This window comes from Schistocerca americana, chromosome 11, assembly GCF_021461395.2.
Source record: "Schistocerca americana isolate TAMUIC-IGC-003095 chromosome 11, iqSchAmer2.1, whole genome shotgun sequence".
NCBI lineage: Eukaryota > Metazoa > Arthropoda > Insecta > Orthoptera > Acrididae > Schistocerca > Schistocerca americana.
Genome location: NC_060129.1, coordinates 140,778,159 through 140,850,247, shown reverse-complemented (window position 1 = coordinate 140,850,247; position 72,089 = coordinate 140,778,159).

The window sequence follows — 72,089 nt, the reverse complement described above, 5'->3', positions numbered from 1 at the left end:
TTCTCCGGACTGGAAAGAGATAGAAACACGCGCATTGTTTTAAAATGAGGCCACGATCATTGTCAATACATCCCAGAGATGGCAGCACCGTACGGCAGATGGAAGTTTACCGCCAGCGGCGAGAATGAGAACTGTTTTAAATACTTAAAATGGCGACGTTCTCCTTACTTGAAAAGCGAGCAATCATTCGTTTTCTGAATTTGCGTGGTGTGAAACCAACTGAAATTCATCGACAGTTGAAGGAGATACGTGGTGATGGAGTTATGGATGTGACGAAAGTGCGTTCGTGGGTGCGACAGTTTATTGAAGGCAGAACATCGTCTGACAACAAACCGAAACAACCTCGGGCTCGCACAAGCCGGTCTGACGAACGACATGATCGAGAAAGTGGAGAGAATTGTTTTGGGGGATCGCCGAATGACTGTTGAACAGATCGCCTTTGGCATTTCTGTGGTTCTGTGCACACAATCCTGCATGACGACCTGAAAATGCGAAAAGTGTCATCCAGGTGGGTGCCACGATGCTGACGGATGACCACACGGCTGCCCGTGTGGCACGTTGCCGAGCAATGTCGACGCGCAACGACAGCACGAATGGGACTTTCTTTTCGTCGGTTGTGACAATGGATGAGACGTGGATGCCATTTTTCAATCCAGAAACAAAGCGCCAGTCAGCTCAATGGAAGAACACAGATTCACCGCCACCAAAAAAATTTCGGGTAACCGCCAGTGCTGAAAAAATGATGGTGTCCGTGTTCTGGGACAGCGAGGGCGTAATCCTTACCCATTGCGTTCCAAAGGGCACTACGGTAACAGGTGCATCCTACGAAAATGTTTTGAAGAACAAATTCCTTCCTGCACTGCAACAAAAACGTCCAGGAAGGGCTGCGCGTTTCACCGAGACAACGCACCCACACATCGAGCTAACGTTACACAACAGTTTATTTGTGATAACAACTTTGAAGTGATTCCTCATGCTCCCTATTCACCTGACCTGGCTTCTAGTGACTTTTGGCTTTTTCCAACAATGAAAGACACTCTCCGTGACCGCACATTCACCAGCGGTGCTGCTATTGCCTCAGCGATTTTCCAGTGGTCAAAACAGACTCCTAAAGAAGCCTTCGCCGCTGCCATGGGATCATGGCGTCAGCGTTGTGAAAAATTTGTACGTCTGCAGGGCGATTCCGTCGAGAAGTAACGCCAGTTTCATCGATTTCGGGTGAGTGGTTAATTAGAAAAAAAGTCGGAGGCCTTAGAACTTGAATGCACCTCGTAAAGTAGTGAGACTGATGTGAAAAAAATGTTGCTTACCGTTTTAGTCAAGTTTAGTGTTGTCTCCTTCAAAGTAGTACTGATTGCACACACTTTTTCCAGCGCTTCTACCACTGATGGTAATGTTTCTGGAACTCATCTTCTGTACTATCCTCCAAGATCCTCGTCACAGCTTTTTGGACATCTTGTTTGAATATGGTGTCCCTTGACCGCCGTTTTGACTCTTGGAAACAAAGAAATGTCGCACAGAGCGATATCTGGTGAATAAGGTGGCTGCGGTAGTACCGAAATTTGATTTGAAGTTAAAAATTGCGGTACTGACAAAGCAGTATGGGATCGTGCATTATCGTGATGAATAATCTTCAGTTATTATTAGACGAACCATTTCTCGATTAATGTTCAGTTCTTCTGCAATCATTTTCACAGATAACTTTCAATCAGATTATAGGAGTTCACGCACCATGGCCAAGTTGACATCCGTCTGTGAGGCTGATGGTCGTCCACTGCGGTCTTCATCTTCAACATTCGTCCTGCCTTCACTTAACATTTTATGCCAATGAAAAACTTGAGTTCTTGACATAAACTCCTCTCAAAAAAGCCTTCTGAAACTTACCGTAAGTTGTCGTCGCGTTTTCACCCAATTTAACACAAAAAGAAATGGCATACCGTTGCGCAATATTTCCGTGACGAGAGACACAAACACGTGTTAACTTATTGCAGCACAGCTCACGACTGAGCAGTTGCATCGATGTGCCGCTTGGACCAGAAGCAGCTTATAGACCAAGGTCAGCCTACGCAAGCCTGCAGGGTTGCCACATCTTGCAAAGAAAATCAGTCTCATTACTTTATTGTCGCACCTCATATATGGGCCCTTTACAGATCAGAACAGACAGGGTACTGAACCTAAGCAAAGAAGTGCAACACAAATGGTCAGGTGTATTGTTTCAGTCACAGAAGACTCTCATTGTTGAGCCACACGGCGTTTCGATATACACTCTGAGACAAAAAAAGGTACACAATGAAAGAATTACCCGTCTGGGACGGAAATATGTTGATGTGATGGATACGTACAGTCACATGATTGGAATTATAGGAGAATTAGGAGATTTATGCAAGAGAAAGAGCTCCACAAATTGAACAAGTCAGTAATGCATTGGTATACCTCCAGCTCATATGCGAACTGTTAGTCGGCTGGGAATTGATTGACGGATTTGCTGGATGTCCTCCTGAAGGATTTTTTTTTTTCTTGGTCATCAGTCTACTGACTGGTTTGATGTGGCCCGCCACGAATTCCTTTCCTATGCTAACCTCTTCATCTCAGAGTAGCACTTGCAACCTCCGTCCTCAATTATTTGCTTGACGTATTCCAATCTCTGTCTTCCTCTACAGCTCCCTCTAGTACCATGGAAGTCATTCCCTCATGTCTTAGCAGATGTCCTATCATCCTGTCCCTTCTCCTTATCAGTGTTTTCCACATATTCTTTTCCTCTCCGATTCTGCGTAGAACCTCCTCATTCCTTACCTTATCAGTCCACCTAATTTTCAACATTCGTCTATAGCATCACATCTCAAATGCTTCGATTCTCTTCTGTTCCGATTTTCCCTGTACTCCAGACGTACATCCTCAGAAATTTCTTCCTCAAATTAAGGCCGGTATTTGATATTAGTAGACTTCTCTTGGCCAGAAATGCCTTTCTTGCCATAGCGAGTCTGCTTTTGATGTCCTCCTTGCTCCGTCCATCATTGGTTATTTTACTGCCTAGGTAGCAGAATTCCTTAACTTCATTGACTTCGTGACCATCAATCCTGATGTTAAGTTACTCGCTGTTCTGATTTCTACTATTTCTCATTACCTTCGTCTTTCTCTGATTTACTCTCAAACCATACTGTGTACTCATTAGACTGTTCATTCCGTTCAGCATATCATTTAATTCTTCTTCACTTTCACTCAGGATAGCAATGTCATCAGCGAATCGTATCATTGATATCCTTTCACCTTGTATTTTAATTCCACTCCTGAACCTATCTTTTATATCCATCATTGCTTCCTCGATGTACAGATTGAAGAGTAGGGGCGAAAGGCTACAGCCTTGTCTTACACCCTTCTTAATACGAGCACTTCGTTCTTGATCGTCCACTCTTATTATTCCCTCTTGGTTTACAAATTGTATATGACCCGTCTCTCCCTATAGCTCACCCCTACTTTTTTCAGAATCTCGAACAGCTTCCACCATTTTATATTGTCGGACGCTTTTTCCAGGTCGACAAATCCTATGAAAGTGTCTTGATTTTTCTTTAGCCTTGCTTCCATTATTAGCCGTAACGTCAGAATTGCCTCTCTCGTCCCTTTACTTTTCCTAAAGCCAAACTGATCGTCACCTAGCGCATTCTCAATTTTCTTTTCCATTCTTCTGTATATTATTCTTGTAATCAGCGTCGATGCATGAGCTGTTAAGCTGATTGTGCGATAATTATCGCACTTGTCAGCTCTTGCCGTCTTCGGAATTGTGTGGATGATGCTTTTCCGAAAGTCAGATGGCATGTCGCCAGACTCATATATTCTACACACCAACGTGAATAGTCGTTTCGTTGCCACTTCCCCCAATGATTTTAGAAATTCTGATGGAATGTTATCTAACCCTTCTGCCTTATTTGACCGTAAGTCCTCCAAAGCTCTTTTAAATTCCGATTCTAATACTGGATCCCCTATCCCTTCTAAATCGACTCCTGTTTCTTCTTCTATCACATCAAACAAATCTTCACCCTCATAGAGGCTTTCAATGTATTCTTTCCACCCTCTGCATGTAAGTGGAATTCCCATTGCACTCTTAATGTTACCACCGTTGCTTTTAATGTCACCAAAGGTTGTTTTGACTTTCCTGTATGCTGAGTCTGTCCTTCCGACAATCATATCTTTTTCGATGTCTTCACATTTTTCCTGCAGCCATTTCGTCTTAGCTTCCCTGCACGTCCTATTTATTTCATTCCTCAGCGACTTGTATTTCTGTATTCCTGATTTTCCCAGAACATGTTTGTACTTCCTCCTTTCATCAATCAACTGAAGTATTTCTTCTGTTACCCATGGATATTGTGCCAAATTCTACTCGATAGGCACGACAGGTGGTCAGAATCCCGAGGGTCCTGCCCATAATTCTGCAAGGGGGAGAGATTCGGCAACATTGCTGGCCAAGGTGTGGTTTCGCAAACACGAAGACAAGCAGTAGAAACTCTCGCCGTTTTCGAGCGGGCATTATCTTGCTGAAATGTAAGCCCAGGATGGTTCGCCATTAGGGCAACAAAACGGAGCGTAGGATATCGTCGGCGCTCCGTTGTGCTGCAGGGGGCCCGCGGATGACAACAAAAAGCTGTCCTGCTGCGAAATGAAATGGAAGCTCAGACCAGCACTCCAGGGTGCCAGACCGAACGGCAGGCGACGCAGGCTGGTATCCTATCACTACCTGGGGCTTATCCAGGCACGTATTCGACTTGCTCTCTCATTGACTGGAGTAGAATTGTCTTCGGTGAAGAGTCCCGCTACGAATCGGGCCCCGATGACCGGCGACGACGTATATGGAGACACCTCAGACAGCCCTGGGATACCAACCTGACTCCATTTCATTCCTGGACCGCTTTGGTTGTCATCCGTGGTGCTCTTACAGCACAACAGTTCTTCGACAATATTCTACACCCCATTTTATTGCCTTTCATGGCAAGCCACCCTGAGTTTACATTTCAGCAAGATAATGGCCGCCCGCGAACGGTAAGAATTTGCACTGCTTGTCACATTTCAGCAAGATAACGCCCGCCCGCGAACTGCACTGCTTGTCTTGGTGATTGTCATACCCTATCACTGACAAGCCAGATCTCTTCCCAGTTGAGAAGCATTACGTGCAGGGCCCTCTACCCGCCCCGCGATTCTGCCGATCAAAGACACCAACTAGGCAGAATTTGACACAGTATCCCTCAGGAGGACATATCAATCAATGCCAGTCCTAATAACTGCTTGCATGAGGGTCAGAGGTGGATCAATACTTTATTGTCTTCGTACATTGTAATGCCACTTCCTCGGACGAGAGATGACAATCAAAAATTAGCTCCAAAATTCCCAAAGATTTCCCCAAAACAAGTTCCGAATTTCATGAAAAATGAACAAGCGAACAAAATTCCAGCTGACACTATTATTTGGATATTAACCAGTAACTGAATCAGGAATCTAATACTTAGTAATGTATTAGCGTACGAAAGAAAGATAGCAGTAAAATCAAACTCGAAATTCAAAATCATAGTAAATCGCAAAATCATTATAATTAAAATTCGCAAAGTAGAACCAACGTTCCCAAAGAATACTCCGTGTGAGTACTCTTTGAGACTCGCGAGTAATGGCTCTGAGCACTATGCGACTTAACTTCGGAGGTCATCAGTCGCCTAGAACTTAGAACTAATTAAACCTAACTAACCTAAGGACATCACACACATTCGAACCTGCGACCGTAGCGGTCGTTCGGCTCCAGACTGTAGCGCCTAGAACCGCACGGCCACTCCGGCCGGCGTGAGTATTGGCTAAGGATAATTCAATCCATTGTCACTACGTTACGTGTACGGCTGGTCCCGGCGGAGGTTCGAGTCCTCCCTCGGGCATGGCTGTGTGTGTTTGTCCTTAGGATAATTTAGGTTAAGTAGTGTGTAAGCTTTGGGACTGATGACCATAGCAGTTACGTCCCATAAGATTTCACACACATTTGAACATTTGATTTCACTACGTTACGAGAGTTAGCCGAAGCAGGACATCCTTTTGAATGCTCGTATATTTAGGCGCAATTAGATTGTTTTTTTTTTTTTTTTCAAAACTGATTATTGCGATCTACTATGACGCGGTGAAACGATACTTTCACATCAGATATTACGTTACTTAGAATTCAGATAGAGGACTTGCATATATCAGACAGAAGTGACTTTTAATTAGATAACCTGAAGTTAGCACTATTTATGAAGAGAACACAGATAGACAATTTCATTCGTAATAACTAATGGACTATGGAACTTGGCGATAGTTACGAAGTATATAATATATTATTCCCCCAACACCTGGTAAAGCTGCTTCTTCACGGCTCTGTTAGGAAGTGACTAATATTGTGTAATACACCAGCATATCGTGTCAATTCACGCATTTATCTTTCAAGTTTTACAATATTATTTATAGAGGTAACGTGCTGCGATATTATTTGACTGAAGCGCTCGGCGCTTATACAGAAATTCCTTGACGTTAGGAATTAATAAAACTGTGACGACTGATTATAGATTTGAGATTACAACCAGTCTATAGGGAATTTGGTATCGCTGGAACTAATTTGAACTCGTCATTAATATTTAAATAGCAACTGATAAACAATCGATTATAAACGATTTAATTACGACGGCTCTGTTAGGAAGTGACAAATATTGTGTAATACACCAGCATATCGTGCCAATTCACGCATTTATCTTTCAAGTTTTACAATATTATTTATAGAGGTAACGTGCTGCGATATTATTTGACTGAAGCGCTCGGCGCTTATACAGAAATTCCTTGACGTTAGGAATTAATAAAACTGTGACGACTGATTATAGATTTGAGATTACAACCAGTCTATAGGGAATTTGGTGTCGCTGGAACTAATTTGAACTTATCATTAATATTTAAATAGCAACTGATAAACCATCTATTACAAACGATTTAATTACGACATTTGGTGAAGTAAATATCTCGTAGAAGTCGCGAGTTCAGTTCATCAATGTTCTGTTTGTAACGTCGATACCGATACATAAGAAATAAGAATCTCATTGCTCTACTGCTGTGTGTTAGGCAAGACCGAAGATCCGAAGGAGGTTACAACATCCATAGATGAAATCGAGGACAGTGGGACGTTAGCTGGTATAAATTTATATTAAAAATGAAGAAATTCCTCCAGTTGTATTTAAGGTGTCGATTTTATTTTGGCAACTAGTTTCAACGCTGGGGGGGGATTTTAATTTACCAGATATAGACTGGGAGACTCAAATGTTTACAAGGGGTGGCAGGTACAAAGAAGCAAGTGAATTTTTTTTTACGTGCATTATCTGGAAACTACCTCGAGCTGTTAAACAGAGAACCAACTCGTGGCGATAACATATTAGACCTTCTAGGGACAAACAGACCCGAACTATTTGAAACAGTTAACGCAGAACAGGGAATCAGCGATCATAAAGCGGTTACAGCATCGGCGATTCCAGCCGTAAGTGGAAATATTAAAAGAGGTAGGAAGATTTTTCCGTTTAGCAAAAGTGACAAAAAAGATATTTCAGAGTACTTGACGGCTCAACACAAAAGTTTTGTCTCAAGTACAAATAACGTTGAAGATCAGTGGACAAAGTTCAAAACCATCGTACAATATGCGTGAGATGAGTATGTGCCAAGCAAGATCATAAGAGATGGAAAAGAGCCACCGTGGTACAACAACAGAGTTAGAAAACTGCTGCGGAAGCAAAGGGAACTTCACAGCAAACATAAACATAGCCAAAGCCTTGCAGACAAACAAAAATTATACGAAGCGAAATGTAGTGTGAGGAGGGAGGCATTCAACGAATTCGAAAATAAAGTTCTATGAACTGGCTTGACAGAAAATCCTAAGAAATTTTTGTCTTACGTCAAAACAAAATGTCCAGACACTCTGTGGCCGAAATGGTATTGAAACAGAGGATGACAGACTAAAGGCCGAAATACTAAATGTTTTTTTCCAAAGCTGTTTCACTGTAGTTCCTTCTCTAGATTGTCACACAGATGGCAAAATGGTAGATATCGAAACAGATGACAGACGGATAGAAAAACAACTAAAATCGCTCAAAATAGGAAAGGCCGCTGGACCTGATGGGATACCAGTTCGATTTTACACAGAGTACGCGAAGGAACTTGCCCTCCTCCTTGCAGCGGTGTACCGTAGGTCTCTAGGAGAGCGTAGCGTTCCAAAAGATTGGAAAAGGGCACAGGTCATCCCCGTTTTCAAGAGGGGACGTCGAACAGATGTGCAGAACTATAGACCTACATCTTCTAACGTTTATCAGTTGTAGAATTTTGGAACACGTATTATGTTCGAGTATAATGACTTTTCTGGAGACAAGAAATTTACTCTGTAGGAATCAGCATGGGTTTCTAAAAAGACGATTGTGTGAAACCCAGCTCGCTATATTCGCCCACAAGACTCAGATGGCCATAGAAACGGGTTCCCGGGTAGATGGGTGTTTCTTGACTTCCGCAAGGCGTTTGATACAATTCCCCACAGTCGTTTAATGAACAAAGTAAGAACATGTGGACTATCGGACCAATTGTGTGATTGGATTGAAGAGTTCCTAGATAACAGAACGCAGCATGTCATTCTCAATGGAGAGAAGTCTTCCGAAGTAAGAGTGATTTCAGGTGTGCCGCATGGGAGTGTCGTAGGACCGTTGCTATTCACAATATATATAAATGACCTTGTGGATAACATCGGAAGTTCACAGAGGCTTTTTGCGGATGATGCTGTAGTATATCGAGAGGTTGTAACAATGGAAAATTAAACTGAAATGCAGGAGGTTCTGCAACGAATTGACGCATGGTGCAGGAAATGGGAATTTAATCTCAATGTAGACAAGTGTAATGTGCTGCGAATACACAGAAAGAAAGATCCTTTATCATTTAGCTACAAAATAGCAGGTCAGCAACTGGAAGCAGTTAATACCATAAATTATCTGGGAGTACGCATTAGGAGTGATTTAAAATGGAATGATCATATAATGTTGATCGTCGGTAAAGCAGATGCCAGACTGAGATTCATTGGAAGAATCCTAAGGAAATGCAATCCGAAAACAAAGGAAGTAGGTTACAGTACGCTTGTTCGCCCACTGCTTGAATACTGCTCAGCAGTGTGGGATACGTACCAGATAGGGTTGATAGAAGATATAGTGAAGATCCAACGGAGAGCAGCGCGCTTCGTTACAGGATCATTTAGTAATCGCGAAAGCGTTACGGAGATGACAGATAAACTCCAGTGGAAGACTCTGCAGGAGAGACGCTCAGTAGCTCGGTACGGGCTTTTGTCAAAGTTTCGAGAACATACCTTCACCGAAGAGTCGAGCAGTATATTGCTCCCTCCTACGTATATCTCGCGAAGAGACCATGAGAATAAAATCAGAGAGATTAGAGCCCACACAGAGGCATACCGACAATCCTTCTTTCCGCGAACAATACGAGACTGGAATAGAAGGGAGAACCGATAGAGGTACTGAAGGTACCCTCCGCCACACACCGTCAGGTGGCTTGCGGAGTATGGATGTAGACGTAGATGTAGAAAAACCCTATTTCAACGTCTTTGTCTCATCGACAGCGGTAACCTTGGTCACAAGTAGAGTAATCCTGTTATATTGCTAGAGAAGGCCGAAATGCACGCGTTAAACTCAAGCAGGCTGGCTTGAGGTCTGAAACAGGATACGTAATGAATGCTATAAAGAAAAGTACGTAGCTTCTGGAATACTTTACTTTAATCCATCATTTGTATACATCGTTCTTGATGAGACATGCTTCATATGATAACTATCAATTGCTATGGCGCCTTGCTAGTTCGTAGCCATTGACTTAGCTGAAGGCTATTCTATCTTCTCTGGAAATAAACGAGGCTTCGTCAGTGTTGCATCGCTAGGTAAGTCGGCTGTACAACTGGGGCGAGTGCTAGTAAGTCTCTCGAGACCTGCCGTGTGGCGGCGCTCGGTCTGCAATCACTGATAGTGGCGACATGCGGGTCCGTCGTATACTAGCGGATCGCGGCCGATTTAAAAGGCTACCACCAAGCAAGTGTGGTGTCTGGCGGTGACACCACAAATCCTAGTATGCTTACATGGGCAATAGAACGATCAAGTTCATAGCAATACTCCAAAAGAAGTAACAAGGTATTGACAGTCGAAACAACTCGTCACACCTGTAAAATATTTGCTATTCCTCTAATAAACGTCTGCAGCTCGGGGTCGCGCGGTAGCGTTCTCGCTTCCCGCGCCCGGGTTCCCGGGTTCGATTCCCGGCGGGGTCAGGGATTTTCTCTGCCTCGTGATGACTGGGTGTTGTGTGATGTCCTTAGGTTAGTTAGGTTTAAGTAGTTCTAAGTTCTAGGGGACTGATGACCTTAGAAGTTAAGTTCCATAGAGCTCTGAGCCCTTTTTTGCAATAAATCTATCATCGTCCCGTAATTTCTCTTGTGCCCAGTGGCAGAGCTGTACACGACGTTCAAAGTCGTCGCCATGCAATTCCTGGTGCATAGAAATATGGTAAGGGTGCAATCGATGTTGATGTAGCATTCTCAACACCGACGTTTTATAATTCCCGATTCTCTCGCAATTTGTCTGCTACTGATGTGCGGATTAGCCGCGATAGCAGCTAAAAGACCTACTTGGGCATCATCATTTGTTGCAGGTCGTGGTTGACGTTTCACATGTGGCTGAACACTTCCTGTTTCCTTAAATAACGTAACTACCCGGCGAACGGTCCGGACACTTGGATGATGTCGTCCAGGAAACCGAGCAGCATACATAGCACACGCCCGTTTGGCATTTTGATCACAACAGCCATACATCAACACGATATCGACCTTTTCCGCAATTGGTAAACGGTCCATTTTAACACGGGTAATGTATCACGAAGCAAATACCGTCCGCACTGGCGGAATGTTACGTGATATCACGTACTTATACGTTTGTGACTATTACAGCGCCATTTATCACCAATCGAAAAAAGTGGTCCAACTTATACATTCATATTTCTTTACGTACTATACGAATAAGTAATAAAAAATGGGGGTTCCTATTTTAAAAAACGCAGTTGATATCCGTTTGACCTATGGCAGCGCCATCTAGCGGGCCAACCATGGCGCCATCTGGTTTCCCCCTTCAAGCTAGACGAGTTTCGTTCTTTGTTGTTTTTTCGTTTGACGCTTATTTCGTGAGATATTTGACCCGGTCACTATCAATGGACCACCCTGTATAGGGGCGTCAATCCAAGTACATGCATTCACATAATCTAGAGGCCAATCATCAACCACAGTATGGAAACTGATGAAAATCTGTACGGATGATTGGCATCCGGTAATCGTTAACAGGCCGACATTTCTCGCGACTATGCGCCATGTAATCAAAGGAATAATATCGGTCCTACTTATGCCACAACTTTTGTAAATTTTTATGATATTGTTTATCTGCACTACCGACAAAATACTATTAACTTCAAATTGAGTGGTTATTTCCTGTTCATACAGAAGTCAGTACTGCTCTGTACTGTATGTCAAAGGAAAACGAAAGTAGTAGTGAAAACTGTAGCGATGTCTACTGATCAAATAGTTTGAAACCCAAATACATAATCGTTGTTATCGTGCAATACTCGGAGTAGGACAAATCGACATCATTCTTTCATCATCAAACCCCGATTACACTCTTCGGCATTACTAAATCAAGGTGAACTGTAATCTTATTTTCACAGATGAACTCCGTTACTATCTCTCCCACTAGGTGTACTATAACCATATACTAATCCTGTAGCTTCTACTGATATATGATCATAACATAAAATACAGCTCTATATGAAGAGACAATTCGTTCTAGACGAAAGATATTCTTTACGATAAAAACATCATGGCAGTACCATATCTAACATAATTAAACTTCATATTAATGCCTACAGAGGGATATGAAGCATGGAGATAAAGTCTATACTGAAAGTCGTATTCCTACTTTGCTTAACCTAACGTTCCTTCACCACTCGTTGTATACTCTTGTAGACGCATTGTAATCGGAAAACTAAATGTTTCAAAAACATGTTACCTCTGCAAATTGGCGTATTGTTTCATATTTGTTATCACGTCAAAATCTATTATGTTATCGCATTTTGTAATACGTCAGCGTACGGTTATTTTGTTAATGTAATCTGGTAAAGTTCTGAAATAACCTAACTAGGGGGAAGCGGATTCTCTGTGAACACGTCGTTTATATACCTATGTTCGTCACGAACGACAAACGCGTTAAATTCTAGCCTACAAAAAACCAAGTCATTCCGAAAATGTGACAAAACCACATGGTGTACCGCAAAGAAGCGATGTTATTTACCGATACTACATATGGAACGTCTATATGGGTGACATTTGAAACGTCCCATTTGATCAATTATACATGACTGTGCTTAAACTGACACACAATATTTTTAATGCAACGCAATCTCACTTTCAGTAATCCCTACAAAAGAATGGCCCTGACTATCATTAACCTATACCTTTCATGAATCACTTACCTCACAAAAATCTTCGTTACTCGAACTACTTCAATACCTATTACTGATAGGGATAGTTAGCAAATGAAAGATTTTGATACAGAACAAACAATGTATTTACCTTAATAGTGTTCAAAAGTGATATATATATATATATCTCAGTTCATGGTATCCAGTCTTACAAATTTACTGTCTCTGTCCAGATCATCCGCTCTCAAAACTCCGCCATCTCACTCCCCACATCCACCACTGCTGGCGGCTCACCTCCAACTGCGCAACGCTACGCGCTGTTAACAGCCAACTGCCCAACACTACAATAGCCAACAACAATGCAAACCAGCCACAGACTGCACACAGCACAGCCAGTGATTTTCATACAGAGCGCTAAGTGGCGTTACCAACATAAAAACCTAAACAGCCTAGTTACACATTTTGCACAGTTGCTCTGCGAAAATAGTCCGGTAGGGTTCAGAAACGACATACCTGGGGAGCGATTTCTACTACAAGTGATCCATTTACATAACGACATTTGTAGTAAACGTCGAATACGTTGTCAACAAGCCTTCTAGGAAGCTACGTCGTTCTAAGATGTGCCAGTAATACGTGGTATGCAGATAGAGAAACGATCGTACTTCCTTACTACGATGTATGCGACGCCTAAATAGACAACATGTTACGACTAACTCACCACACACTTGTTGACGTCAACTGCGTGCGGCTGATACTAGACGTCGGTGGTGAGATAAAAACGTGCGCCGTGTGGAAGGTGGGTAGTAACTTGTATGAAGTTCAGGGCGGTAGTTCAAAGATAGTAACGAACAGAGCTTCATCGCCAAAGAAGCATCATCAAGGAGTAACCAACTTACACTATAGAGCCGAATATTGAGTGCATACGTATGAAAGTCATGCAAATGTGATGCAAACTACTCCGAAACATCTTCTAACTCTTATCGTATGTAATTCTTATAGTAACTTTATCACTGGCCGACGAACGCAGTTAATAAACTTTTATTTTTAAAGTAAGTTGTCACTTAATGATTGATATTGATCTGTAATAAAAACGATCATGTATATATAATTTCATTTGTACTTATTGTTACCATGTAAATTGTTAATTTCCAGAATGATTGCATTTAATGAAAACGGCCAAAATGTAATTAATTTTATTGAATTCGTCCGTTATGTAATATGTTTATAATATATTTGTTTACATAATAACTCATAGATTACTGATCTCACATTGGTTGTTGTATGTATGGTATATTTTATGGGGCCTGAAGATGACGTTACAACGTTGAAACTCATTGCCAAATTAAAATCGACACCTTAAATACTGCTCGAGGAATTTATTAGTTTTTAATATAAATACGTTGTTGAGTTGGGTTGTTTTGGTGAAAGAAACCAAACAATGAGGTCATCAGTCTCGTCGGATTAGGGAAGGACGGGGAAGGAAGACGGCCGTGCCCTTTCACAAAGGAACCATCCCGGCATATGCCAGAAGCGATTTAGGGAAATCACGGAAAACCTAAATCAGGTTGGCCGGACGCGGGATTGAACCGTAGTCCTCCCGAATGCGAGTCCAGTGTGCTAGCTATTGTGCCTCCTCGCTCGGTGATAATACGTTACATCTACATCTATACTCCGCGAGCCACCTTACGGTGTGTGGCGGAGGGTACTTATTGTACCACTATCTGATCCCCCCTTCCCTGTTCCATTCACGAACTGTGCGTGGGAAGAACGACTGCTTGTAAGTCTCCGTATTTGCTCTAATTTCTCGGATCTTTTCGTTGTGATCATTACGCGAGATATATGTGGGCGGTAGTAATATGTTGCCCATCTCTTCCCGGAATGTGCTCTCTCGTAATTTCGATAATAAACCTCTCCGTATTGCGTAACGCCTTTCTTGAAGTGTCCGCCACTGGAGCTTCTTCAGCATCTCCGTAACGCTCTCGCGCTGACTAAATGTCCCCATGACGAATCGCGCTGCTTTTCGCTGGATCATGTCTATCTCTTCTATTAATCCAACCTGGTAAGGGTCCCATACTGATGAGCAATACTCAAGAATCGGACGAACAAGCGTTTTGTAAGCTACTTCTTTCGTCGATGAGTCACATTTTCTTAGAATTCTTCCTATGAATCTCAACCTGGCGCCTGCTTTTCCCACTATTTGTTTTATGTGATCATTCCACTTCAGATCGCTCCGGATAGTAACTCCTAAGTATTTTACGGTCGTTACCGCTTCCAATGATTTACCACCTATGGCATAATCGTACTGGAATGGATTTCTTCCCCTATGTATGCGCATTACATTACATTTATCTACGTTTAGGGAAAGCTGCCAGCTGTCGCACCATGCAGTAATCCTCTGCAGGTCCTCCCGGAGTACGTACGAGTCTTCTGATGTTGCTACTTTCTTGCAGACAACCGTGTCATCTGCAAATAGCCTCACGGAGCTACCGATGTTGTCAACTAAGTCATTTATGTATATTGTAAACAATAAAGGTCCTATCACGCTTCCCTGCGGTACTCCCGAAATTACCTCTACATCTGCAGATTTTGAACCGTTAAGAATGACATGTTGTGTTCTTTCTTCTAGGAAATCCTGAATCCAATCACAAACCTGGTCCGATATTCCGTAACCTCGTATTTTTTTCACTAAACGTAAGTGCGGAACCGTATCAAATGCCTTCCTGAAGTCCAGGAATACGGCATCAATCTGCTCGCCAGTGTCTACGGCACTGTGAATTTTTTGGGCAAATAGGGCGAGCTGAGTTTCACATGATCTCTGTTTGCGGAATCCATGTTGGTTATGATGAAGGAGATTTGTATTAGCTAAGAACGTCATAATACGAGAACACAAAACATGTTCCATTATTCTACAACAGATTGACGTAAGCGAAATAGGCCTATAATTATTCCCATCTGATTTATGACCCTTCTTGAAAATGGGAACGACCTGCGCTTTCTTCCAGTCGCTAGGTACTTTACGTTCTTCCAGGGATCTACGATAAATTGCTGATAGAAAGGGGGCAAGTTCTTTAGCATAATCACTGTAGAATCTTAAGGGTATCTCGTCTGGTCCGGATGCTTTTCCGCTACTAAGTGATAGCAGTTGTTTTTCAATTCCGATATCGTTTATTTCAATATTTTCCATTTTGGCGTCCGTGCGACGGCTGAAGTCAGGGACCGTGTTACGATTTTCCGCAGTGAAACAGTTTCGGAACACTGAATTCAGTATTTCTGCCTTTCTTCGGTCGTCCTCTGTTTCGGTGCCATCGTGGTCAACGAGTGACTGAATAGGGGATTTAGATCCGCTTACCGATTTTACATATGACCAAAACTTGTTAGGGTTCTTGTTTAGATTGTTTGCCAATGTTTTATGTTCGAATTCGTTGAATGTTTCTCTCATTGCTCTCTTTACGCTCTTTTTCGCTTCGTTCAGCTTTTCCTTATCAGCTATGATTCGACTACTCTTAAACCTATGATGAAGCTTTCTTTGTTTCCGTAGTACCTTTCGTACATGATTGTTATACCACGGTGGATCTTTCCCCTCGCTTTGGACCTTAGTCGGTACGAACTTATCTAAGGCGTACTGGACGATGTTTCTGAATTTTTTCCATTTTTGTTCCACATCCTCTTCCTCAGAAATGAACGTTTGATGGTGGTCACTCAGATATTCTGCGATTTGTGCCCTATCACTCTTGTTAAGCAAATATATTTTCCTTCCTTTCTTGGCATTTCTTATTACACTTGTAGTCATTGATGCAACCACTGACTTATGATCACTGATACCCTCTTCTACATTCACGGAGTCGAAAAGTTCCGGTCTATTTGTTGCTATGAGGTCTAAAACGTTAGCTTCACGAGTTGGTTCTCTAACTATCTGCTCGAAGTAATTCTCGGACAAGGCAGTCAGGATAATGTCACAAGAGTCTCTGTCCCTGGCTCCAGTTCTGATTGTGTGACTATCCCATTCTATACCTGGTAGATTGAAGTCTCCCCCTATTACAATAGTATGATCACGAAACTTCTTCACGACGTTCTGCAGGTTCTCTCTGAGGCGCTCAACTACTACGGTTGCTGATGCAGGTGGTCTATAGAAGCATCCGACTATCATATCTGACCCACCTTTGATACTTAACTTAACCCAGATTATTTCACATTCGCATTCGCTAATAACTTCACTGGATATTATTGAATTCTTTACTGCTATAAATACTCCTCCACCATTGGCGTTTATCCTATCCTTGCGGTATATATTCCATTCTGTGTCTAGGATTTCGTTACTGTTCACTTCCGGTTTTAACCAACTTTCCGTTCCTAATACTATATGCGCACTATTTCCTTCAATAAGAGATGCTAATTCAGGAACCTTGCCCTGGATACTCCTGCAGTTTACCAATATTACGTTAACTTTTCCTGTTTTTGGTCTCTGAGGACGGACGTTCTTTATCAACGATGATAATGTCCTCTCTGGTAAGCCGTCAGGTATTTTATCGTTTCGCCCAAGGGGGGGTCCCTCTAACCTAAAAAACCCCCGTGTGCACGCCACACGTACTCTGCTACCCTAGTAGCTGCTTCCGGTGTGTAGTGCACGCCTGACCTGTCTAGGGGGGCCCTACAGTTCTCCACCCAATAACGGAGGTCGATGAATTTGCAACCATTATAGTCGCAGAGTCGTCTGAGCCTCTGGTTTAGACCCTCCACACGGCTCCAAACCAGAGGACCGCGATCGACTCTGGGCACTATGCTGCAGATATTAAGCTCAGCTTGCACTCCGCGTGCGATGCTGGTTGTCTTCACCAAATCAGCCAGCCGCCGGAAGGAACCAAGGATGGCCTCAGAACCCAAGCGGCAGGCGTCATTCGTTCCGACATGTGCTACTATCTGCAGCCGGTCACACCCAGTGCGTTCAATGGCTGCCGGAAGGGCCTCCTCCACATTACGGACGAGACCCCCCGGCAAGCACACCGAGTGCACACTGGCATTCTTCCCCGACCTACCCGCTATTTTCCTGAGGGGCTCCATAACCCGCCTAACGTTGGAGCTCCCTATAACTAATAGGCCCGCCCTCTGTGACTGTCGGGACCTTGCCGGAGAATCGGCCACTGGCCCAACAGGCGAGGCATCCTGTGGTGGCTCGGAAACGATGTCATCACCACTAGGAAGCACCCCGTACCTGTTGGAAAGGGGTAAGGCAGCTGCCACGCGGCCAGGTCCCACCTTCGCCTTTCGGCCAGGCACGCGCGAGCCCACCATTGTCCGCCATTCACCCTGGAGTGATGGCTGACCGGTAAGATGCTCACTGCCGGAAGACGCAGCGACATCAGGGGTTCCATGTGATTCCAAGGCCACCGAAGTAGGCATAGGTCTCACCACAGTTGCCCCAACGCCACTACGAGCCGACGCCTGCGCCTCGAGCTCGATGAGCCTAACAGACAAAGCCTCCACCTGCCCCCGAAGAGTGGCCAATTCTCCTTGCGTCCGCTCACAACAACCACAGTCCCTACACATGACTATGTTTACCCTACTCTATACGGTGACAGATTCCCAAGATAACCTTCTGATGAGCTACTCTGATAATCAAGAAACACTCACTGAAATACGAGACGCGAAAACTACGCTAGGTTTTTCCCAGAAAAACTATTTAAAAGCTAAGCGCAGCAAATAAGTACAAAAACGCTTTATACAAACAGTACTCGCTGCTGCTGGTGCTCTCGCTCTGGCTGTCACAAGACAACTGCTGATTCAAGTGACTAGTGGCTAACGGCCGCGAAACAAACAAAAGACGGTTTTAGGGCGCTTTCTGTTCTAAACGATCAAGAAAACACTAAGAAATCTAACACGAAAACTACGTAAAGTTTTATCAAGAACTGTTAGTTACTATGCAGAGCAGATAAACACAAATAGAATCCCTTCCTTAGTGGAAGGTCGTAAACAAAATGCAAAATAAACGCTTTATACAAACAGTACTCGCTGCTGCTGGTGCTCTCGCTCTGGCTGTCACAAGATTTGTGAAGCTCTTTGTCTTGAATAAATCATCAAATTTTTCTGCAATTGCAATCATTTGTTTGTCTGCGCATGTATATCACAGCTACCGATTTCCGCCTTAGAATCTATATCGCAACCGTGATGCCACTTCTTTGCCTATGCACCCAAGGAACCACCTTTTTCGGTCTGGCCAAGGGGCAACGGCCTATTTGTACCGACCCGACTGAACGAAGGAAATTGTCCCGGTGTTTTCAGTGTAAAATAAAGCGTTCAGAGTGACACTCTGAGAAACCTGAGGACAACGGCACAGTACGTCACAAACTGGAGGGCGGACGGCATTACCCAGTTGTGGATAAAACAGTGTTTACTAGCCCTCATGAAATAACAGCTTGTCAGTATAAAGAGAAATTCAGGCAAAGTAAAAACATTGAAGTCAGGGTAAAACGAACAACATCGAAATGTCATTATGCACGCAGTGTATTACAGTGAGTCGGCCGCTGTGGCCGAGCGGTTTTAGGCACTTCAGTCCGGAACCGCGCGACCTCTACGGTCGCAGGTTCGAATCCTGCCTCGGGCATGCATGTGTGTGATGTCCTTTGATAAGTTAGCTTTAAGTAGTTCTAAGTTCTAGGGGACTGATGACCTCAGATGTTAAGTCCAATAGTGCTCAGAGCCATTTTTTATTACAGGATATGTGTCGTTATACCGTAAAATATGTTATGTGGTTCGTGACAGAACAGCAAAAAACGTCTTATACACTGTAACTGTTGTTCAAAAAACTGTTACGAAATTAAAATGAGATACGTCTTGTAACTATATAATATAATACATTATAAAAGGAATTGCCCACCTGACGGATACATTAAAGTGTATAAATAAATTTTTATTTCGTTAAGAATGATAAAAGTATAACGTTATAAAAATGAAAAGTTAAAACATAGTTGGCAGGACATGAAAACATAAGGTAACACGTTGACAGTTTAAGAAGTACGGAAACGAAGAGGACAGAGTACCAGGTGGTATAGCATACTCGTGTAGAATACTGAGGTTATACTGTTACTTCTTAAGATATTGTTATTGTGAAGCATAGTGGACAAGAAATCTAAAGCGGTAAACAAACATCATATGGGCATCATAGTGCAAAACATGGCACAATCCAGTACCAGTAGCTACTGAGATCACAGAATTTGTTGGGAGTTTTCTAAAAATCTTTTGTTATTTAGTTTTGTTTGTTAATTGAGAATACTGTCGGGATGTTTACGCAACTGAGAGTATATCTCAATTTCTTCGAATATATTCGTCTTCCCTTACTGACTTGGTCTAAAACCTGGAGTGTACTATTAAAATCCTGTAAACTATGATTTTCGGTGGGTAAATGAATACTAAAGGCAGATATGTTGTTCTCAGTTGGCACTGCATGGTCCCTATACCATACCTTAAAGTTCTATCACGTTTGTCCTATGTAGAACTTATTAAAGCTACTACAATTAGGGACTGATGACCTCAGATGTTAAGTCCCATAGTGCTCAGAGCCATACTACAATTAGGTTTTAATATCCATGATTCTGCGAATGGTGGGGAACTATTAAGAGTGTGCTGGATATTTTTCTCCAAACGATTATCAGTCCAGAAGCCTATCTGAATGTTTATGTACCTGAACATTTTTGGTACTTTGTCTGATATTGTCCGTATATATGGTATCACTGCATATCTAGACGTCTCAAAATCAAATGGCTCCAAGTACTATGAAGTACTATGGGACTTAACATCTGAGGTCATCAGTCCCCTAGACTTAGAACTACCTAAACCTAACTAACCTAAGGACATCACACACATCCATGCCTGAGGCAGGATTCGAACCTGCGACCGTAGCAGCATCGCGGTTCCAGACTGAAGCGCCTAGAACCGCTCGGCCACAGCGGCCGGCCTAGACTTCCCGCTTCCAGATTCTTTGTCTAGTGTGATTTCATCTGCAACTGTGTGGTTTTGCTCCAAATTCCTTGTGTATAATTTACTAACCATTTCCCTATCACAACCATTGTTCCTATCTACATCTTGAATGACTGATAGCTCTTTATCTTTTTTTTTTTTTTTTTTTTTTTTTGCTTGATCATTTTTACTTTAATTAATCTGTTTAACATGCAGTAGAAGATGGCCGTTTTATGTGATTCAAGACGGCATTCTTTATTTTTAAACTTTAAGAAGCTGATACTCTTTTCCTTCTCTAGCTCCATGGTAAACCTTATTTTGGGATGCATATTAGCTGTGTTAACATCGTATTCACTTCACCGAGGGAGCTGTTAAAACATTTGTAATTGTTCGCCGTGTCTTTGTAGTTTTCAAAAAAATTGGTTCTCGATATAGTTCACGATGATTACTGCCAGTGCGCCAGAGATACAACTGCCTATTGCAAGGTTGTGAGTATACCTACCCTCTGAAACATAAGCAACTGAAGAACAAGGTTAGTTCTAGTAAGACTATTGTTTCATCTGCTTCCGCTTTGCTAGTTTTCTGATACTTGGGAAAAATATTTTTAATAATGTTACCTGTCTCAGCTATGGGGACATGGATGTACAAGTTACACATACCAAATGAAACAAATTTGCAATTTTCTGGAATTTCATATCTTAAACTGTATTGACTGAATGTATGGAGTTTCTGATAGCGTAATTAGTTTCAGACATATAAAATTCCTTGACTAAGGAATACAGTCTCTTGCTCAAAATGAATCGTGGACTATCGATATGGTTAACAACTGGACAGATAGAGATATTTTCTTTATGTATCTTGTGTTCTGCTCTGAGAGTTGGTGCTCAAGGGTTCATTACAATGCAATTCTTAGTATAATTATCGTTAAACATATATTCAAATTATTTCAACATTCTTCTAATTAAAACATTAAATCTACAGGGTGGCGCACGAAATGTTTTATCATTTTGTTTTTGAATATAAACTTTATTGTCGATACAATCTGAAAGGAACATATACTACAATGAAGAGCCGTCCATGGAGATTTGTTCTAACTCAGCACATGCTCAAATGGTTCAAATGGCTCTGAGCACTATGGGACTCAACTGCTGAGGTCATTAGTCCCCTAGAACTTAGAACTACTTAAACCTAACTAACCTAAGGACATCACAAACATCCATGCCCGAGGCAGGATTCGAACCTGCGACCGTAGCGGTCCTGCGGTTCCAGACTGCAGCGCCTTTAGCCGCACGGCCACTTCGGCCGGCCACATGCTCAATATGTCCATTTCGTTTCCTAACTTCCTTCAAACGAACACTGAAGTTAGTGATTACCCTACGGCACATGTCTTCCGTAATTTCATTGCAAGCCTGAAGAATAGGTCTTCTGAGCTCCATTAAATCATGTGGACATTTTGGGAAAATTTTTTCCTTTAAGTACCCCTAAAGAAAAAAGTCACACGGATTGAGGTCTGAACTACTGGGGGGCCAATTTTGTCAGTCACTGAAGAGACCCGGAAACCTGACTGAAGTGATCCGCATGTCGAAATGTGGCAATATGTGGCCTTGCTCCATCTTGCATGAACCACTGCGTGTTGAAGGGCACGGCAGTAGCAAGAAGCTGTGGAATGAAGCTACTGCGAAGCTTGCTCAAATAACGCTCACTGTTCACAGTTTCTTCAAAGAAAAGAGTCCAATAAGGTGGTGACTGGAAATTGCTGCCCTCGCTGTAATCCTCGGAGCATAAAGTTGTCGTTCATGAAGCACTTGTGTGTTTTCAGTGGTCCAAAAGCGTACATTTTGTTTGTTAACCACACCGTCTAAATGAAAATGCGCCTCGTCTGTAAACCAAACGTTGTTGAGAGTTTCTTCCCTATCCTCCGCCCACTGAGCAAACAGTAGTCTCTGCTGCTTGTGTTCTTCAGTGAGCTTCTGTGCACAGGTCATATTGTATGGGTACATACGGAGGTCACTTTTAAGAATGCGTTGAACGGAGCGTCTGGATATTCCCAGTTGCACTGCTGCCTTTCTACACGATTTCCCGGGACTTCTCTGTACAGCAACCCGTACCGCTTCAATATTCTCCGGCGAACAAACAGGCATAGGCCGAAGTCGCTTCGCTTCCAATACTGTTCCTTTCTGTACAAATTAATCGTAAAACCTGTGGATGGTCTTACTGCAAGGGACCGATCGTGTGTTAAACTGTTGTCGGAAACGCCTCTGAGTCACAACAAGGCTTTTCGTTTCATGAAAAAGTACCATAACTGCCGATCGTCGCTGTGTCGTCAGTCTTCCACTGTCAGCCATTGCTGCTTACTAGTCTCCTAGCGGCAGTATCGTGAATTACACGTCATTTCGTAACTCATTTGTTTTTCCAAGCTCTGCTGGTACTGCTGTAGAGATCCGAGCGGCATATCTCACGTGCGTCGTAAATTGTGAAAGAAACAATTGGTAACACATTTCGTGCGCCACCCTGTATCTGTGGGATCCTTGGTCAGTTTCACCATGTTAGTAATCCTAAAGAATTCATGTATCTTGTTTTCATCTATCTTGTTTTCATACTCCTCTACTTCCATAATGACAAAAGTGTTGCCTTTATCAGACTTCACAGTTAAGGCACTACGTGCTTTAAGCTAATTGTTTGCATCTCTTACAGCGTCATTCGTTTCGTTGTTACGTTTTTGTGACCTGGCACTTTACCAATCCCAGCTTCTCATTAGATTTGAATGGTGAAGATGAAAAAATTGAAGTGGCAGACGCTTGAAGATACAAACCAAGCCTGAAGAACCAGTATTAAATGAGGAATATACTACAACAGCCCCCTATACAGGGTGCTCAATTGATCGTGACTGGGCCAAATATCTCACGAAATAAGCATCAAACTAGAAAACTACAAAGAACGAAACTTGTCTAGCTCGAAGGGGGGAACCAGATGGCGCTATGGTTGGCCCGCTAGATGGCGCTTCTATAGGTCAAACGGATATCAACCGCGTTTTTTAAAATAGGAACCCCCATTTTTTATTACATAGTCATGTAGTACGTAAAGAAATATGAATGTTTTAGTCGGACCACTTCTTGCGCTTTGGGCAAGATGGTGGAGTAATATCCACAAACGTATAAGTACGTGGTGTCACGTAACATTTCATCAGTGCGGACGGTATTTGCTTCGTGATACATTACGCATGTTAAAATGGACCGTTTACCAATTGCGGAAAAGATCGATATCGTGTTGATGTATGGCTGTAGTGATCAAAATGCCCAACGGTCGTGTGCTATGTATGCTGCTCGGTATCCTGGACGACATCTTCCAAGTGTCCGGACCGTTCTCCGGATAGTCACGTTATCTAAGGAAACAGGAAGTGTTCAGTCACATGTGAAACGTCAACCACGACCTGCAACAAATCATGACGCCCAGGTAGGTGTTTTAGCTGCTGTCGCTGCTAATCCGCACATCAATAGCAGACAAATTGCGCGAGAATCTGAAATCTCAAAAACGTCGGCGTTGAGAATGCTACATCAACATCGACTCCACCCGTGCCATATTTCTATGCACCAGGAATTGCATGGCGACGAATTTGAACGTCGTGTACAGTTCTGCCACTGGGCACAAGAGAAATTATGGGACGATGACAGATGTTTTTCACGCGTTCTATTTAGCGACGAAGGGTTACTCACCGACAACGGTAACGTAAACCGGCATAAAATATTGGGCAACGGAAAATCCACGATGGCTGCGACAAGTTGTACATGAGCGACCTTAGCGAGTTAATGTATGGTGTGGCATTATGGGAGGAAGGATAATTGGCCCCCATTTTATCGGTGGCAATCTAAATGGTGCAATGTATGCGGATTTCCTACGTTGTTCTACCGATGTTACTACAAGATGTTTCACTGCGTGGCAGAATGGCGATGTACTTCCAACATGATGCATGTCCGGCACATAGCTCGCGTGCGGTTGAAGCAGTATTGAATATCATATTTCATGACAGGTGGATTGGTCGTCGACGCACCAAACCGTGGCCCGCACGTTCACCGAATCTGACGTCCCCGGATTTCTTTCTGTGGGGAAAGTTTGAAGGATATTTGCTATCGTGATCCACCGACAACGCCTGACAACATGCGTCAGCGGATTGTCAATGCATGTGCGAACATTGCGGAAGGCAAACTACTCGCTGTCGAGAGGAATGTCGTTACACGTATTGCCAAATGCATTGATGTTGACGGACATCAATTTGAGCATTTATTGCAATAATGTGGTATTTACAGGTAATCACGCTGTAACAGCATGCGTTCTCAGAAATGATAAGTTCACAAAGGTACATGTATCGCTTTGGAACAACCGAAATAAAATGTTCAAACGTATCTACGTTCTCTATTTTAATTTAAGAAACCTACCTGTTACCAACTGTTCGTCTAAAATTGTGAGCCATATGTTTGTGACTATTACAGCGCCATCTATCACAAAGAGAAAAAAGTGGTCCAACTAAAACATTCATATTTGTTTACGTGCTACACGAATATGTAATAAAATGGGGGTTCTTATTTAAAATGACACAGTTGATATCCGTTTGACCTATGGCAGCGCCATCTAGCGGGCCAACCATAGCGCCATCTGGTTTCCTCCTTCGAGCCAAACGAGTTTCATTCTTTGTAGTTCTTCAGTTTGACGCTTATTTCGTGAGGTATTTGGCCCTGTCATGATCAATGGACCACCCTGTATACTGGTGCCACAGGGACTACACAGATGAGATGGTATTAATTACAGTACAGGCAGAGGTGTTTAGGAAATCATTGTTCCCGCGCTGCATACGCGTATCGAATACAAAGAATACCTAATATCTGGGACAATGGAACATAGCCTCTGCCTTATACGTCGTAACGGTTTGGGGAGAATAGATGTAGATGTAGGTACCCGTTAATGCCAGTGCAGAAATAAACGAAACGTCAGAAAGAAAAAAAAAATCTGGTACTGCAGTGATTAAATAAGTAAAGTTATTTTCCGGTGGGACAATCACATTAACTGCCAAGAGAGTTTCGCTGTTTGCATAATTGTCACCAACCCTCCACACCTCAGCTCTCTGGCTAACAGAAGGTCACAGCTGCCCTTTGCAACATTTCCCACAGCATTTAATCTATGCTCACGTTCCACCACTTCCAATTAACACTGCCCACGCCGTTCGTACAGTCAGCAGAAAATCCCGCCGGTAAATTTCCAGCTCGCTACAGTGTCGGGTGAATTATAAAAAAAAAAGAAAAAAAAAGAAAATTAAAAACAAAACCTGGTGAACCGAATGGTATTAGCAAGAACAATAATAATAATTATTATTAGCATGCCTATTTACCGTACTGGAAACGGGATTAGCCCTGGCGCGAGACGGGGGGAAAAAACAAATATGAATGTGGCGCTCTGAAATTATGCCAGTAATTATGTTGCATTCAGCACTGAGCTTCTCGCATGAAGAGGGGGAAAAAAAGGCTCAGGTGAAAATGCGCAAATTGCCAAACGTATTGCTATTTGTTCAAAGCTGCCAGCGTTGCCATAGCTAGACGCATATTCGGTCCGGCGAAATAAAACAGTTGGAATTTCCATAAGGTCAGGAATCCAGTTTACACCCACACATCATTAGACGCTACTGGGAGTAAAATATGGAATGTACAGGTCTGACGCATGTGCTTAGTTGCGCACCATTTTAAGTTTTATTTACTAATAACAATAAAACAAATCTTTTTCTAGTGCAAATTTTTTTCTCAAAATATTCCTGTTCGAAGTTTCGGCATCTTTGCATGAGAACGAATGACGTACGAAAAAATTTCCTTTTTTCCTTCTTATTATTTATTCCGATTTTACAAGTCTTTGAGCTGCGCGAAGTGGCCGCGCGGTTTGAGGCGCCATGTCACGGACTACGCGGCCCCTCACGCCGGAGGTTCGAGTCCTCCCTGAGATATGGGTGTGTGCGTGTCATTCTCAGCATAAGTTAGTTTAGGTGGTATGTAAGTCTAGGGACAGATGGCCTCAGCAGTTTGGTACCTTAGGAATTCACACGCAAGTCTTTGATAACAGAAGTATTTATTTACACTTCGTATACTTCATGTTTAAGTATTTCAGGATTCGTGGCAACAATTTTTGCGACATTTCGCTTAATATGCACAGTCATTTTAAAACAAGTAATTGTACATTGCGTAAATAACTGATTTTATTTTTATAATTTAGATTTTTTTCTTAATTTGCGGGTGAACCACGGGATTGCATAGTAGCCTAGCACCGATAGTAGAGGACACATTTTTTTTTTTTATCTCCATATATATGTAAATGAATACTCTGCAAATCACATTCAAGTGCCTGGCAGAGGGGTCATCGAACCACCTTCACAATTCTCTATTATTCCAATCTCGTATAGCGCGCGGAAAGGATGAACACCTGTATCTTTCCGTACGAGCACTGATTGCCCTTATTTTATCTTGGTGATCGTTCCTACCTATGTAGTTCGGTGTCAACAAAATATTTCCTCATGCTCAGGAGAAAGTTGGTGATTGGAATTTCGTGAGAAGATTCTGTTGCAACGAAAAACGCCTTTCTTTTAATGATGTCCAGCTCAAATCCTGTATCATTTCTGTAACACTCTCTCCCATATTTCACGGTAATACAAAACGTGCTGCCTTTATTTGAACTTTCTCGATTTATCCCGTCAGTCCTATCTGGTGAGGATCCCACACCGCGCAGCAGTATTCTAAAAGAAGACGGACAAGCGTAGCGTAGGCAATCTCCTTAGTAGGTCTGTTACATTTCCTAAGTGTCCTGCCAATAAAACGCAGTCTTTGGTTAGCCTTCCCCACAACATTTTCTATGTATTCCTTCCAATTTAAGTTGTTCGTTATTGTAATACCTAGGTATTTAGTTGAATTTACAGCTTTTAGATTAGACTGATTTATCGTGTAACCGAAGTTTAGCACTCATGTGGATGACCTCACACTCTTCGTTATTTAGGGTCAACTGCCACTTTTCGCACCATTCAGATATCTTTTCTAAATATTTTTTCAATTAGTTTTCATCTTCTGATGACTTTATTAGTTGATAAACGACAGCTTCATCTGCAAACACACTAAGACAGCTGCTCAGATTGTTCAAATGGCTCTGAGCACTATGGGACTCAACTGCTGTGGTCATCAGTCCCCTAGAACTTAGAACTACTTAAACCTAACTAACCTAAGGACATCACACACATCCATGCCCGAGGCAGGATTCGAACCTGCGACCGTAGCAGCAGCACGGCTCCAGACTGGAGTGCCTAGAACCGCACGGCCACCATGGCCAGCTGCTCAGATTGTCTCACAAATCGCTTACACAGATAAGGAACAGCAAAGGGCCTATAACACTACCTTGTGGAACGCCAGAAATCACTTCTGTTTTACTCGATGACTTTCCGTCAATTATTACGAACTGTGACCACTCTGAAATGAAACCACAAATCCAGTCACATAACTGAGACGATATTGCAACGATCGCCTTAATTCTGAAATACTTCATGCTTTCTTCTTTTCCCTCTTCATTTTGCAGTGTTAACTTACTTCATTAGCCGGTTTTCATCTTACAGGACCATCATCAGACTTTAACTCCTTCCTGCTCTCCACTCAAGAAGCTCGTTTATGCTTGCCAGTTTTGGTGTGTTGGTTCTTCACTTCTTATACTCCCGAATCATCTTTGTGAAATCATTATTTTTTCTATCGTTTCTATGACCATTTCTTGCCAGATGTATCTTAAACTTCACCACTAATCAGAGACACAATGGGAACACAAGCCTATATGTCTAGTGAAGCTCAGTGGTTAAAGCACGCCAAGTTCGGTTTTTTCAAGCCTGGAAAGATTCACGGGATATTGTAGTTGTAGCTTCTGCCACCGAATGTAACAGCAACACCAAATGTAGTGGGAAGAGGTAGAAGGCACTCGTCTGAGCTTTCCAAGTGATTTATTGTTTCCAACTACAGTTCTCCCATTCCTCTCGATCTGCATCACTGGGTCCCATAATGCTGAGGACACCACTTCGCTGTCTGCGAAACGGTTTGGTGTGAAATGGCTGCCTCAGCGAGCTGTGTGTCGGCCTTGTAGGCAGTGGAGTTGCGGTGTCATCAGAATGCCGGCAGCTGACTCAGCGGTCTGCGTCCCTGTCGACTCAGCGCCGCTCGGTGTTAGCTGCAGGCGGCCATCTGCATGCTTCTCGCCGGCGTGGCTAAGGTCACAGCGACAACAAGTGCCTCCGATCCAGAGACCGAATCTGCGGCCCTCACCTCAGGATGCCTCCGATGTGGGTTGGAAGCCAGGGTGACTGTCCACAGTAGCGAGCCGTGGAGTGGCCCACCACTGGATGGCTACAGACCCCGCGTCGACCTCAGAGGGTCGAACCGGCAACCCACCGTGAACTGGAATGCTGGTGCCCGAACTGCTGCTGCGTGTAGCTGGTGGTGTGACACGCCCCGCCATCCAGGAGAGCTGCCACACTTGAATAAATCTCGTTAGAAATCCACACCTATTTATACGCAGCTGCGCGCCTCTGTTTTGCCATACGTGCCGCCTCACGTGACGTACTCATAACACACTAGGTTGGCCAATGGGCCCCTTCTGCCTGTGATTTGCGATATGCAAAACTGCTACTTATACTCTTTCATAAATTTGATGGCCCTGTGACCTCTATTCTACTTCACAACTGTTGGTATGCGTAACTCACTTCAATCTGGCCTGCACCTGTAACTTGTGCTCAAAATACTGCACAAAACTAACTTTCCCTATCGTAAACAGTAGTGCCACTACAATATATTTAGTCTAAACCTTTTTACTCACTGGGACATGGAAGTAACCTGTCTGCAGCAGTAAGAGGTCAGTGGCTTTGGATGTATACAATTATCTTTAGTACTGAAGGAAAACCCAAGCGGTGCTCATACACACATCCACTGCACCTGGAGAACGGCGTAGCGGGGCGTGTATACATGTCCACATCAGTCAGAGTGTCAATTCACAGTCCAGTCTCGATGATCCGGTGCCAACTGCAATCCTAACTGACTACGTGGTTGTGTCACATAGGAACCTGTAGGAGTTCTATGCTGTAGAGCCTGTCAAAGTCACTTCTGGCTGTGCATTCCCTTTTACCGCCTGTATCGTACCTGAACTATCCCCCATTCATTTTTACTCCACATATGTACTCTCCTTAGCACATTACATGTCCCCAACGTCACACTGGACTCGCATTCGGGAGGAGGGCGGTTCAATCCCGTGTCCGGTCACCCTGATTTGGGTTTTCCATGATTTCCCTAAATCACCCCAGGCAAATGCCGGGATGGTTCCTTTGAAAGGGCACAGCCGATTTCCTTCCCCTTCCTTCCCTAATTCGATGAGACCGATGACCGCACTGTTTGGTCTCTTCCCCCAAACAATCCAATCCAATCCACAACGTCACCAGGTGTGTTGCATCCACATGGTGGGCTGTAGTCGTTGTGTTTTGGATTATCAGTGCAAATAGGGCCATACAGTTTCACGCACCTCTCACACACACACTGCTATTGAATGCAGGGCCCCATTGTCTAGAGGTGAAGTACGTGTCCGGAAATCGGAAAGTTGCGGGATGAAATACAGGTCCAACAACAAATATTACGTGAAGCTGGTATCTGAACAGATATCATTGGTGATCTTGCAGCTCTAGAAGAATGAAATTGTGATGAAATCTAGACCTTTCGCTGCTTACAGGCGTTGATAAATATCAATGGGGATAGTTGAGAAATGTGTGTCCTGTCTGGGATTCAAACTCGGGACCTCCTGCTTACATGGCAGAAGCTCTCTCCTTTTTTTTTTCTTTCTTTTTGTTGATCTCATTTTGTTCGTAATTGATCGTTCTATTTCTTTGGGCAGGTGTCCTATGACACTTGTTCAAGTTCAGTTTTGATTCTCTAACTCAGTTTTTTTCTTATTACAGAGGGCAGCTAGCCCTCTGACCACACACGCTGAACTACCATGCCAGCACATTCGAGTGAGCCACCGAGGACACAGACGGTAGTGTGCGACTGCAGGGACTTATCTCTGGCACGCTCCCCGTGAGGCCCACACTTTCCAACTTTCTGTCCACACACTACATTTGTAGTGCTGCTGCCCACTATACTCATTACTTGCGGCAGTCAATCTGCCGATTTGGACATGTCCAAAAGAACAGTGCGTATGCACTCACACTGCTCAAACTCTTACGGGAATCGGTAGATTGACTGCCGCGAGTAATGACTCTAGTGGGCAGGGGCACTACAAATGTAGTGTGTGGACAGAAAGTTGGAAAGTCTGGATCTCACCGGGAGCGTGCCAGAGTTAATCCCTGCAGTCGCACTATCGTCTGTGTCCTCAATGGCTCGCCATCACGGTAGCTCTGTGTGTTCGCTCAGAGAGCCGCTGGCCCTCTGTAATAAAAAAAAAAAAAACGGAGTAAAGGAATCAAAGATCAACTTGACCAGACGAAACGCAACGCAACGCAACGAACATTACCGAACAAAATAAAAAAAAAATTAAAAAATGGCTCAGTCGGATATAGCGTCTGCCCTGTAAGCGGGAGGTCCTGCGTTCGAGTCCCAGTCGGGGCACACATTTTTCAACTCTCCCCTGTAAGGTGCGAAACGTCTAGATTTAACTATGACAAATATTACCGCCTGTCTTTTAACTTAGCATTCACCTCCAAATGACGTGGAAATTCGCAAGCGACGACGAATGGGTGCTATTCCGTGTTATACTGTAAGTCTCCATTTGCCGGTTGAACAACTTGGGCAGGTACGTTAGCGACACGAAAGTTGCCGAAGTGAAACACTCATACCATGCTGTTGAGCCACTTGGAGTTTTATACCGTTGCAGCGTGCGACCACTGTAACAAATGAAAAGCCAGCACGCAGAGCCACGGTTTGGGGGCTCTTGGTGCTGGGTTCCTCGTTGAACTACGAACGTGGCGTAAAAACTTTCTGGTTTGTCCTGGGCCAGCGGCCATTTATATAGCCATTCGAACATCTGTCTTACTGTAGCTAGGTTACAGTATATTACGCAAAGTTTGAATGACGAACTAGGGTGGCGCCCATTCAAATTCTGCAAATGGATTAACTACTTTTGCAAAAGATTTTAATTGGGCTGAAATTAATACTCAGTAATAGTACCATTTGTATTACCACCGTACGGATTTTACACGCAAAAACAGTCACCGTCATTAGGGTGTCACGCGCGAAAACAGTCGCCATTAAGTAACTTTAGACTGGAACGAGACTGACGGTTCAAATTTGGTCCACCTGTGTACCCGACCTTCGACTCAGATAAGTTTTAACAGTTTCAGAAAATCTCCGTTTCGATGTCATGTGGGAAAAAACAATTTTTTCTGGGTGCTTTTTGAAGCGCATACTTCCATATTTCAAACTTGTGCGGGTCGGTTCAAACATTGCAGGAAGGTAAGTAACTGGATAAGATTAAAGCGAAATATTTTTATCCAGTAACCTATGCGTTGTCAACATATGATAGTCCAGCTAAATGCAGCCCGTAATATTCGTTTTTCATTTAACTAAATGCGCGAAAACGCTTTAAAGCGAATGAGATAAACAAAAAAAAAATGCATTCTTACGATACAACTGAAAAGTGGCTTTGAGAAATCTGGCTTAGTTCGGATTTTACGTGCCAAAACGCGTCTTTTGTGACATTCTTTACGCCAGCCACTTTTATGTCTCAGACTTGTGTGAATCGGTTGAAAGTTTTTAAGAAGGCAGACAAATACATGCAATTAATGGGCGTCCTGTTGTTTTCTGAAAACTCTCCCTGTTGCCACGATAAGAGCAGCATGGTTCGAAAGACAATAAAAAAACTATATAGCAGATCAGTTGTCGCTCGAGTCAACAAAAATTGACATCAATTGTCGAACTATGGCGGTCTAATGTCAAAATTGTGATAGAGTAAAAGCTGGGAACCAGACGGAAAAATTCTCCTATCTTAGAATAAAAAAGGCGAATATATCCTGGGCAGAGATACGGATGTAAAAGAAGGGATCTAGCTTTTCGACTTATCTGGAAGCTTCAAAGACATTTAAATCAAAATACCTTGACATATTCGCGTTTTTCTACAAGTTAACCCCACTTCCCCAACGGAGTGAGTTCTCTTAGCCGCAAGGTGTTGGCACACCTGATACCTTGTAATTCACAGGCTATAGTCTCTGATTCTGTGCCAAAAATCCAGGAGATTCGCCACCTATAACAAACACATAGAATACATGGCTGAAGAACGTACATGTATTAGCTATAAAAGCTTTTCTGAGGGAATAAAATTTCGGAGGGTGAATTGTTCCTTGGGGATCGGGATGGGGTGGGGGGTTAATTTTTACCGGGGGGGGGGGGGAGGGGCATTTCCCCCCCAAACGCATATCCTCTGAGAGGGAAGGGGCGGGGGGGGGGGGGGGGGAGAACATCTATAACAAGAAGTATCGCATAGTGGGGATGAGTGCATGCTAAATGCCAAACTTTAACGATACGTTGTATCATACAGCGCGACCATTTTCTGATTTTGAGAGAACTGAAAGGCGACCTGCTTCAGTATTAGAAACCATTCAGCTGCTGCGATTGCTGTTTACATATGCTGGACATATTCTAAACAGTGCGAATCCACTTTAAATGGGGTAAAAGGTACAGCTCAATATGTCCAACATACTAAAACAGCTGTGCTATTGTGTACCGTGTTTGTATGAAGCAACAAGCAACTGTGCGCAGTATGTACACTACTGGCCATTAAAATTGCTACACCAATAAGAAATGCAGATAATAAACGGGTGTTCATTGGACAAATATATTATACTAGAAGTGACATGTGATTACATTTTCACACAACTTGGGTGCATAGATCCTGAGAAATCAGTACCTAGAACAACCACCTCTGGCCGTAATGACGGCCTTGATACGCCTGGGCATTGAGTCAAACAGAGCTTGGATGGCGTGTACAGGAACAGCTGCCCATGCAGCTTCAACATGATACCACAGTTCATCAAGAGTAGTGACTGGCGTATTGTGACAAGCCAGTTGCTCGGCCATCATTGACCAGACGTTTTCAGTTGGTGAGAGATCTGGAAAATGTGCTGGCCAGGGCAGCAGTCGATCATTTTCTGTATCCAGAAAGGCCCGTACAGGGCTTGCAACATGCGGTCGTGCATTATCCTGCTGAAATGTAGGGTTTCGCAGGGATCGAATTAAGGGTAGAGCCACGGGTCGTAACACATCTGAAATGTAACCTCCGCTGTTCAAAGTCTCGTCAATGCGAACAAGAGGTGACAGAGATATGTAACCAATGGCACCCCATACCATCACGCCGGATGATACGCCAGTATGGCGATGACAATTACACGCTTCCAATGTGCGTTCACCGCGATGTCACCAAACACGGATGCGACCATCATGATGCTGTAAACAGAATCTGCATTCATCCGAAAAAATGACGTTTTGCCATTCGCGCACCCAGGTTCGTCGTGGAGTACACCATCGCAGGCGCTCCTGTCTGTGATGCAGCGTCAACGGTAACCGCAGCCACGATCTCCGAGCTGATAGTCCGTGCTGCTGCAAACGTCGTCGAACTGTTCGTGCAGATGGTTGTTGTCTTGCAAACGTCCCCATCTGTTGACTCAGGGATCGAGACGTGGCTGCAGATCCGTTACAGCCGTGCAGATAAGGTGCCTGTCATCTCGACTGCTAGTGATACGAGGCAGTTGGGATCCAGCACAGCGTTCCGTATTATCCTCCTGAACCCACCGATTCCATATTCTGCTAACAGTCATTGGATCTCGACCAACACGAGCCGCAATGTCGCGATACGATGAATCGTAATCGCGATAGACTACAATCCGACCTTTATCTAAGTCGGAAACGTGATGGTACGCATTTCTCCTCCTTACGCGAGGCATCACAACAACGTTTCACCAGGCAACGCCGGTCAACTGCTGTTTGTGGATGAGAAATCGGTTGGAAACTTTCCTCATGTCAGCTCGTTGTAGGTGTCGCCACCGGCGCCAACGTTTTGTGAATGCTCTGAAAAGCTAATCATTTGCATATCACAGCAGCTTCTTCCTGTCGGTTAAATTTCGCGTCGGTAGCACTTCATCTTCGTGGTGTAGCATTTTAATGGACAGTCGTGTATATAGACATAGCCTGTTGCACAAGGTGCTTTATGTTTTTAAATATCTTGGCGGTGACAAGCCTTGTATGATATGCTGCTTTTACCCACTTGACATCTTGTGTCCGGCCGTTGTGGCCGAGCGGTTGTAGGCGCTTCAGTCTGGAACCGCGCGACCGCTTCGGTCCCAGGTTCGAAACCTACCTCGGGCATGGACGTGTGTGTGATGTCCTTACGTTAGTTAGGTTTAAGTAGTTCTGTTCTAGGGGACTGACGACCGCAGATGTCCCATAGTGGTCAGAGCCATTTGAACCATTTTTGACATTTTGTGCGTGAGGTCAGCGTAAAATCAATATCTTTTACAACAAAAGATTTTAAGTCCTGTAGATGACAGTATAGTCTGCTGAAACCGATTGTCTTAAGTAAAATAATATTTTACGCGATCTTGACTGTTGAGTGGTTTTTGACATGACAGATGTCATGTTGATGACATGATGGAATGTGTCATGTTATATGACATGACTTCATTTGTCAAGTTACTTCCCTTATATTACAGGACGTGGCTGCTAATACCAAAAAGTAGAAAGGCGCGAATATGCCAAGAAGTTTTGATGTAACTGTCTTTGAAGCTGCCAGGTAAGTCGAAAAGCTAGTTCCCTTCTTTTACACCGCTAACTCTTCCCACAACATATTCGCCTTTTTTCTGCTATGACAGCATTATTCATTCTGGTTATTATTATTATTATTATTATTATTAGCTTGGAGACGTCAGGTGTTTTCCTCTTCAGCCAGAATACACTTTTTTATGTGCCGCGATAGAGTTCTCAAGGGATTTACCGAATTATTGGTACTTCGGGGCGCACAAACAACTGTTTTGATTTGTCGCAATAATACGTCTCAACAAACTGTTCGTTAATTATGTGAATTATGCGCGCTGAATCGTGTCTTTAGCGTAGATATACTAAACAGGCCTCACGTGTTATTAGAGCAAATCTTGTCCAGCATTCTGATAATATATAGCAAGCTCACAAGTGAAAATTGTCTGCGTTGCCTCCTCAAATTGCTCACACCCGTCGAATTAGCCGGAATTATCCGTGTCGAACAGACGGTAATTAGATCGGCCCGTTTAGCGTCAGGTCCGATATGTCGAGTGTTTGGACTCCCAGCGCAGAGCTGTTTTCCCGCGAGTAACAAAAAAAAGAGATAAAACTGACAGAAATATTGGAATTATTCGGCGGGGTCGGTAACAGCGTTACGCTGTAAACGTCAGACGTCATTTGTTTCACACTCCGGCGCGCTGCAACACCTGCCAATTGGAAACGAGAGGCGAGCGAGAACTGCGCCAAATGCCGCACCGCTTCGTTCAGTCATTTCGGCGGCGGGCAGGCGAAAGCAGAGGTGGATGATGCCCCAGCGAAGCCTCGTGGTCAGTCGGGGAACTACAACATACACTGCTACATTTGTGATACCTGAACAGTTTTGTTGGTCACAGTAATGTGTCTAGAGCGGGTATGGCTTACCCCCAGAGTAGCCTGGCAGTCAAAAATGGTTCAAATGGCTCTGAGCACTATGGGACTCAACTGCTGTGGTCATCAGTCCCCTAGAACTTAGAACTACTTAAACCTAACTAACCTAAGGACATCACACACATCCATGCCCGAGGCAGGATTCGAACCTGCGACCGTGGCGGTCGCGCGGTTCCAGACTGTAGCGCCTTTAACCGCTCGGCCGCTCCGGCCGGCTGCCTGGCAGTCAATTGGAGAACTACAGTGTAGAGGACTTCATTTATGATACCCAAACGGATATTTTGGTCACAGTGACGTGCTGATGTGCCTAGAGCACTTCTGGCCCTACGTCCTAGCGTAGCCTGGTACCCACTTGGGGAACTACAGTGTAGACAAATTCATTTAAGACACGTAACTGTTTTTTTGGTCATAGCGCTGTGCTGATGCCCCTAGAGCAGTTCTGGCCCTACGTCCTAGCGTAGCCTGGTGGCCACTTGGAGAACTACAGCGTAGACGACTTCATTTAAGACACCTAAACGGATTTTTTGGTCATAGTGATGTGGTGATGTGCCTAGAGCACTTCCGTCTGCCGTCCTAGCGTAGCCTGGTGGCCACTTGGAGAACTACAGTGTAGACGACTTCATGCAAGACACCTAAAGGAATTTTTTGGTCATAGTGTTGTGGTGATGTGCCTAGAGCACTTTTGGCTGCCGTCCTAGCGTAGCCTGGTGGCCACTTGGAGAACTACAGTGTAGACGACTTCATGTAAGACACATAAACGGATTTTATGGTCATAGTGTTGTGGTGATGTGCCTAGAGCACTTCGGGCTGACGTCCTAGCGTAGCCTGGTGGCCACTTGGAGAACTAAAGTGTAGACGACTTCATGTAAGACACCTAAACGGATTTTTTGGTCATTGTGTTGTGGTGATGTGCCTAGAGCACTTCTGGCTGACGTCCTAGCGTAGCCTGGTGGCCACTTGGAGAACTACAGTGTAGACGACTTCATTTAAGATACCTACACACACTTTTTGTTCATAGTTATGTGTCTGATGGCCTAACATAGCCTGGTGATTGGTTGGAGAACTAGAGCACAGATGATATCCTTTAAGATACCTAAACAAAAAGACATAGATAGAAAATTCCTGACATGTGATAATACTGTTCTAAGACATATTTTTGGGCCAGGGAAAGACGAAGACGACTCGAGAAAAAAGAAAAACCACGAACTGTTGGGGTTAAGAAGTCGCTGGACATAGTTGCTGTGATTAGAGAGAGGAGATTGAGGAGGTATGGGCATGTAATGTGGTGAGAAGGCCAGATTACCAAGCAGGTAGTGGAAGAAGACATCTGAGACAACAGAACAATGGGAAGACCATGGCTGAGGTGGACTGACAGGATCATAGGGGATATGTGTATGATGTGAGGAGATGGAGAAGATTGCATGGACCAAGCAAGAAGGAAGCGGCTGATTGGCAAGACCAAAAACTGGCTGCAGTTAGTGTGGCCAACCTAGTAAGTAAGTACTCAGAGAATTTTTTTGGTCATAGTCACACACTTAGAACAGATGTGGCTGATGCTCTAGCACAGCTTCTCACTAGTTGGGTACCTACAACACACACGACGTTTAAGATACCTAAATAAATTATTTGTTCATAGTGATGTGTCTAGGACAGATTTGGCTGATGCCCTATTGTAGCTTGGTTCAAATGGTTCTGGGCACTATGGGACTTAACTTCTGAGGTCATCAGTCCCCTAGAACTTAAACCTAACTAACCTAAGGACATCACACACATCCATGCCCGAGGAACCTGCGACCGTAGCGGTCGCGCAGTTTCAGACGTAGCTTTGAGGTCACTTGGACAACTACAGCATACATGACTTCTTTTAAGGTATCTAAACAGATTTTTTGGTCATAGTCACATGTCTGTGACAGATGTGGCTAACATCATAATGTAGCATGGTGGCCAGTTATACAACTACAAAGGTTAGACACAATTTTTTACCAACAACAAAAATGCTTGATGGTGTCAGGTCTCTACATAATCATCCTTCAACGTGACACTATATTTCTCAGTTATGGATAATGTGATGGAGACATTTGTTTTACAACTCTACATTTTGGCTGTTTAGGAAACGTACAACTGGGAAAATCATCTCATCTTCAACTGGGAGTGCCTAATATGAAATGATTTCTTCATCCAGGGAAAAAGGATTAAATCGCTGCGTACTACTTTAGGAAAATAGGGAAGGTTAAAGGAAAATTTGACAGACCAAAGGAACAGAATGTATGCCTGTGCCATATGCAGAATGACCTGGGGTGTAGATGGGGAGCATAAACACACCTTCTAACAGCTTCTGCGACACTTGGTCTTGACAGCATCCTGTAACCTCGTCAGTAGGTAGTATGCTTCTGTGTTGGGTTTTCTGGAGGTGGTGGATCCACATCTTATCAATGGTTGCTGTGATCCTATGTCTCGTTGTCGTTGTGGTACACTGGCACTCGTCTGTGGCGATTAGACTGCTAAAGACTGGTCTGAACAGTAGCAACATCTCCGATGCTGCAAATGGGTGTAAGCAGTCGTAGAACCCAGCATGTGGCGACGTTCATCACGTTCAAAATGTCGATAGAAAAGTGATCACTGACTGATTTTCATATTTTCCACTACTGGCTCGATTGTGCTACGCTGCCAATGAAACACAAGGGTCTCTACTCCTCTTGCAGTTCCATAGCTGGGCGATCAGCCATTTGGTCCATCCTTGTTCACACCTGTTTAACCACAACAGAAGCGTCTGCGACATTATCCACTGTAATGTATGACAGTGCGTTGTAACTGTACACTTCCACTGACGCAGCATCACCTCGAATTGTTGAAGCGCTGTCTCCCTTCAAACATAGGTGTTGTGCCATAGCCTCATCTGGTGTAACGAACTGCCTAGCGTCATGGAGAAGTACCTGTTAGCCTTAAGGGGAGCCGGAGGTTCCTATGCTGCCCATGTTAAAATCACTAAGTTTGAGGAACATTTATGAATAAACTACCAAATAGAAAAATTTGAATTTTTTTTACATATAGAGTGGTTCAGTATTGCAGTTCTGACAGAGGGATTTTGGAGTATATTTTCTAGTTTCCTTCCAATTATTTTTTTATTAATGATCCAATTCTTTTTTTACAAATAATTGCTTTACAATTAAACTGAAATGAAACTACTGAACATATTGCCAAATGGCTGTGTTACAATGTACGTTTGACCACTAGGAGTGCTGTATAAAAGTTTCATCTCTCTAGCTTGAGTGGATTTTGAGAAAATGTTCCTTATATTCAAAAAATTCTAATTTATGGGAAATGACTATCAAAGTTTCTCAATACATTCCTGCACTATAGGATGGATTATCAGGGTCTTCTTCTTCATCCTCCAAAAGCTTCCTCTTCTGTCTTCTTTTCTGGCCTGTTGTTCCATCATACTTCATATGCCTTTCTCTTCTTTCTGCTCCTTTTATCCTTTCTCTGTCAATATTTCTTAGTGCTCGCACAGTGTTCACTTCAGCTGTAAATCCTAATGCCTTCAGAACTTCACACTTCACACTGTTCCCTTGGTTGTAGGTTGCTATTGCATCATAAATGCCAAAGTGCAGTGTTTTTATGCTTACAAACACCCTTTTAGGAATCACTTTCCAAATCAAATTGTTTACGCTCTCATTAGGATTCCGTGTCTTTCCGTGTAGACATTTGTGTAACAATTCTGGCTGTGCTAAGTCATGAAAAATTGGTTTTATTGCATTTATCACAGCTGCTGGCAAACCATGTTTGTGGTCATAGTCCTTTTTTGCATTATGTTTGCACCAGGAATCTTTTGGGCACAGGCTGTGTTGAGGGTATTCATTGGAAGAGGCAGTATGAAGGAACAATGCCCACACTCCTTTTCGCATGTCACTAACATTACTAGTATTTTGCCTTATAGCATACCCATAGTATCTCTGTAGACGTTCAATCACCTCATCAGTAAGCCTGCCTCTCCCTCCTATTGTCTTTCCATCACTGAGCTTACTTGAACCCAAAGTTTGTTTGAGCCTTCGAAGCCGTGCACCCATACGCTTTTGCACATTCCCAATGAATTCCAACTTTTCAACTACAAATTCATTTCCATATAGTTTCAGTTCCTCTATAGTCTTGAAACCTTTGGTGTGACCATCCCCTAGGTAGTATTTGCTAGAAGATGTCACAGGGCTATGGCCGGCCATGTGTTGCTTAGCAGAAGAACGCAACTTGGTATTAGTGTTAATTTTCTTTTCCCTACGTTCTTCCTCTTCTTATATACACGGTTACTAAAACGTGACATCGTAACCAGAACAACGCTTTACACAAGAAGCATAATACTACCAACAACAGGCGCAACACTGAACTAATTCGAAACGGTAAACAGCAAAGAGACGATGTTCCGCGCTCTTAGCGCTTCATTTGTCACAGAAAACAATGTAGCCAATCCTCGCACACTCGCTGTATGCGTAACATAAGGCGCTGTATGCGTAACAGGCCGAGAAAATCCCAAGCAGTTCGCCAGGAAGTCACGAGAGGGTGTTAGATGCATTCAGCGGCCGCCCATTTCCTCTGCAGGCGTGGGAGAAAATGGTAATAACTCCACTTCCAGGGCGAGTAGGACAATAATTCAAAGTTTACATTAAAGAGGAATGTTCCAATTAATTTTCGGTAGCTAAAAAAAAATTGTAATTTTTTTGGATTTGACCACCTCCGGCTCCCCTTAAGGGAAGACGCCATGGAACAAGGAGCCATATTCATAGTGCAAGAGCACTGATTCAGCACACTGGTGCACTACATCTGAAATTCGAATTTGGGACACTCTGCAGCAGTGTTAAGGTGTCTCGAAGGGTTGGCTGGATGGGGAAACCAGGATTAAGAAAGTCCTCGTTGCCTAACAGTTATTGCCAAGTGCTCCAGCCTATTATGGCCTACAGGCTGAAGTGCTGTAGTTGGGAAAACACTGACCAACCAGCTCAAATGTGTACCACCTAATTTGAACCCTTACTCTGAGATGTTCATAGTACCTAGCAGTATCGCGACATCTCATAGTAGCCAGCACTATCACAACATGTACAGTATGCCAAGTGATGCAACCTACGTAACCTCATGGCTATGATGTGGTGACCACTTGCAGTAGAAGGCGAGACATACAGTTGCCATCCACGGACTTCTACATCTACATCTACATACATACTCCGCTAGCCACCAAGCGGTGTGTGGCGGAGGGCACAATTCGCGCCAAATTCATATTTCTCCCTCTGTTCCACTCGCTGATCGCGCGAGGGAAAAACGACTGTCTGAACGCCTCAGTACGAGCTCTAATTTCCCTTATATTTGAATGATGATCATTACGCGATTTGAAAGTTGCTGCTAATAATAATGCTCTGCATCCTCGGTGAGGATTGGATTTCCGACTTTAGTGAGCAGCCCCTTCTGTTTAGCGCGTCGCCTATCTGCAAGTGTGTCCCACTTCAAACTTTCTATGAGATTTGTAACGCTCTCGCGATGGCTAAATGTACCAGTCACGAATCTTGCCGCTCTTCTTTGGACCTTCTCAATCTCTTGAATCAGACCCAACTGGTGAGGGTCCCATACAGACGAACAATACTCCAAGACTGGACGAACTAACATATTGTAAGCAATTTCCTTTGTTGAAGGACTGCATTGCTTCAGGATTCTACCAATAAACCACAATCTAGAGTTGGCCTTACCCGTTACTTGTGTAATCCGATAATTCCATTTGAGATCATTTCGAATAGTCACATCCAGATACTTGAATGACGTTACCGCTTTGTACTCATACGAGGTGCATTCAAGTTCTAAGGCCTCCGATTTTTTTTCTAATTAACTACTCACCCGAAATCGATGAAACTGGCGTTACTTCTCGACGTAATCGCCCTGCAGACGTACACATTTTCCACAACGCTGACGCCATGATTCCATGGCAGCGGCGAAGGCTTCTTTAGGAGTCTGTTTTAACCACTGGAAAATCGCTGAGGCAATAGCAGCATGGCTGGTGAATGTGCAGCCACGGAGAGTGTCTCATTGTTGGAAAAAGCCAAAAGTCACTAGGAGCCAGGTCAGGTGAGTAGGGAGCATGAGGAATCACTTCAAAGTTGTTATCACGAAGAAACTGTTGTGTAACGTTAGCACGATGTGCGGGTGCGTTGTCGTGGTGAAACAGCACACGCGCAGCCCTTCCCGAACGTTTTTGTTGCAGTGCAGGAAGGAATTTGTTCTTCAAAACATTTTCGTAGGATGCACCTGTTACCGTAGTGACCTTTGGAACGCAATGGGTAAGGATTAGGCCCTCGCTGTCCCGGAACATGGACACCATCATTTTTTCAGCACTGGCGGTTACCCGAAATTTTTTTTGTGGCTGTGAATCTGTGTGCTTCCATTGAGCTGACTGGCGCTGTGTTTCTGGATTGAAAAATGGCATCCACGTCTCATCCATTGTCACAACCGATGAAAAGAAAGTCCCATTCATGCTGTCGTTGTGCGTCAACATTGCTTGGCAACATGACACACGTGCCGCCATGTGGTCGTCCGTCAGCATTCGTGGCACCCACCTGGATGACACTTTTCGCATCTTCAGGTCGTCATGCAGGATTGTGTGCACAGAACCCACAGAAATGCCAACTCTGGAGGCGATCTGTTCAACAGTCATTTGGCGATCCCCCAAAACAATTCTCTCCACTTTCTCGATCCTGTCGTCAGACCGGCTTGTGCGAGCCCGAGGTTGTTTCGGTTTGTTGTCACACAATGTTCTGCCTTCATTAAACTGTTGCACCCACGAACGCACTTTCGACACATCCGTAACTCCATCACCACATGTCTCCTTCAATTGCCGATGAATTTTAATTGGTATCACACCACGCAAATTCAGAAAACGAATGATTGCACGCTGTTCAAGTAAGGAAAACGTCGCCATTTTAAGTATTTAAAACAGTTCTCATTCTCGCCGCTGGTGGTAAAATTCCATCTGCCGTACGGTGCTGCCATCTCTGGGACGTATTGACAATGAACGCGGCCTCATTTTAAAACAATGCACATGTTTCTATCTCTTTCCAGTCCGGAGAAAAAAAATCGGAGGCCATATAACTTGAATGCACCTCGTACTTTAATGGGGATTTTCGCCTTGTTATATGCAGTAGGTTACACTTGCTAATATTGAGAGATAACTGCCAGTCATTGCACCACGCATTTATTTTCTGCAAATCCTCGTCCATTTGTTCACAACTTTCGTGTGATACTACTTTCCTGTAGACTACAGCATCATCGGCAAACAGTCTAAGGCCGCTGTCAATACCATCAACCAGATAGTTTATGTAAATCGTAAAAAGCAGAGGACCTATTACGCTTCCCTGGGGCAATCTGACTTTGGTATAAGTACCTGCCAGGTTCCAGCTGAGGTGAGTCTGCATGCAGCTAACTTGATGTTATCGCACTGCTGAGTGACTACCTTCTGCTTAGGGGCACCTCTCAGGTGGGCCGTGAGTTCGAACCTAGGCCAGCCAGCTGCCACGCTACACTGTTGGTGTTCTCTGCCCTGTACGGGCCTATGTTGCAGCTGACTTCAGCCTGGGTGACACGGTCTGAACACCATTGCCGTGCTGGCACAGGTGGCCGAGCGGTTCTAGGCACTACAGTCTCGAACCGCGTGACCGTTAGAGTCGCAGGTTCGAATCCTGCCTCGGGCATGGATGTGTGTGATGTCCTTAGGTTCGTTAGGTTTAAGTAGTTCTAAGTTCTAGGGGACTGATGACCTCAGAAGTTTACTCCCATAGTGCTCAGAGCCATTTGTACCATTTTTGAACCATTGCCGTGCCGAATAGCAGCGCGGTTGGAGGCGTCATGGCACAGAGTGTACCAGAGGTTCGAGTCCTCCCTCGGGCATGGGTGTGTGTGTTGTTCCTAGAGTATGTTAGTTTCAGTAGTTTGTAAGTATAGGGACCGATGACCTCAGCAGTTTGGTCCCTCAGGAATTCACACGCATTTGGACATTTCTTAGAACACCAGCATCCACGGCCACTTGCACGTGCTGCCTGCCTGGGCAAACTGCTGACGCCGGCACTATTATAACCATCGACATTTTACCGACAGTGCACTGTACGATTTTAGTCACCACCACCTACATAGCCCAAATCCTGGTGGGGAAACTGCACCCCATCCTGATCTTCCAGCAGCCGATTATCCCACCACTGTAGGGGTAACGTCAGCAATCTCACCCAGAAAACGAATTACTGTACAGTACTCCTCTCAGTGACGTAACCAAGATCATGAATGAATGGACACAAGAGGGAAGTATGTGTGTTGCAAATACAGAGATGCAAATACAGTAGTCATAGAATATGTCTATCTGGGTCAACTTGAAAATATGAAATAAGACTTGACACTATAAATATTTCGATGTGTTAAATTGGGCTGGCAGTACCATGGGAGAAACTCTTCAAGTTGAAAGTGTAAGAGTGCAGTTGAGCTAAAGACAACATTTTTGACCAATGTATATCACCAATAATAACTTATGCATGTGAGGCATGGACATTAAATGACTTCATTGTCAGAAAGTTCAAAGTAGCTCAGAGAGGAATAAAAACATTAGAGTCAGGCTATATAAAGAAAGATAGAAAGCAGTAAATATCAGTAGTAAAGCAGAGTCGGGCAGGCTGCTTCCCCGCCGTTTTCTTGTTTAAAATAAACAAGTAATTGTCTCGTCCATCCTATGCCAGTGGTGGCAGTGGTAGTGCCAGTCTGGGAAACTGTTTAAACGTGAGACATCGACGTACTTTCTATGTTATGTGAGGTTATTAGTTTAAATAATGTACACTGGCAATTGTTAAACATGAAAACATGGGATATGAGTGTAATTTGCATGCAGCAGTATTTGTTTAAATAACGCCTTGCGGTAATTTTTTAAGATAAAAGTCTCATATTTACGATAATCTACTTCTGTCATGAATATGAATAGAAGCTTTGGAAATGTGGTGCTACAGAAGAATACTGAAGATTAGATAGATGACATAACTAGTGAGGAGATATTGGACAGAATTGGAGAGAAGAGAAATTTGTGGCACAACTTGACTAAAAGAAGGGATCGGTTGGTAGGGCATATTATGAAGCATCAAGGGATCACCAATTTAGTATTGGAGGGCAGCGTGGAGGGTAAAAATCGTAGAGGGAGACCAAGAGATGAATACACTAAGCAGATTCAGAAGGATGTAGGTTGCAGTAGGTACTGGGAGATGAAGAAGCTTGCACAGGATAGAGTAGCATGGAGAGCTGCATCAAACCAGTCTCTGGACTAAAAACCACAACAACAACAACATCTTCTGTCTGTGGATGACGATCTAGAACGTTCGTATTTGGGATACTGGGAGAAAATAGCACAGTATCCTCAAAAATTGTAACAAAAAGCCTCAAAGTTCTAAAAAATTGTGAAAAATTGTGACAAATGACCCCACAACTGTAGAAAGCTGTGGAAGGTGGTCATTTGTTGGAGTTGGGTGATCTCGGCTACTGCTGCTGCTGCTGCTGCGGAGACTACTGCTACTGACACTTCACAGTAATCGACTTATGTACAGAACACGAATGAGAAGTCCATCTGATGATGATGGCTACCGTACCTCAAAGAGTGGTGGAGATAAGACACAACCTGGACTTGTGGCGGAAACAGTAATTTAGTACAGTCAGTTTGACCAGAGTAATGGATGTGGAAGAAGTGGAGGGAGGGGGAAGGTGATAACTTTTGATGTGATAGATTATGGCCATTAACATGAAGCTAAAAGCATCTGGTCATAAATTAGACTTACGTAAATGTAACTCAAGAGTACACACTCTTGCTGTTGTTCTTGTGATCTTCAGGCGAAGACCAGTCCGATGTGGCTCTCCATGCTACTCTGTACTGAGCAAGCCTCTTCATCTGCAGATAACTACTGTATTACATCCTTCTTAATCAGCCAACTGTATTCAACTCTTGGTCTGCAGCCGGCCGCTGTGGCCGAGCGGTTCTAGGCGCTTCAGTCCGGAACCGCGCTGCTGCTACCGTCGTAGGTTCGAATCCTTCCTCGAGCATGAATGTGTGTGATGTCCTTAGGTTAGTTAGGTTTAAGTACTTCGAAGTCTAGGGGGACTGATGACCTCAGATGTTAAGCCCCATAGTGCTTAGAGCCATTTCAACCATCATGGTCTGTCTCCACAATTTTTACCCCACATACGTCCCTCCGATACAAAATTCGTGATCCCATGATGTCTCAGAATGTGTCCACCAAACGATCCCTTCTTCTAGGCAGGTTGTGCCACAAATTTCTCTTCTCCACAAATCTGTTCAGTACCTCATCACTAGTTCAAAAAGTGCAATCTTCTGTAACACTACATTTCAAAAGCTTCCAATCTCCTCTTATCTAAACTATTTATTGCCCATATTTCACTTTCATACAGGGCTACAATCCAGAAGATATTTTCAGACAAGACTTCCTAACACTTAAATATATGTTTTACGTTAACAAATTTCTCTTCTTCAGAAACCAGTATTTGCCATTGCCAGTCTACATTTTATATCCTATCTACTTTGTCCATCATCAGTTGTTTTGCTTCCCAAACAGCAAAACTCATCCACTACTATCTGTCTTGTTTCCTGATTAATTCCCTCAGAATAACCTGATTTAATTAGACTACATTCCATTATCCTTATTTTGCTTTTCCTAATATCTTGTTTTCTCTCACATAATTACAATGTCATCGGCAAATCTGAAAATTTTTATTTCTTCTCCATGAACTTCAATTCCTACTCCCAATTTTTCTTTGGTTTCCTGTACTGGATGCTCAATGTACAGATTGATAGTGACAGGCTACGACCATGTCTCCCTCCCTTCTCAACCACTGCTTCCCTTTGACGCCCCTCTTGTAACTGCCATCTGGTTTCTGTACAAGTAGTAATTAGCCCTTCACTCCCTCTATTTTACTCCTACTAGCTTCACAGTTTCAAAGAGAGTACAGCAGTCGACATTTTCACAGATTTTGTGTATATCTACAAATGCTATAAATGTATGTTTGCCTCTCCTTAATCTATCTTTTAAGATAAGTAATTTCATCAGTACTCTCTCAAACATTCCTACATTTCTCCATAATCCAAAGTGATCCTCTCCGAGGTGGCTCCCACCAGTTTTTCCATTTTTCTGTAAGGAATTCGAGTTATTATTAAACTGACAGTTCGGTAATTTTCATATCTGTCAGCAAATGCTTTCTTTGGAATCGAAATTACTACATTCGTCTCCAAGTCTGAGGGCATTACGCCTGTCTCATACATCTAGGACACCAGGTGGAACAGTTTTGTCATGTCTCGCTCTCCCAAAGCTATCAGGTGTTCTGACAGAATGTCATCTATCCCCAGGGCCTTGTTTCGACTTAGGTCTTTCATTGCTGCAGCAAATTATTTTTGCTTAATGATATCTCCCATTTCATGCTCATCTACTCCTCTTCTTGTTCTTTGTACAGACTCTCTATATACTCTTTCCACTTTTCAGCTTTCCATTCTGTTTTCTATCTGAGTTCTTGATATTCATATATCTACTTCTCTTTTCTCCTAAGGTCTCTTAATTTTCCTGTGAGCGGTATCTAGCTTTCTTGCAGTGAGACATGCTTCCAAATCGTTACATTTGTCCCCTAGCCATTCCTGCTTAGCCTTTCAGTACTACTCACCAACCTCATTTGCTTTTCCATTCGTCTGCTTCTGTGCTGAATTTTTATATTTCTTGTTTCATCAGTTAAATTCTGTATCTCCTCTGTTATCCAAAGATTTCTACTAGGCCTTGTCTTTTTACCTATTAACTATCCATTCGTCTTCTACAACAGACATACACAATATTTTTACATTGGAATCATCAAATAGATTTGCATAAGTAGAACATAAAAACTCAAGTGTGTAGTTAGTTTATGAGTACATAAGGACAATGGTCCAAGTGGTCGCTTTTGCTCACACAAGGAGAAAAAATGATTCAAATGGCTCTGAGTACTATGGGACTTAACATCTGAGGTCATCAGTCCCCTAGAAGTTAGAACTACATAAACCTAACTAACTGAAAGACATCGCACACATCCATGCCCGAGGCAGGAGTCGAAGCTGCGACCGTAGCAGGTGCAGTTCCAAACTGAAGCGCCTAGAACCGCTTGGCCACCGCGGCCGGTGACTTGCTTTACAAACTCTGATGGAATGTTACTGTTGTGTACATAGTTCCGAGTAGTCAGCGCGTACACAACTTTCCCACTAGAGCGCGCCCCGCTAAGCACAACAGCGCAGGTGCAGCGCTCGTCCGTCTCCACTCTACGAGATGGCGCTGCCTTAGAGACGGACCAAATTCTGCTTCCGCCGATCCGCGTATTAATATGTCTCGCAGCCAATGAGATTGCTGCTAACGTAGAACCTTTTCTCCTTGCGGATCACACTCGCGCAGTGATACATGAACGCACGAGGTATTAAAACGAGTGTACAGACCTCCGATTAGTCAGTCTGCATTAGTCTGCATTAGCCTGTAGCCAAGTTTCACTCTGCGCCTAATAAGATTATCATATTCCTGTACATAGCCATGAAGATAAATGTATAGACACTTTGTCGAGTATCAGAGATATGTGAGAATAAGATTAACGGATGGCCGCTGTGGCTGTGCAGTTCTAGGCGCTTCAGTCTGGAACCGCGTGACCGCTACGGTCGCAGGTTCGAATCCTGCCTCTGGCATGGATGTGTGTGATGTCGTTAGGTTAGTTAGGTTTACGTAGTTCTAGGGGACTGATGACCATAGGTGTTAAGTCCCATAGTGCTCAGAGCCATTTGAACCAATAAGATTAATGTACTAAGAGCAAAGGAACTTCATATTGTCAATTGTAAATAGCCTCAAGAATCAAGTTAAGTAAGGTTCACGATTGTTATTATTTTAATAAATGTGTGTGAAAATTAATGAAGTTCTGTTTAAAGTTGGTCACCGTCAATCTGCTACTCTAAGCGTGCAAGTGGCATTCCTAGCGACAGAAGATAAACACGCCACGATAAGACCACGAGACATATTGCTGACACTCGCCTACTTCGTTAGAGCGACAAGTCAAATAATCTGGTGGTGTGTGTACCGAAGGTCTTACAGTACGCACACCACAGTTACCTGTCACTCGTGCCTCACTTGATCTTAAGTCTTCCAGAGCCGTTTTAAATTCTGACTGTAATACTGGATCCCCTGCGGCAGCTAAACATGCCCCATCCCCGCCGCCCGCGTGGCAGCTGACCGCAGTGCAGACTCCCACACCACGCACTCAGCTGTCAGTCCATTAGCCGGTGCTAGCCACATCACGCGTGCTGCCACCTCGTTACGTCGGCGCGCCAATAATTATCTTCCGCAGGCTGCAGCCTGTTCAGCATGCTACTCTTCCCGGTGTACGCTCACACAATAGCTACATACTGGGTGTTTATAAATGAATATCGCGGTTTTAACGCTTTATAATATTTATTATACAGGGTGATTCAAAAAGAATACCACAACTTTAGGAATTTAAAACTCCGCAACGACAAAAGGCAGAGCTAAGCACTATCTGTCGGCGAATTAAGGGAGCTATAAAGTTTCATTTAGTTGTACATTTGTTCGCTTGAGGCGCTGTTGACTAGGCGTCAGCGTCAGTTGATGCTAAGATGGCGACCGCTCAACAGAAAGCTTTTTGTGTTATAGAGTACGGCAGAAGTGAATTGACGACAGTTGTTCAGCGTGCATTTCGAACGAAGTATGGTGTTAAACCTCCTGAAGGGTGGTGTATTAAACGTTGGTATAAACAGTTTACAGAGAATGGCTGTTTGTGCAAAGGGAAAAGTTCTGGACGGCCGAGAACGAGTGATGAAAATGTAGCACGCATCCAGCAAGCATTTGTTCGCAGCCCAGGAAAATCGACTCGCAGAGCTAGCAGAGAGCTGCAAATTCCACAATCAACTGTATGGAGAGTCCTACGAAAAAGATTAGTTATGAAACCTTATCCGTAACTACCTGAACGTCAACTACCCGAGGCGATGGATCGGCCGCCAGGCAGCCCGTGACAAAGCACTTCATCACTGGCCTCCAAGAAGCCCTGATCTTACCCCCTGCGATTTTTTCTTATGGGGATATGTTAAGGATATGGTGTTTCGGCCACCTCTCCCAGCCACCATTGATGATTTGAAACGAGAAATAACAGCAGCTATCCAAACTGTTACGCCTGATATGCTACAGAGAGTGTGGAACGAGTTGGAGTATTGGGTTGATATTGCTCGTGTGTCTGGAGGGGGCCATATTGAACATCTCTGAACTTGTTTTTGAGTGAAAAAAAACCTTTTTAAATACTCTTTGTAATGATGTATAACAGAAGGTTATATTATGTTTCTTTCATTAAATACACATTTTTAAAGTTGTGGTATTCTTTTTGAATCACCCTGTATTAAACTAACAGTTTTTAATGATATGTCAAATGAAAGAACAACTCAAACTGTTTTACCAAGAAGCTTATAAATGTTCAATGCAATCGTTGATAAGTGTGTCTTCAGTGGTTGTAGCAACAGCTGCTTCAATCCGGTTTCTTAACTCACGGAGGTCTGTTGGTAGCAGAGGCACGTACACACGATCCTTGATGAAGTCTGTAACTATACTTCCACTAACAGTTAATTAGTTCAAAAATCATCACGTCGCGCACTCAAAGGATGATCTTTTTATTGCGCAACTAAAAGGTCTTTAGTGTGGCAGGTATTGCTACATCAACTGATTGCAGTCACTGAAGAAAATTAACAATAATATCACTTATCTTGTATTTGCAATCCAACGACGATCTCGCTCTGGCTTTGGCTCGTAATTAAAAGTGTTGTCTAGATAGCATAACTATCGCTGTTGGTGCGAAACGCACTCGGATGTTAATTAAGCCGACTTGAAGAACTTACGAAGACAATCTTTCAGGGTTAATTTGATGATTTATGTTCTTCATTGCAATGTGCTTCATACTTTTTTAAACAATGGACAACTGAAAGTAATTCTTCACACTCACTTTTCACAGAAATTCACATTTATCAACCTTTTTATACTTTCGCATGTTCAAAACATTACTTCATCTTACAATTTCGCAGCTGTTACTGCTCTCAATAAAACTCTCAACATTTTTCATTGTCCACACCTCGGACTCATTTCCAACACAAAGTCCAGACTGTTCATATTCAACACAAAAACTTTACTACTGTGTACGCTTCCGCGCCAATAGTCACAAGCCAGCCTCAAAGATAACAATAAGTACAAAGATATTCACACTAGATATATCGATTTCAACATCTCACAATATCGACGTACCTACATATAAAAATGAAACCAAATTTGCATAGAGTGAAAAATATGAGACATTACGTAGAAAAATATTCATTAATCTACGGTATCGAAAAATTGGGTTGGCCGGTGGTAATGGTTTCGCAAATAAAGAACCATTATTACAAGCCTCATGGCATTAGGTCGGGTGAACGTGGAGGCCGTGCAAAGCAAGCCCTGTCATTGGGCCCTTTGCAGCCTATCCAGTGCCTGGGTACAGTGAAGTTCATCCAGTCATGTACTTCGCTATGCCACTGAGGTGGTGCACCATCTTGCTGGAAAATGAAGTTCTCTGGCTCATCTTCTTCCAACTGAGGGAAGAGCCATTGCTATAGTGTATCAAGGTAAGAAGTGCCAGTTACAGTACGTTCACTAAACAAGAAAGGCCTATAAACTTTCCACCGGCATACGGTTCAAAAAACAGTCACTTTAGGGGAATCTCGTTGTATTTGTACCACCTCGTGAGGTTTTTCTGAGCACAAGATGCGCAATTTGTGTTAACATGTCCACTAAGGGGAAATGTCGATTCATCACTGAAGACAACATGATCCAGAAAATCTTCAGCGTCATGAAACAACATTTCGTTTGCGAAGTTGGCACATAATTCCTCGTGTGCCGGCTTTAGAGCCTGTAATAACTGTAAACAGTAAGAATGGACTTGTATGTGTTTTCTTAAAACTTTCCAAACAGTCGACATGGGAACTTTTAATTCACGCCTGGCCTTCCTGACTGATTTCTTTGGACCACGAGTGGACGACTCTCTCACTCGCTCAACGGTCTCTTCACTAACTCTCGGTCGTCCTGTGCTCTTCCCTTTACAAAGGCTGCCGGTATCTTCAAATTGATGATACCATCTACGAATGTTATTATCACTTGGAGGATCACAAACGAACTTCAGCCGGAATGCATGTCGCACACTAACTATAGATTCGGTCTTTGCAAACTGCAAAACACAAAACGCTTTCTCTTCACTAGTCGCCATCTTCGCTACTACCGCTCTCTAGCGGATTGCGGCGGAAACATCGCGCGCTGTGCATGCGCACTGGTGCAAAACACAACTGTCTGTGTTGCTTTTTCATTTGATATATCATTTATAATTGCAATTTTAACGTAATAAATATTATAAAGCATTGCAACCCAGATATTCATGTATGAACACCTTGTATTCAGCAATCACATACAACCGACCCCTCGTTCGAACATCCGCGCCTGACAACTGGAAAGCTGCACAAGTCACACCAATACCGAACAAAGGAAATAGGAGTAAACCGCTGGATTACAGATCCATATTACTGACGTCGGTTTGCAGTAGGGTTCTGGAACATAGCCTGAAGCGCCAAACAAGCTGGTATAGCCACGCGTATTCAAATACAGAGATATGTGAACAGTCGGAATACGGCGCAGCGGTCGGCAACGCCTACATAAGACAAAAAGTCTCTGGCGCAGTTGTTAGATCGGTTACTGCCGCTACAATACCAGGTTATCAAGATTTCGTAGAGTTTCAACTTGGTGTTGCACTCAGCGAATGTTCGATAGGTCAGAGTATCTCGGAGTTAGCAAAGAAGCGCGAATTTTTCCCGTACGACTATTTCACTAGACTACCGTGAATATCAGGAATCTGGTAAAACATCAGATCTGCGACATCACTTCGAGCGGAAAAACCTCCTGCAAGAACGGGACCAACGACGACTGAAGAGAATAGTTCATCGTGACAGAAGTGCAACCACTCCGGAAATTGCTGCAGATTTCAATGCTGGGCCAACAGCAAGTGTCAGCGTCTGAACCACTCAACGAAACCGTCGATGTGGGCTTTCGAAGCCGAAGACCCACTCGTGTAGCCTTAATGACTGCACGACACAAAGCTCTACTCCTCGCCTGGGTCCATCAACACCGACATTGGACTGTTGATGACTGGAAACATGTTGCCTGGTCGGACGAATCTCGTCTCAAATTACATCGAGCGGATGGACGTTTATGGGCACGGAGACAACCTCATGAACCCGTGGACCCTGCATGACAGCAGGGGACCGTTAAAGCTGGTGGAGGCTGTGTGGGGCATCTGCAGTTGGAGTCTAGATACGAGTCTGACAGGTGTGTAAGCATCCTGTCTGATCACCTGCATCCATTCATGTCCATTGTCCATTCCGACGGACATGGGCATTCAAATGGCTCTGAGCACTATGGGACTTAACATCTGTGGTCATCAGTCCCCTAGAACTTAGAACTACTTAAACCTAACTAACCTGAGGCAGGATTCCAACATGCGACCGTAGCAGTCTCGCGGTTCCGGACTGGAGCGCCTAGAACCGGTCATGGCATTTCCAGCAGGACAATGCGACACCCCACACGTGCACAATTGTTACAGATGGCTCCAGGAACATACTTATGAGTTTAAACACTTCCGCTCGCCACCAGACGTGAACATTATTGAGCATATCTGGGATGCCTTGCAAGGTGCTGTTCAGAAGAGATCTCCACCGCTCGTACTGTTACGGATTTATGGACAGCCCTGCAGGATTCATGATGTTCCTCCAGCGCTACTTCAGACATTAGTCGACTCCATGCCACACCGTGTTGTTGCGGCACTTCTGCGTGCTCGCGGGGGCCCTACACGATATTAAGCAGGTGTACCAATGTCTTTTGCTCTTCAGTGTATTTAGTAATCACCGAGCAAAACAGAACTAATATCTGGCGGTCCCCAAGAAAGCGTTGTAGGCTTCTGTTATTTCTAATCTACATAAACGATTTAGGTGACAATCTGAATAACACTCTTAGATTCTTTGCAGATGATGCTGTCATTTACCGTCTTGTAAAATCAGATGATCAAAACAAATTGCGAAACGATTTAGCCAAGATATTTCCACGATGCGAAAATTGGCAGTTGACCATAAATGCAGGATTATTACAAATAATTGATGCGATTTCACAGCTCTACAATAAGTTTATTGTTTGAGATATTTTCACAACGCTTTGCACACACATACAAAAACTCAAAAAGTTTTTTTAGGCATTCACAAATGTAAGATATGTGCGCCTTTAGTGATTCGGCAGACATCAAGCCGATAATCAAGTTCTCTCCCACACTCGGCGCAGCATGTTCCCATCAATGAGTTCGAAAGCATCGTTGATGCGAGCTCGCAGTTCTGGCACGTTTCTTGGTAGAGGAGGTTTAAACACTGAATCTTTCACATAACCCCACAGAAAGAAATCGCATGGGGTTAAGTCGGGAGAGCGTGGAGGCCATGACATGAATTGCTGATCGTGATCTCCACCACGACCGATCCATCGGTTTTCCAATCTCCTGTTTAAGAAATGCCGAACATCATGATGGAAGTGCGGTGGAGCACCATCCTGTTGAAAGATGAAGTCGGCGCTGTCGGCCTCCAGTTGTGGCATGAGCCAATTTTCCAGCATGTCCAGATACACGTGTTCTGTAACGTTTTTTTTCGCAGAAGAAAAAGGGGCCGTAAACTTTAAACCGTGCGATTGCATTTAAACCGTGGGATTGCACAAAACACGTTAACTTTTGGTGAATTGCGAATTTGCTGCACGAATGCATGAGGATTCTCTACCGCCCAGATTCGCACACTGTGTCTGTTCACTTCACCATTAAGAAAAAATGTTGCTTCATCACTGAAAACAAGTTTCGCACAGAACGCATCCTCTTCCATGAGCTGTTGCAACTGCGCCGAAAATTCAAAGCGTTTGACTTTGTCATCGGGTGTCAGGGCTTGTAGCAATTGTAAACGGTAAGGCTTCTGCTTTAGCCTTTTCCGTAAGATTTTCCAAAACGTCGGCTGTGGTACGTTTATCTCCCTGCTCGCTTTATTCGTCGACTTCCGCGGGCTACGCGTGAAACTTGCCCGCACGCGTTCAACCGTTTCTTCGCTCACTGCAGGCCGAACCGTTGATTTCCCCTTACAGAGGCATGCAGAAGCTTTAAACTGCGCATACCATCGCCGAATGGAGTTAGCAGTTGGTGGATCTTTGTTGAACTTCGTCCTGAAGTGTCGTTGCACTGTTATGACTGACTGATGTGAGTGCATTTCAAGCACGACATACGCTTTCTCGGCTCCTGTCGCCATTTTGTCTCACTGCACTCTCGAGCGCTCTGGCGGCAGAAACCTGAAGTGCGGCTTCAGCCGAACAAAACTTTATAAGTTTCTCTACGTATCTGTAGTGTGTCGTGACCATATGTCAATGAATGGAGCTACAGTGAATTTATGAGATCGCTTCAATCATTTGTATTAGCCCTGTAATGAAAATTACGAGGTCATCCACTTGAGTATCAAATGGAGTCCGATAAATTTAAGTTAAATGACGAATTATACAAATCTAAAGACTTTAAACTGCTTAGCGATTACCATTACGAATAAATTGAATTGAAACGAACACACAGTTAATGTTGTGAGGACAGCAAACCGAAGACTACGATTTACTGCCACGACACTGAGAAAACGTAACACGTATACTAAAGAGACTGCCTACACTGCGCTTGTTTGACTTCCTGTGCGGTGTGGCATCCGTATCCGATAGAATCGACGAAGTATATCGCAAAATATATACTGATATGGACAGGCTGTCTGTTCTTTCGGACAGAATACCGCGCTGCGGGCGGCAACGCCTATATAACACAACAAGTGTCTGATTCAGATGTTAGATCTACAATACTAAAATGTAGACTTTCACGGCCGGAAATATCATGTCCATTATAATTATCCGGGCTGTTATGCCGTGGTCGGTTGATGAATTCTGTGGTGATTCCCAACGTTTCGTCTCCGACTGCGGGAGACATCTTCAAGGGGGTCCGTAGCTTGATGGAAGGTCCAACACACACACTGGCTCGTTACTGACTGCCGCTAAATTCCGTGTCTGCGCGCTCCCGCTGGAGTGTATAGGATCCCATGCAGCTGTGGTGATGTATATGTGGGTATTACTAAAAGAACTGTTTCTAAACGTTTGGAAGAGCACGAGGGAAATTGTAGAAGAGGAGAAACGGAACGATCAGCTGTTGCCGAGCATGCTTTTCAGCCAGGGAACCACAATATTTGTTTCGAGGAGACGCAAGTACTAGCGGCCACGAGCGGATACTACGAAAGGCTCTACAGGGAGGCAATCGAAATCGCTAAACACGCAAATAATTTCAACCGAAAAGGAGGAGGGTGAGAAATTAAACGGTATATGGATGCCGTTGTTGAAGATGTGTACCACCCGTCCACAACTGGGTGATGGCAACGGCGATCGACGGCGACGGACAACAGCCAATTGCACTGAGGTTTTCAAAACAAGTGGCGTCACGCCGCGGCGCGGGAGCGCGCGGACACGGAATTTAGCGGCAGTCAGTAGCGAGCCAGTGGGTGTGTTGGACCTTCCATCGAGCTACGCACCCCCTTGAAGATGTCTCCCGCAGTCGGAGACGAAACGTTGGGAATTGAGACAAAATTCACCAACCCACCACGGCATAACAGCCCGGATAATTATAATAGATTTACAATGTTACGTTATCAAGAATTAAGTGAGTTCGAACGTTGTGTTACAGTCGGCGCACGAGCTATGGGAGCGTGGTAGCGATGAAGTGGCGATTTTCCTGTACGACCAATTGACGACTGTACCTTGAGTATCAGGAATCTGATAAAACATCAAATCTCCGACGTCGCTGCGGCCCGAAGAACATACTGCAAGAACGAGACCAACGACGACTGAAGAGAATTGTTCAACTTGACAGATGGGCAACCCTTCCACAAATTCCTGGACATTTCAATGCCGGACCATCAGCAAGTGTCAGCGTCCGAACCATTCAACGAAACATAATCGATATGGGCTTTCGGAGCCAAAGGTGCACTTGTGTACCCTTGCAGACTTCAAAACACAAAGCTTTACACCTCAGCTGGGCCCGTCAACAGCGACATTGGACTGTTGCTGACTGGAAACATGTTACCTCTTCGGACCAGTCTCGTTGTAGATTGTATCGAGCGGATGGACGTGCGCGGATATGGAGACGGCCTCATGAATCCATGGACCCCGAATGTCAGCAGCGGACTGTTCAAGCTGGTGGAGACTTTGTAACGGTGTGGACCGTGTGCAGTTGGACTGATATGGGACCCCCGATACGTCTAGACAGCACTGTGACAGGTGACATGTACGTAAGCATCCTGCCTGATCACCTGCATCCATTCATGTCCATTGTGCATTCATTGGGCATTCAGACGGACTTGGGCGATTCCAGCAGGACAATGCGACACCCCACACGCCCAGAATTGCTACAGATGGCTCCAGGAACACTCTTCTGAGTTTAAACACTTCCGCTGGCCACCAAACTCCTCACATATGAACATTATTGTGCATAAAGGGGATGCCTTGCAACGTGCTGACCAGAAGACATCTGCACCCCCTCGTACTTTTACGGATTTATGGACAGCCCTGCAGGATTCATGGTGTTAGTTCTCTCTGACACTACTTCAGACATTAGTCGAGTCCATGCCACGTCGTGTTACGCCACTTCTGCGTGCTCACGGGGGCCCTACACGATACGTGCACAATTTTTCTCTGGGTCTTCAGTGTCTAAGAGTGTTGTGCAGACATTTGAAGGGAATCAGTCAAGAGTTTTGAAGATTTTTGGCAACAAAGTGAATCCAAGACTTGTCTTTATATGGCAGTATGTATAATGGGTTGATTTGGGGAGAACAAACAGCGAGGTCATCAGTCTCATTGGATTAGGGAAGGAAGTCGGCCGTACCCTGTCAAAGGAACTACCCCAGCATTTGCCTGAAGCGATTTAGGAAAATCACGGAAAACCCAAATCAGGATGGCCGAACGAGGAATTGAACCGTCGTCCTCCCGAATGCGAGTCCAGTGTGCTAACCACAGCGCCACCTCGCTCGGTGTAGTATAGATAACACTAACTTTGTATGTGGACAAAATTTTTGTAACCAGAATGTATTCTTGAAATGGTCTGTCAGCAGTTCGTGTTGCTGGAGCGGGCAGTAGACAGATATATAAACGGCCGAAACCACCGCTGTTAGGTAACAGATCATGCTGAACAATGCGGTAACCTGGGAATTTAGCGGGAAGAGGAATCAAGTCCTTAGACGTGTAGTATCTGTTAGACAGCTGCGCCGCGCTCTGGCCTAGTTGAGTTGGCGCAACTTCCCACACGAGTTCTAGGGCACGCGCCCACATGGGGGCGAAGCGAGGCCGCCATATTGGACGAGCGGTCTCCCACGAGAAATTTCAGGAGACCGGCATTTCTCTCCGCCGCGCCCCCGCCCTTTATTTTCCAGGATATCTAGGATACCGCCGCGTGTTTCTCGTACAGTGCGCAGCAGTCGTCCCGCTGGGATTAATACCGGGCGAGGGGGCGAAATAGACTTCTTTTTCATTCCTCCATTTTGTTTCGCTGTTATAGGACAGGTAGCAAAATTGGCCTCGGCGTAGGCGAATGCCGTCCGGCTGGCTTCCCGAGCTGCGAGAGAAAGAGAGAGACGTGGATAGGAGGGAGCAGGAGAGAGAAGTTCATTACGGCGAGTGGAAGCAATACTCTACCCGTGTACGGCAAATTATGCGCCGTGCTATACCCGCGCACGAAGCCTTCATTATATTTGACAGCCAACATGGCGTGCATTGGCGGGGAATTTTGCTAATGGAATTTTGCGAAACACTGGCAGGAAGTTGAGTTTCCTGGTAATATCCGCGCTACTAGTGACTCATGCGCCGGGGGACAAGCGAATTCTGCAGTTCCCCACTGCACGTGTCTTTCTGTTACTTCCTTACTGGTTTCCCCTCCTAACGACAGTTTACTGCGGTGGCAATATTGCGTTCACAACGCACGCACAAAATTCAACCGAATACGCAACATTTGTCACTTGCAGACCTTACGGAATATGATTGTTTCGCGAATCTATTGTCATCTTGCACACGCTTAATGAGTTTACTATTACTAGTCGAAAATACACAGTTTGACCAAAAGAATGCGGACAGTAATTGCACTACTGGCCATTAAAATTGCTACACCACGAAGACGACGTGCTACAAACGCGAAATTTAATCGACAGGAAGCAGATGCTGTGATATTCAAATGATTAGTTTCTCAGAGCATTCACAGAGGGTTGGCACCTGTGGCGACACCTACAACGTGCTGACATGAGGACAGTTTCCAACCGATTTCTCATACACAAACAGCAGTTGACCGGTGTTGCCTGGTAAAACGTTGTTGTGATGCCTCGTGTAAGGAGGAGAAATGCGTACCATCACATTTCCGACTTTGATAAAGGTCGGATTGTCGCCTATCGCAATTACGGTTTATCGTATCGCTACATTGCTGCTCGCGTTGGTCGAGATCCAATGACTGTTGGCAGAATAAGGAATCGGTGTGTTCAGGAGGCTAATACGGAACGCCGTGCTGGATCCCAACGGCCTCGTGTCACTAGCAGTCGAGACGACAGGCATCTTATCCGCACGGCTGTAACGGATCGTGCAGCCACGTCTCGATCCCTGAGTCAACAGATGGGGACGTTAGCAAGACAACAACCATCTGCACGAACAGTTGGACGACGTTTGCAACAGCACGGACTATCAGCTCGGAGACCACGGCTGCGATTACCTTTGACGCTGCATCACAGACAGGAGCGCCTGCGACGAACCTAGGTGCACGAATGGCAAAACGTCATTTTTTCGTGTGAATCCAGGTTCTGTTTACAGCATCACGATGGTCGCATCCGTGTTTGACGACATCGCGGTGAACGCACATTGGAAGCGTGTATTCGTCATCGCCATACTTGCGTATCACCCGGCGTGATGGTATGGGGTGCCATTGGTTACACGTCTCGGTCACCTCTTGTTCGCATTGACGGCACTTTGAACAGTGGACGTTACATTTTAGATGTGTTACGACACGTGGCTCTACCCTTCATTCGATCCCTCCGAAACCCTACATTTCAGCAGGATAATGCACGACCGCATGTTGCAGGTCCTGTACGGGCCTTTCTGGATACAGAAAATGTTCGACTGCTGCCCTGGCCAGCACATTCTCCAGACCTCTCGCCAACTGAAAACGTCTGGTCAATGGTGGCCGAGCAACTGTCTCGTCACAATACGCCAGTCACTTCTCTTGATGAACTGTGGTATCGTGTTCAAGCTGCATTGGCAGCTGTACCTGTACACACCATCCAAGCTCTGTTTGACTCAATGCCTAGGTGTATCAAGGTCGTTATTACGGCTAGAGGCGGTTGTTCTGGGTACTGATTTCTCAGGATGTATGCACTTAAATTGAGTGAAAATGTAATCACATGTCAGTTCCAGTATAATATATTTGCCCAATGAACACCCGTTTATTATCTGATTTGTTATTGGTGTAGCAATTTTAATGGCCAGTAGTGTAAATCTTTTTCGAAAGATTGTTACTATTATTACTATATTGTAAGACGGTAATACTGATTACATAACTACTCTACAAACTCCGTCCGGAGAGGTCTTGGAGGACCCGGCAGTACCAACCGACCGCCATGTCATCTTCAGCCGAAAGGAGTCGTTGGATGTGTATATGGAAGTGCATGTGGTCAGCACACAGCTCTAGTGGCCATTGTCAGTTTTCGTGGCTGGAGCCGCTACTTCTCAGCCAAGTAGCTCCCCAATTGGCCTCACAAGGGCTGAGTGCACCCCGCTTGCCAACAGCGCTCGGCAGATCCGAGCGGTCAGCCATCCAACTCCTAGAAATGCCCGACAGTGCTTAACTCCGGTGATCTGACCGAAACCGGTGTTTCCACTGTGGCTTTTTTGAAATACCTTCAAAGGTTACAGCTTGTGAAACGAATATACACTGAATCGCCAAAGAAACTGATATACGCATGGGTGTTCAAATACAGATACATGTGAACAGGCGCAATACTGCGCTGCGGTCGGCAACGCCTATATAAGAAAACAAGTGCCTGACGCAGTTGTTAGATCAAAAAATGGTTCAAATGGCTCTGAGCACTATGGGACTTAACATCTATGGTCATCAGTCCCCTAGAACTTAGAACTACTTAAACCTAACTAACCTAAGGACAGCACACAACACCCAGCCATCACGAGGCAGAGAAAATCCCTGACCCCGCCGGGAATCGAACCCGGGAACCCGGGCGTGGGAAGCGAGAACGCTACCGCACGACCACGAGATGCGGGCAGTTGTTAGATCACTTACTACAGTAGCACGTTATCAAGATTTCAGTGAGTTTGAAGACGGCGTTATAGTCGGCGCAAGAGCGATGGCACACAGCATCTCCGAGGTAGCGATGAACTGGGGATTTTCCCGTACGACCATTTCACGCGTGTACCGTGAATATCAGGAATATCAGGAATCTGGTAAAACATCAAATCTCCGACATTGCAGCGGCGATAAAAAGATCCTGCAAGAACGGGACAAACGACGACTGAAGAGAATCTTGCAACGTGACAGATGTGCAACCGCAGGCCGGAGTGGCCAAGCGGTTCTAGGCGCTTCAGTCTGGAACCACGTGACCGCTACGGTCGCAGGTTCGAATCTTGCTTTGGGCATGGATGTGTGTGATGTCCTTAGGTTAGTTAGGTTTAAGTAGTTCTAAGTTCTAGGGGACTGATGACCTCAGATGTTGTGCCATAGTGCTGAGAGTCATTTGAACCTTTTTTTTTTTTTTTTTTTTTTTTTTTTTTTTTTTTTTTTTAGGTGCAACCCTTCTGCAAATTGCTACAATTTCAGTGCTGGGCCATCAACAAGTGTCAGCGTGCGATCCATTCAACGAAACATCATCGATATGGGCTTTCGGAGCCGAAGGCCCACTTGTGTAGCTTTGAGGACGACGCAACGCTTACGCCTCGCCTGGGCCCTTCAACAGCGACATTGGACTGTTGATGACTGGAAACATGTTGCCTGGTCGGACGAGTCTCGTTTGAAATTGTATCGAGTGGATGGATGACACGTACGTAAGTATGCTGTCTGATCACCTGCATCCATTCATGTCCTCTGTGTATTGCGACGGACTCGGGAAATTCCAGCAGGACAATGCGACAGCCCAGACATCCAGAATTTCTACAGAGTGGCTCCAGGAACACTCTCCTGAGTTTAAACTGCCCGGCTGGCCACCAAACTCCCCAGACATGAACATTATTGAGCATATCTGGGATGCCTTGCAACGTGCTATCCCGTCGTATCGTTACGAATTAATGGAAAGTCCTGCAAAACTGATGGTGTGAGTTCCCTCCAGCACTTCTTCAGACATTAGGCGCGTCCAAGTTGCAGCACTTCTGTATTCTCACGGGGCCCTACACGATGTAAGCAGTTTCTTCGGATCTTCACTGTATATACGACACACAGTTGACGAGGTATGATGTGATAAACGTTACAATGCGTGAAGAACTAGATCTTTTTTTAGGACGGAGTGCAAATAGCCTAGAGTATACTCATCCACTCATTAACTAATTTGTAAAGTACTCCGACCTTTGATGCTGTTTAATGCATGGGAGCTCCGTTCTGTGAAGAATCGGTTAGTCCATACTGTTTCAAAAGAAAATTAAGAGCGTACATAAATCGCGACTCTCTTTGCGAACTGTCTTAGTGTATTGACTGAAGGACTGTGAAGTTCTGTTAGCTTCGTAGCAAGTTGGTGAATCAAGGAGAACCAAGTTTGAAGGTAGTAGTGCGGTACTGGTGGAAGAGAATCTGCGAGGGCAGGTAGTAACTGCGCCAGAGTAGCTCAGGTGGTAAGAGAAGAGCCCCTGAAAGGGATGGCTGCGGGGTAGAGTTACCGTGCGGGAGACACATCCGATCCGGCACGAGGCTTCAAAGCCGCCTAACCGCCGGTGATCTGCACTAATTAACGCTCGCACACAAACACGCGGTGACAAGTCCCGGCGCAGTCGCACGCGTAATCAACCTCTGCATATCAAACGCGGCGGCGGAATTAAACGCGCTACCCTCTGACGTCATCAGGGGAATCCCCGCTCCGCCACGACACTTTGACCTGGAAACAGTTGTGGCAGGATGATTACAAACCGTGCCGTACCAAATAAAACTCTCTCGTTTATTATTTTTTCGTTTATTAACAACTTCAATTCCCAACTTGATGAAAAAAAAAAGGTACAGCGATACACTGCACTGATTTTTGCTCTCAGTATCGACCATAAGGAAGATGAACTTCGAGACATCAGACGAAAAGTAAACAAAAGATATTAAGACGAGTTGGGAGATACGATACTTCCAGGATACTTGACAGAGGTCTGAAGGACCTTAGTGGAACCAAAGCCCATGAAACAGACGACATTTCGTTAAAACTTCTGAATCCTTCGCAGAGTCAGCCACGACCAAATTGCTCCACCTGGTGCGCAACAAGTATGAGATAGGCGAAATACCCTCAGACTTCTACGAAGGATATAACAACTCCTATTTGCAGTCAAGGCAGGTGCTCACACATGTGAATATTACAGAACTTTATTAAGTCATCGTAGAAAATGCTGACACAAGTTATATGCAGAAGAATGGAGAAACTGGTAGGAGCTATCCTCTGGCAAAATCAGTTTGTGTTCCGGAGAAATGAAGGAACTCGTGACTCTGTAGTGGTAGTAGGATTTATCTTAGAAGATAGGCTAAAGAAAGGCAAGCCTATGTAGATTCATCACTTTTACGTTTAGAGAAAGGTGTTGAGAATGTTGAGTGCTACAGTCTGGAATTCTAAAGTCAGCAACGGTAAAACACAGTGCGAGAGAGGTTATCTAGACTCTTACAGAAAGAGTCGATGTGCATGAAAGGGAAGCAGTGGTTGAAAAGGGAATGTAACAGAGTTGTATCCTATCCCCGATGTTATTCGACCTGTATACTGAGCAAAGACTAAAGGAAACAAAAGAAAAAATTGGAGAACAAATTATAGGTCACTCTGAGGAAATTTAAACTTTGAGATTAGGCGATGAGGTTATAATTCTGTCAGAGACAGCAAAGGCCTTGGAAGAGCAGTTGAATGGAATGAACAGTGTGTTGAAAAGACGTTATAAAATGAACATCTGCAAAAGCATGGGAGGATTAATAAAAGAATACAGTGTCCGCTGTAGGCTGTATTGTATTTAATTAAATACGTCCTATTAACTAATTTTGGCCGTGAGCTATCATCAAGTACATGTACTGTGTCATCTACTCCATATCGTGCTCATCGCATTTTTTAAAGAGTGACAATTATTGAACTATATGGAAAAAAGCGTAAATTAGTTACAAACTAAGGTGTGCACACACTTTATTCAACATGTAAACTTTTGTGGCGGCGTTCGTAGCGACAAGCAATTCGCTGTAGAAACGGCTTACGAAGTCACCGCCACACTTTTAATAGCGGGCCGACCGGTCCGCTGGAACAGTGAACAGAAAGATGAAGACCCAAACACTCTGATTAAATAAAAGTCGGTACTTATCTTTATTAACGAAGATACAGCAACACAGTAGTGAACTCCGTGTCTACAGAAATCTGTCTAGTTCGAGTCGGAGCGGCTAGGTCAGCGTCGGCTGACGACAAACAACAACTCTGCTGCGATGAACACACGACTGACTAGCAAGTACACAATTCGGTGGCGAGTATACAACTGAGCGGCGAATACAGAACTGTCCTAGCGCTCGCGACTCCAGCGCTTAAGAAGCCAGAAGCCAGCGGTGGCGCGCGCAGACTTGCGGCGATTTCCTGTCTCGCTGGCGCTGCTTATGCGGACGGCGTCCGGACTTTGATGCTGCCAACCTTTTGGCAGCGGGCTCGGGTGGCATTACTGGCTAGGACATAACATAAACGTCACTTGATATATTCGGATTTAGGTTATGCTATGTTCCATATGGCTGCCGCCATTGGTGATGATGTGGCGAAATTTTGCATGACCCGCTGCAAAGTGTCGGAACATCGCTGCTGTCGATGAACTCCTGAATGGCTGTTGTCAGCTCAATGTTTTTGGGGTTATTGCTGTACACCTCGTCTTTCATATAGGCCCACAAAACGGAGTCGCATGTGTTCAGATCCCGAGAATGTGGCGGCCAATCGAGGCCTATGCCAGTGGCCTGTGGGTACCCCAGAGCCAGAATGCGGTCCCCAAAGTGCTCCTCCAGGACATCACTCTCCTTCTTCGATAGGGTCGAGATCCATCTTGTATGATTTCGTCGAAATCAGGGCCACTTTGGATAATGGGGATGAAGTCATCTTCCAAAATCTCCGGGTACCGTTCGGCAGTCACCGTGCCATCGACGAGAATCACACCGACTACTCCGTGACTGGACACTGCCCACCACACAGTCACCTGTTGAGGGTGAAGAGACTTCTCGATCGCGAAATGCGGATCCTCAGTCCTCAAAGTGTGCCAGTTTTGCTTATTGACAAACTCATCCAAATGAAAGCGGGATTCGTCGCTAAACCAAACAATGCACGTCCATGCTGATTCCCATCATGGCCCGCAGCCAACCGTGCAATCTGAACATGCTAACGCAAACTGTTGAAAAGGTATGACGATTTTAAGTCATATGATTCAAATACCACAAGAAGTTATGCGTCGTAACATACTCCAAGTGCTGCACCCTGACACTTCAGGACGGAGTTGCCAGGCTGCAGCACTTAGAGTATGTTACGACGGATGACTTGTGGTTTTATGTATGAGACGTAAAATAGTGTCATGAGTACACTTAAATCGGGCGACGTCCAGAGTATTAGACTGGGAACACTGAGCCGGCCGAAGTGGCCGAGCGGTTCTGGGCGCTACAGTCTGGAACCGCGCGACCGCTACGGTCGCAGGTTCGAGTCCTCCCTCGGGCATGGATGTGTGTGATGTCCTTAGGTTAGTTAGGTTTACGTAGTTCTAAGTTCTAGGGGACTGATGACCTCAGAAGTTAAGTCCCATAGTGTTCAGAGCCATCTCTTTTTTTTCTTTTTTTTTTTAACACTGAAAGTAGTAGGTCATTTTTCTATCAGGGTTGAAAAATAGTACAGCTGGCAATAGTAAGAAAATCATTTCCAAAAAAGAAGAATTTGTTGACATATAATACTAGTTTGAGTATTAGGAAGTGCTTTTGAAGGTACTTGTATGGAGCGGAGCCACGTACGGACTCAAAAGAGAACGATATGCAGTTCATACCAGAAGATAGTAGAAGGTTTTGAAATGTGGTGAAAGCTGAGGATTAGGTGGGTACACCGAATAACTGATGAGAATTCGAGAAAATGATATTCGTTGCACAACTAGGTTGCAGGAGGGGAGTGGTTGATTTGACACAATCTGAGACTTCGAGGAACAAAAATCTGGTAACAGAGGAAAATATTTTCGGTACAAATTGAAGGGAGAAACTAAGGCTTGAATGCAGTAAGACGGTCCAAGTGGGTGCAGCCTGCAGTAGTCATTTGGAGATGAAGAGGCTCGCACAGGATACAGTAGAGTGGAGAGTTGCATCAAACCAGTCTTCGGACTGAAGACCACAACAACAATGACCGAAATGTTTCAAAAAGTCATGCGCGAAAACGTGATTTTTAGGGGATCACATTTCGGGCTCTGTTGACCTCAGAGATAGGGGGTTGAGTGCTTTGGACAACCCTTGGCCTAGCGACCATTACTATAATTATATCGGAAGAACGGACAAACTGCAGCTGTCCAAAGTACAGGGTCAAAATTTAAACATTTAGACGCTTCCTCCAGGCCAGGTAATCGGTTGGTTCTTTTTGCACTAGGTGCGGTCAAAGATGGACCATAGGCCGCTTATAAAAGCACCATTTGTTCATGGGCTGTTCCTGAGAAAACACCGAAGAACTGTGTTTCACGCCTATATAAACGGCCAAGTTTTACTTTTATAATCAGTGATGGCACCCGATAACGACCTAGATGAGTCTCATAGGATTTACTGCAGGCGAATTTGATCGCGGAGACATCAGCGTGAGTTTATTATAATGCTCCTCAAACCACTGTAGCACGGTTCTGGGTCCGAGACACGGACAATTATACTGTGAAAGATGACATCGCCGTCGCGGAAGACATGAAGCGTGAAGGGATGCAGGTGGTTCGCAGCTGTCAGCGTGTCCTCTAGCGCTACCAAGGTCCCATGCAAGCTCGGGTGAATGTCTCCCACTGGATAATACTGCCGCGCTGAGTAGCCGTGCGGTCTCGGGAGCTTTGCCATGGTTCGCGCGGCTCCCCCCCCCCCCACCCCCCCCCCCCCCCCCTCCCATCCGTCGGAGGTTGCTCTCGGGCATGGGAGTCTGTTGTCCTTGCCGTAAGTTAGTTTAAGTTAGATTAAGTAGTGTGTAAACCGATGACCTCAGCAGTTTGGTTCCATAGGAATTTGCCACAAATTTGGAAAATTTACAGGATAATACTGCTCGCACCAGTCTGCGTCCGCGGAGGGCTACAAGTTTCGAGCCCCCGTTCACCTCATGACGGCGTTTCGGAAGACGATCATCGGCCTAGTGTAGCGAAAATGTGATTCACTCGAAGCCAGTGCAGTCCTGCCTGAAGATGTCGTTGGTTCAACACGTGAACATGTAGGTGTGGTCTGCTGCGAAGCTTCTTGTTCATCAATGATTAGGTTAGATTAGATTAATACCAGTTCCAAAACGACTATTCACGTTGGTGTGTAGAATATATGAGTCTGGCGACATACCATCTGACTTTCGGAAAAGCATCATCCACACAATTCCGAAGACGGCAAGAGCTGACAAGTGCGAGAATTATCGCACAATCAGCTCAACAGCTCATGCATCGAAGCTGCTTACAAAAATAATATACAGAATAATGGAAAAGAAAATTGAGAATGCGCTAGGTGACGATCAGTTTGGCTTTGGGAAAAGTAAAGGGACGAGAGAGGCAATTCTGACGTTACGGCTAATAATGGAAGCAAGGCTAAAGTAAAAACAAGACACTTTCATAGGATTTGTCGACCTGGAAAAGGCGTCCGACAATATAAAATGGTGCAAGCTGTTCGAGATTCTGAAAAAAGTAGGGGTAAGCTATAGGGAGAGACGGGTCATATACAATTTGTAAACCAACAGGGAATAATAAGGGTGGACGATCAAGAACGAAGTGCTCGTATTAAGAAGGGTGTAAGACAAGGCTGTAGCCTTTCGCCCCTACTCTTCAATCTGTACATCGAGGAAGCAATGATGGATATAAAAGATAGGTTCAGGAGTGGAATTAAAATACAAGGTGAAAGGATATCAGTGATACGATTCGCTGATGACATTACTATCCTGCGTGAAAGTGAAGAAGAATTAAATGATCTGCTGAACGGAATGAACAGTCTAATGAGTACACAGTATGGTTTGAGAGTAAATCGGACAAAGACGAAGGTAATGAGAAGTAGTAGAAATGAGAACAGCGAAAAAACTTAACATCGGGATTGATGGTCACGAAGTCAATGAAGTTAAGGAATTCCGCTACCTAGGCAGTAAAATAACCAATGACGGACGGAGCAAGGAGGACATCAAAAGCAGACTCGCTATGGCAAAAAAGGCATTTCTGGCCAAGAGAAGTCTGCTAATATCAAATACCGGTCTTAATTTGAGGAAGAAATTTCTGAGGATGTACGTCTGGAGTACAGCATTGTATGGTAGTGAAACATGGACTGTGGGAAAACCGGAACAGAAGAGAATCGAAGCATTTGAGATGTGGTGCTATAGACGAATGTTGAAAATTAGGTGGACTGATAAGGTAAGGAATGAGGAGGTTCTACGCAGAATCGGAGAGGAAAGGAATATGTGGAAAACACTGATAAGCAGAAGGGACAGGATGATAGGACATCTGCTAAGACATGAGGGAATGACTTCCATGGTACTAGAGGGAGCTGTAGAGGGCAAAAACTGTAGAGGAAGACAGAGATTGGAATACGTCAAGCAAATAATTGAGGACGTAGGTTGCAAGTGCTACTGTGAGATGAAGAGGTTAGCACAGGAAAGGAATTCGTGGCGGGCCGCATCAAACCAGTCAGTAGACTGATGACCAAAAAAAAAAGTTCCATGGATCATGAATACGATATTTCGTAATGATGTGGAACGAGTCAAATTTTCCAATACATGACATAATTAAGTTAATTTAACAACATAATTAATATAACAAATTTTTAATTTTTTTCTTAATTTATATCTAAAAATTCCTCTATGGAGTAGAAGGAGTTGTCATTCAGAAATTCTTTTCATTTCTTCTTAATTACTTGTTGGTTATCTGTCAGACTTTTGATACTATTTGGTAAGTGACCAAACACTTTAGTGGCAGTATAGTTCACCCCTTTTTGTGCCAAAGTTAGATTTAATCTTGAATAGTGAAGATGAGCCTTTCTCCTAGTATTGTAGTTATGCACAATGTTATTACTTTTGAATTGGGTTTGGTTGTTAATAACAAATTTCATAAGAGAGTATATATACTGAGAAGCTACTGTGAATATCCGTAGATCCTTAAATAAATGTCTGCAGGATGATCTTGGGTGGACTCCAGCTATTATTCTGATTACACGCTTTTGTGCAATAAATACTTTATTCCTTAGTGATGAATTACCCCAAAATATGATGCCATATGCAAGCAATGAGTGAAAATAGGCGTAGTAAGCTAATTTACTAAGATGTTTACCACCAAAATTTGCAGTGACCCTTATTGCATAAGTAGCCGAACTCAAACGTTTCAGCAGATTATCAATGTGTTTCTTCCAATTTAATCTCTCATCAATGGACACACCTAAAAATTTTGAGTATTCTACCTTAGCTACATGCTTCTGATTAAGGTCTATATTTATTAATGGCGTCATACCATTTATTGTACGAAACTGTATGTACTGTGTCTTACCAAAATTCAGTGAGAGTCCGTTTACAAGGAACCACTTAGTAATTTTCTGAGAGACATTATTGACAATTTCATCAGTTAATTCTTGTTTGTCAGGTGTGATTACTATACTTGTATCATCAGCAAAGAGAACTAACTTTGTCTCTTCATGAATAAAGAATGGCAAGTCATTAATATACAGGGTGTCCCAGCTATCCTGTCCACCCAAAATATCTCTGGAACAATAACAGCTATTGGAAAACGACTTTCACCGGTATCAATGTAGGGCTGGGGCCCATGAATGTACATATTTGGAAACATTCTAAAACGAAAGCATATGTGTTTTTAAACATAAACTTATGTTTTTTTAAATGGACCTCCTATATTTTTTCTTCAGCAATCCATAGCATGACAAAGCACAATATTCTCATTACATCCCGAGATATTAAGACGCGAAGTTGACGTGTGAAACACCCGACGAGGCTCAGGCGTGAACCCCATGCTGCCCGTAATCGCGATGTGATTGACATGCGTAATCACACCTCCATACTTATCAAGAGGTCCGAAACGAATAATACGGTCTGTTGCGCGATTACGGGCAGCATGGGGTTCACGCCTGAGCCTCAGGACGTGCGCTAGCAGCGCATGTCGGGTGTTTCAAGCGTCAACTTCGCGTCTCAATATCTCGGGATGTAATGAGAATATTGCGATGCAATCAACGCCATTGTGTATGTGCTTTGTCATGCTATGGATTGCTGAAGAAAAAATATAGGAGGTCCATTTAAAAAAACATAAGTTTGTGTTAAAAACACATATGCTTTCGTTTTAGAATGTTTCCAAATATGTACATTCATGGGCCCCAGCCCTACATTGATACCGGTGAAAGTCGTTTTCCAATAGCTGTTATTGTTCCAGAGATATTTTGGGTGGACACCCTGTATATTAAGAACAACAAAGGACCCAAGACCGACCCTTGTGGAAGCCCATTCTTGATACTTCCCCAGTTTGAGGAATGTGATGATCTTTGCATATTATGAGAACTGCTTATTTCAACTTTCTGCACTCTTCCAGTTAGGTACGAATTAAACCATTTGTGCACTGTCCCACTCATGCCACAATACTTGAGCTTGTCTAGCAGAATTTCATGATTTACACAATCAAAAGCCTTTGAGAGATCACAAAAAAATCCCAATGGGTGGTGTACACGTTGTGCTCCGAAACACTTGTGCGTGCACCAGCGTCGTGCCCACAGATCACCATCTGCCCTACTGTACAGGGCACACAAGCCTACGAATCCCTCGTTCAGTGAAGAGTCGTGGACATCCAACCATTTAGCGCCTAGTGGTAGTTTCATTGTCCTTCTACCTCGCTTCGTAGATGTTCACGACAGCAGCACCTAAACATTCGCCCAGCTTCGCCATTTTCGAGATACGCGCTCAGAGGCTCTACGTAATAATAATCTAGTCTTTGTCAAAGTCTCTTAATGAATTTCCCGATTTGCTGGCCATATCTTCGCTACGGTGATCCTCTGTCTGTGTCTGTTCCACTTTTGTTACCGCGTCACGTGCCCGCAACACCAACAGGCGGCCTCCAATGACGCGGTGGGCAGTGGTCGTAATGTTTTGGCTCAACAGCGTACCTGTTCATTTCTTGCTAATAGAAAGTAGCAGAGAGACAGTGATGGTGGAAGATAGAGGAGACAGTGCCAGCAGGAGAGACGGAATGAGAAGGCAGTGAGTTGGATGGAGACAACAGGAATGGCAAGAGGAGATGGTCAGTG